Source organism: Arachis hypogaea, chromosome 19 (genome assembly GCF_003086295.3).
Source record: "Arachis hypogaea cultivar Tifrunner chromosome 19, arahy.Tifrunner.gnm2.J5K5, whole genome shotgun sequence".
NCBI lineage: Eukaryota > Viridiplantae > Streptophyta > Magnoliopsida > Fabales > Fabaceae > Arachis > Arachis hypogaea.
Window position 1 is genome coordinate 10,036,861 of NC_092054.1, and position 70,481 is coordinate 10,107,341.

Sequence of the window (70,481 nt, forward strand, 5' to 3'; positions counted from 1 at the left end):
CTTTAGAATAATGTTATTATATATATTTTAATATTAAAAGGCACATGTTAAAATTATTATTAGTAAAAATTTTAATTTTTTTATTTTAATAAATATAAAAAATATATTAAAAATTAAAATTTGCACTATTTTTTAAAAAAATTTTAATTGATAATTTTAATTTGTATTTTAAAATACATGTTAGTTAAATTCTATATATAATTAATATCTATTTGTCATATTATAATTAATTTTGACTGTGAATAGAATTGGTGCTTCATGATGAGTAAGCATCTTAGGCTCTTTGCTAAGTCTTTTGGTTTTGATGAGTTGGTTCTTTAAGTGGGTGTTCTTCTGATTTGGCGATGGAATTGGTAAAATAATGTTTTGGAAAGCAAGGTTTTTATGTTGGGTTTTAAATGAATGAGCACATGAGGCATCGTGCGCCTTCATTTAATAGTATGATATATAAGGTGTGGTTAACAATGAATTGTTGTATATATAAGATAAAATTCGAATATAACACTTAATTAATCAGACTAGTAAATTAACTACTAAATTATTTGATTTGTGACAGCGGACTCATTCTAATCTTATTTTTGTTGTAGTTTTTCTTTTCTCTGTTGCTTGCAACCACCATTATTAAAATTAGATCATTTTATAAATACAAGGGTTGAAGTTCATCTCTAAATAACAATCAACTCATCATTATCTTAAAAAATTCTGAGTCTCTCAAATTTATTTAGCTCAAAATGACAAGTTGACAACGAAGTCATCAACACTTTTTCTTGTATGTAATATTTTTCTTCGTTCTTTACCTCCAACCATGCATAGCCAACTACTAATTTCTCAGATTTATAGAGAACAGTGACCTACCCCATTATTTTGCAAAATTTGCGCTTGAAAGTTGCAACAATCTCCTGAAAACTCTAGGGTTTTACTATCCATGGCCTTTGACCATCGAATGTGGGTACAATTAAGATATTACTTACTTGTGAATTGTGATTAGTTTTAATGAACATAAGGTAAGCTGTTAATTTTCAATACATATTATTTTTCCATGAATCCACTTTTCTTTAAAGTAGAAGAAAATACATGATTTTGATATCTAACATGTATTTCTAACAGACAAAATAATTTATAGTCTTCAACATGATAAATTACATTTATTTTTGTAGATCACAAACTACATATTCAATGGCCAAATCTAATTAAACATGATACCTAGCTTTGGGATCATAAACCTCCCAAAAGAACCTGGATCCCACGTTTAGGTTTAAAAGCAACCAATTTCAAATAATTCTTAGAAAAAGTGTCATCCAAAACAATATAATTATATTTTTTAACAATACGCTATAAAAAGGTGTCCTGATATCAATGGAGTGAATTACATCTCTTATTCAGTCACAATGTGTTGATTGTGCCAAAATAATAATCTCTTTCAATTTATTCCCTGATGACATCTAAAATAATATACTATAAATGTTAATAAATTACTTTTCTATTTTCAGAGACAAGTAATTATTTATTCATTTTATACAATTCTTTGCAAATATTATTTCTTTCAATACTATCAATTAAGAGAAAAGAAAACCATTTATATTTCAATGTTGGTTATGAATCTAATAACAAATAAAAAAATATGGTTCATGTTATAACTAGTTTATGTTATACATACTAGAGGTGCTACGTACGATAGTTTAATGGAGGATTTATAAGTCTTAAAAAATGAGAAAAGCATTTTATCATCTGTCTCATATATATTATTTTTTTCCACCATACAACCGTCTATGAAATAAATGCATTAAAGACAAAAACTCACATACACTTATTATTATATAAAATTAATAATAAAAAATTATTAGATAAAAATTTAATTAAATATATTAAATTATTTAATAAATTTTAAATATTAATTTCATATAAATATAATTGTATGTATAATATTTAAAATTTTGATTTAATTTTTAAAATTTTTTAATATTATGATTTTAAATAAGTAATAAATTTTACAAAATTTATACTAAATTTTATGATTTTACGATTTAAATCTTGTTACGATTTTTATTTTACGTATTTAATTTGTCATTTTAATTTAACACAAAATTTTAAAATTTTTATATTTTGATTGTATCTGAATTTTTACTTAGATAAAATTTTTTTAAAATAAAAGTTTAATAAATTAAAAAATAAAAACTTAATCGACATTGAATTAAAATAATAAAACTTACGCATAATAAAAATAATAAATTTAACCGTAGTTAATTTTTACTTTATTATTTTACAATTATCTTTGGCTTAGAGAACTTTAGCACATAAATGGAAGACTAGTGAAGAAAAAGAGAATCTTACGTGTGAATGTATTATTGGCTCGAATTGACAGAAGGTGTTACCTGATTGGCCACGTTGGACGCAACACACAATCACACTTGACAGTTGACACTTCCCTTCCTTCCTTCCTTCCTTCCTTCCTTCGTGTCAATCGGAGCATCAACAAACAAACAAGGAATCAAATCACTCACTCAAGTTTCAGAAACTCAACACAACGAACACACTAAGCCACATTGTTTTCATTATTCCAAAGCCCCCCAAAATCTGTGGATTCTATTAAACTATTCTTTTTTTTTTTATTTTGTCAATGAATAATAACTCAAATGGTATAGACTCTCCATATTCAATTAAGAGGTTGCGGGTCTCCTATCTTTCCAAATTTAAGTTGAAGTAATAGCTCAAATGGCATAGACTCCCATACTCAATTAAGAGATTGTGGGTTCGAGTCTCCTATCTTTTCAAATTTCTATTAAACTATTCTTATACTTTAGTTTATAAGAACAATAAAAAAATTTTGTGATTCATAAAGTCAATTCAACAGAATACATAAATTTAATTATAATTATAATTTTTATTATTTTATTTTTTTAATTTTTAATTATTTTTATCTTATTTTCATTTTTTATAAGATAATGCTCTATAATATATTTAGTTAAGACTTTTTTATTGTTATGATAGACTAACATAAAAGTGTAGTTTAATAGATTCTATAATCACATCACATTCTTAAATCTCAGATCCCTAGTTAACGAGCTATCTTCCATTCCTTTCATTCCATGGAGCATCGAACACCCAAGCTTTTCTTCCTCCTTCTTCTATGCGCTATTTGCTATCATTCTCTCAGCGCCATCGCCGTGTATTAATTCATTTCTTTTTTTTTTTGTTTTTTTTTTTAAATTGCGAGTTGACCAAACACGGCGCAAGCATTTTCCGTTGGAATTTTGCAAATTTTCGTTGGATCTCATTCTTAATTTTGCGCAGAAAGAGCTATTACGACGTACTTCAAGTATCGAAAGGTGCGAGCGATGAACAGATAAAGAGGGCGTATAGGAAGCTGGCATTGAAGTACCATCCTGATAAGAACCAGGGGAACGAGGAAGCCAATAAGCGATTTGCCGAAATTAACAATGGTAGTTACTTAAACCATATACGCTTCTTTGTTTCTTTATCCATGTTTGATTCTTTGGTCCTTTGGCTTTTGCTATGCTATCATGTGTTTGGTGATGGAGCAAGTTCTTCATTTTAAGTATATATGAGGTTAGTTTCTATGTGACATCCAATCAAGTGCTACAAGGTATAAATTTTATCTTCTTGATAGCACCTGATTAGATGTTACTGTGAAAGAGTTCAGCTCATTGACACTACCTACAGTGTGATATTAGACTAACGAAGAGAGTTTTATCCCGTAGGGTCAAAGTCAATTAAGCTCTAGCCGAATTAGCTGGAATACCCTGTCCTAGATACTAATGATTTAGACTGAAAGGAGAAAAATTGTATAAATGGTGGCTTACTGCATCAGTTTTGCTTCCAACTAGTTGTCTAGGAAAAATAGATTAGATGTCGTAGCTTTATCCCTACTACTGGAGTTTAAGAATATTCTATGCCTCAACACAGTTCTTTTCAATTTTACTCTAAAACCCTCCGTCCAATCATACCCTCAGAGGATGTTTTGTTTTTTATTGTTGTCAGCATATGAAGTGCTGTCGGATAGCGAAAAGAGAAGCATCTATGATAGGTATGGCGAGGAGGGTTTGAAACAGCACACTGCTGGTGGAGGTAGAGGTGGTCCTGGAATGGGAATGAACTTCCAAGACATCTTCAGTAGGTAAGTCTATAATCCATGCATACATACTGATCTTCTACACATTGACTTACTGGCCTTAGTAGAAAACCTTGTATCTTATTTCATGTTGAATTTGACACTGAATGAATATATGCATGTGCTTGCAAAAACAATAACAACCAAAACTCTTTTCATGCATTGGAAGTAGATATTATGGTTAGTTGCTTTTAGTTCCCAATGTCCGTATGCATTTTAATTGACGGCCTGAACTTGCCCTCTGACCATTTTTAGAAGTTATGTTCATATGAGGAACTTTTTCAAGATCATAAATAAGCAAAGTGCGGAAGCATTGAGTTTGTGTTTTTTCCTGCTACACTTCATTTCATGATCATAACAACATCATGAATTCTTCTTTCAGTTTCTTTGGTGGGGGTCCAATGGAGGAGGAGGAAGAAAGGGTTGCAAAAGGTGATGATGTGATTGTTGAATTGGATGCAACCCTGGAAGATTTATACATGGGAGGTTCCCTTAAGGTGAGATCATGTCTAGCTAGTGTCTTGGTTCCATGCATAAAATTCATATGCCTATTGTTAAGACACATCCATCACTGAGATATGGGATATTAGCATGACACCATCTACCAACTTTTGTAACATCTTTTTTGCCAAAGATAGATTCATATGGAATTAAATTTAATACAATCAGTTTCACATGAAGTTACTCTTATACTGACTAAATCAACCCATGAAATGAATTGGAAATAAATATTAGCGCCATTGCATAGCAGAACTGGATTTGGAGCGGCTAAAATGATTCATGTGCACATCACACTCGATCTCATTCACCTTTTGCACAATTTTCATTTGCATGTGGCAGAAGATTTTCCTGGAGAATTCCCCCTATTGCCTATTCTGTTCTTTTTGTTCAATAAGCTGATACTGTAGCACACAGGCATGGAAAAGTTGTAGATTATCATACTAATTAACTATTGTCTGCCTACTTGTAGACCATTTTTTGCTCTTTTAATTTACATTGTAATTATCAGGTTTGGAGGGAGAAGAATGTTATAAAGCCAGCACCTGGGAAGAGACGCTGTAACTGTAGAAATGAGGTTTATCACAGGCAAATTGGCCCTGGGATGTTCCAACAGATGACAGAGCAGGTAAACATCAATGTTGAAAGATTGATCTTTTCCTTATTTTCTCTTTTTCCTGCCAACCTCCCCGGCAAACAAATGTTTAGGATACAGATTTTATATTTTATGATAATAAACATAAAACCTTTCTTGGTTTATGGCATCTGTCTTATATGATTGAATTTTTTAGTCAGTTTCAAGCCAAGTTATTTTTCCCCGTTTTATGGGGATAGATAGAGAAGATGTTCCACTTTATTTTATTCTTGTCAACATATGTGAAGTTTTTCACTAATCTTTGTTGATTTACCTGTTAGGTCTGTGACCAATGTGCGAATGTTAAGTTTGAAAGAGAAGGTTATTTTATCACGGTTGATATTGAGAAAGGCATGCAAGATGGGCAGGTACGCTTTCTCACATGCATGTGTGTATCACCTTTTAAGCAATAACCAATCATGAATATTTCGTGTTTTGTTGCCTATTTTCATATATGTTTTTCTCTAAGGTATGTCTAATTATGTCTTATCTAACTTTTGAAGACAAGAGGCTACATTTAGATGGTAGAATTAGAATTAACATGTAGTTTATAAATCTGATATTAATCCTACTGGAATTGAAATTAGTTCAAAATTTTATAATTGTATGTTAAAAAACTTTTGGTGGATCATTCATGAAAAGATAAATTTAGCATTTTAACTTTTAACTGTATCTTAGTCAAAGAAAGTTTCTGGGGTGAAATTTATTATCTTGGTTTTATACACCAAGGGATTTTATTAGTAAAGTAAAAAAAAAAAACAAAAGTGTTCAAGCTGCAGTTAATTGTCCAGAAAAAAACTTTTATTAGAACTTGAAATGGAGAGAGAGGCAGACAGAAAGATTTCATGTATAAAGAGAAACAAAGAAGTTAATTGATTGTTAGGTGTCCTAGGTTAAACTAAAATTTTGATACAATATTTTACAATTGCTTGGTGCAACGGAAAGTTAGCATAGAGAATTGTCTCCCCCCCTCCCTCTCCCTCTCCCTCTCTCTATAGTTATTGTTGAAAGAGGAATGTAAATTGGTTTCACTTCATCTCCACCCATTTTTGTTATACTATTCTTAGGCCAAGAATTCGGTAACCCTCTATAAAGAGATGTTATAGGTAGTCCTTTCAAAATCAGTTATAACTTCAACCTCATCATTTTTATCCAAAATTTCTAAAGTTCCCCCAAATTTTGATATTTTCTTTTTTTAACCCAACCTTTGTTGCCTCCATGGAGGCTGTCCTTCAATCAAAGGTCTTCTCGCTCTCTCAACAAATCCCAGAAACTAGGGTGTTTTACTCATCACAAGGCTTGAAGCATAGATTTTTCACACCAAAAATCAAGAATTCTTGATGGTTCTTATCTAACAACAAATGGATTATTCTCTAAAACCATTACTAGGTTCCCCTCAAAATCCAATATTAATAATGGGTTTTCACAAAGGACACAACTTTGTTCCACTACAAAGTTGAGGCTACTACAGTTGTTGATGGGTTTGTTGGTGATGTTGAGGTTGAAGTTGAAAAGCAAAACTTTGTGAGTATTGAGTTATCCACGCTCAAGAAATTGTTCTATTGGGGTTGATTTTCTTTTCCTTGTTCAATTACATAATCCTAAGGGATATGAAAGATATTCTTGTTGCTAATGCAAGAGGGAGCAGTGCTAAGCTCATACCATTCTTGAAGACATGGGAATCTTTCCGTAGTTGTTGGGTTCATCCTTTCATGTTGTTGTACACAAAATAGATCAATGTTTTTATCAAAATTACAAGCACTTTTTTACACTAGTTGTTCCATTCAGTGCTTTCTTTGGTGCCTTTGGGTTTGTTTTGTACCGCCTCACCAACTACATCCACAATGAGCAGCAACCTTCTTAGCATTCTGGGACAAGCTGAAAGAAACAATTAGACTATTAGAGTGAAAGGGAGGAAACTTTGGTTAAAAAGGAAAATCAATCCCACTACATGTACACCCTTTATAATAAACACTGTTTTGACTCTAGTATTTTCTTAACAACCATACGTGGGTTCTCTTTGTTTTGTTAAATAAAAAATAATTTAAATACGCAATTAATTATTAACAACTGTATTTTTATATGGGTGTCTAAGAGTTTTTGGTGTACATAGTGTTTTTTCAAAGAAAATACATAATTTAAGAGAACATTTGTAATTTCAGATAAAAGGAGTTGGAGCTCAAATCATAATTATTTTCGGAAGAGCTATTGGTAATATTTCTTTTGAGCGGCTACTGAATCATTGGCCATCAATGATGGGAAAGTGAACTGAAAAATGTTTTCCCTCATCAATCAAGCTCAAAGGAGAAAAGCTTAGAAGCTTTCCATTTGACTCCATAGTCCAAATTCATACCCTTCCCATTTTTCACTTTAACTAGCATATCCTAAGTAACCAAAGTTATTAAATAACTAAGCCTTATCTTTTTAACTGGAGTTGGTTCCATTGGTTAGACTAGGCCATTGCGTTTTGTTATAAATCATATGTACAAATTTGCATGGACTGTAATGCAGTTTAGTCACAATCTGATTTTTTGTCCTTTTTCAGGAGGTACTTTTTTATGAAGATGGTGAGCCCATAGTTGATGGAGAACCTGGAGATCTAAGGGTTAGTAACAGTTTCTTTTTCAATTTATATAGCAACTGTTTTGCATTTTATGTGTGCAGCATTCTAACAACATAGATGGTATTTTGAACAGTTTCGAATCCGAACAGCACCCCATGACATCTTCAGAAGGGAAGGCAACGACTTGCACACAACAGTCACTATAACACTGGTAAATACTTTTCTAGGCTTATCAACTAATAACTGAACTTGCTGGCCTTGAGTATGTTCAATAGGTCCATGGCATATATTAACTAGTAAATTACTATTTTACTAACTCTTGGCAAGTGGAATCAATGATTTTGCAACAATTAGGACCTGTTTGGTTTTTGTTTCCATGTTTTATTTTCATTTTCGGTAGCAAAAATAGTTAATTCAATAAATTCCTGTTTTCTATATTCATTTCCGGTAGAAAATCTGAAAATAGAAAAACCTTGGAAATGAGAATGGAACCAAATACTCAGTCCCTTAGCTGCTTTGTTTTTAGTGTCCACAAACCTCTGCATTGTGAAGTTTTTTTTTTTTTCAACCTTTATCTTCAGGTCCAAGCCCTTGTTGGTTTTGAGAAGACTATTAAACACCTAGATGAGCATCTAGTGGACATAAGCACCAAGGTAAGCAATGAGATTTTCTTGTTGCAATTCTAATTGTGCACATAGATTAAGGAATGATTGAAAAATCAATATTGACTGTTGAGTAATTATTCTCCACTTCTCTCTGTAAAATTATAAGAAAAGGCACAGATGTAAGACACCTCTTTTTTTTTCTACCATCAGGGAATCACAAAGCCAAAGGAAGTGAGGAAGTTCAAAGGAGAGGGAATGCCACTACATGTGAGCACAAAGAAAGGAAATCTTTATGTCACATTTGAGGTTCTATTCCCCACATCATTAACGGAGGAGCAGAAAACAAACATAAAAGCAATTCTTGGTTAAGATACAGGATGATTCTTGTTATCCCATCCTTAAAGGTCCTTTTTAATGTAACATGGTTAGGTAGTAAATATAACAGACTTGGGCTTCTTGCCCACTGGCCCCCACCTACCCCCCTCCTCCCCTCTTTTTGGTTAGCAAAGAAATAGGTAATTTTTTCCTTAGATATTGAGGAGCACGCTATTGTCATTGTTGCCTAGTAATTCTGGTAGCAGTGCAATCTTGGCGTGCTATTTCTTTTTGGTTAAGATACCATTCATATAACACCGGCTGAAAAGACATGATTACATTAGCTTTGTGCTATTTAAATCATTACATGAGGCAAATAGATAGATAGTTCCTATTCAATTATTGATGCTCGTATGCAAGTCATGCTTGATCACTGACATAAATTACAATGTGTAATGCATTGCCAAGGACTTTATTATGTTTTGTTTTTCTGTTTTTCTGTTTGTTATTTAATAAATACATGTATGTTCATTTGATTAGGAATAGCTTACTTTGATTAAATACTTTTCTCCAAAAAGTTCATGCGATTCAAAACTGAAAATTCCGTTCAAGATCTATTGCCACAAAGCTCAGGTACCTTGGCTGCAACCTGCAACCAACTGACTAGTCACCATAGCATAGTGACTATTAACAGTGAGCACCAAAAAAGCTGCCACTAATATTTATGCTTTATTAGAAGTAAACGCAATTGTCTTGATTTGTCTTTGCTTTTATTTTATCTATTTATTTTGAATTTAGTCATATCCAATGAGCAGTATTAGCTACGTATCATTAAGGGTTAAGTACGATTTTGATTCCTAAAGTATAGGTCAAAAAATTTCTTCGTTCCCAACTTTTTTTTGCATATAAAATCGTCTCTAAAGTTTAAAACCAAATTTTAAAATTGTCTTTTTTACTTAAATATTAAAATTTTGGACTAAATTACCATAACAAAAAAATTATAAAATGAAAAAAAGAGAAAAAGAGTATTTCTACTCTTCCGAAGAGGGAAGGAAAGAAGAAGGGGAAAGAGAAGAAGAAGAAGAAGTTGTGCACGATCTACCTCTGCCTCCACTTCTACCGCCACCTTCGTACGATTTTGGTTCCTAAGGTAAGGACAATTCTAAAATCAAGTTAAACCTTAAGGATGATTTTGTATGCTAAAAAAGATTGGGGACGGAAAAAATTTTCGGCCTATATACCTTAGGGACCAAAATCGTACTTAACGCTATTGTTAACGTGCATCCTTTCCTTTTGATAATCCTGATAACTAATGGCAAGTTAAGTCTCACTTTGGTCACTAAGATTGGCGAGTTGCACTAATTTAGTCTCTGACTTTTCAATTGCTATAATTTGGTCTCCTAAATGCAAAAAAGTGTACCAATATAGTCTCTTGTACATTTTCCGTCACCAGAGTTCAACGCCGTTAGTGACGTGAGACGTGACTTAAGCCTTATCATGCTGGGCATATTAAAATGACGTCGTACGCATTTTGCCACTAAAGAAAGCATTAAACGACATCATTTGAGGGTTTAAACAATCTTAAAACATTATACTCCTCTCTTTTGATCACTTCGTCTTCTCCTTTTTTATAATTGGGTACCCAATCCAACCTAACTCATTCGGATATGGTTGCCTACCCGATCCGCTGCAGGTAAGGTAGGGTGCAGTGCAAGTTTGCTTGCAGATAGGATAGGGTAGGGTATAGGTCGAGTGCGGGTTCAGGATATATCATACCCTATCCTACTCATAACACTAATATATTATATAATATATATTTAAAAATTAATTGTAGTGAAAAAAGTGGGTATTAAACCCATAACTTCTTTGTAAAAACTCAAAGTAACTACTAAGCTAATCATTTAAATTACTAATATAGTACGTTTGTTATTTAAAGAATAATGTTGCAAGAACTTGAAATTAAAAGAAGAATAACATTTATCTTTGTTTGTGTTATTTTAATTTTATTAAGAACTTGATGATCATACTATTTATAATTTTATGTTTGATTTCTTTAAAATTTTATTTTTAATTTTTAATTTTCTGTTTTATTAATATGTATGAAATATAGAATGAATTTTATATTTGCTTAAACAAAATTGATTTGTCTACGGGTCAGATAGGGTTAAAAACTTTAGAGTGCGAATAGAATTAGGATTGAGAAATTCTCAACCTACGAGTAGAGTTAGGGTAAAGTCCAAACCCTACTCTACTCATTGCCAACTCTATCCTTTACTGAACAAGTACATCATCATTGGCTAATATTCTCTTGGACTTTGCAAATGAAGCGGTAGATGTATGTCTCAATTAAAAAGGAGGCGTATAACGTTTTTGGATTGTTTAAACCTTCAAACAACGTCGTTTAATGCCTTCTTTAACATTAAAATGCATACGATATCGTTTTAATATGTTTAGCGTGATAAAACTTAAAACACGTCACTAATGGCATTGAGCTCCAGTAACAAAAAATACACAAAAGACTATATTAATACAATCTTTTAAATTTGGAGGATCAAATTATAGCAATTAAAAAATTAAAAACTAAATCAATGTAGCTTATCGATCTTAAAAATCAAAATGTACATTTACCATAATGAAAAAAATGTGAAAAAGAAAAGTCACACTATATCACCAACATCTACTATTCAAATATACACTTTTTCGTCGTGAAAAAATAACAATAAAAATAGAATTTTAACTACATATTGAATAAAAAGTTGATATTAAATATACATTTTATCTTTATCATTTTCAAAATTGTTCAAAACTGTTCCTATATTTGATTCAATTATATTTTTTATGTTTGAAAATAAAATTATTTTTTCATTTAATTTTTTTTAACAATATAATCATTTAATCCTTTAACCTATTTGTTAGCTGGAGGAAGATTAGTAAACCCAAGAAAGTAGGGGGATTGGGCATACGACATGTTAAGGATCTCAACCACGCTTTTATGATGAAGATGAGCTGGGGTATAGTGGAGAAGACATTTTACCAAAAATTTGTAGGACTAATGACTCTAATCTCTGGAAGCACATTTGTAGTCTGATTATGCCTCAAGTCTAATTGACTTTCTCTCTGTTGCAGGCTTCTGTGATAATAGGAAGCTCAGCGAGTGGCTTTCTTCAACCAGATTAATAGTGCTGCTTGTAAAAAAGATTAATAAATTAATAATTAATCTATCCTAATTATATACACCAAAATTAATCTCATTGAAAACATATAAATCTATTTAATTTGTAAAAAAATTTAACTAACATGTATCTTTAAAACACTTAATAAGCTTATTATTAGTAGAAAATTTTAAATATTCATTTAATAAATAAAAATAAATATATTAAAAACTTAAATTTTTTATATTTTTAATAAAAACTTTTTTAATTTGTAAACTTAATATGTTAGCTAAATCCTTTGTAAAAATATAGTTCAATGAATCCAATTGTATTAAAACGAAACCATGCAGCTTGCAAAACAAAACAATAAACATGAGCACCAAATGAGCTCAGATAAAGAATATTAAAGTTTACAATAAAAAATAAAGTTAGTCCGATCGTTTAATTATTCAACCAATTAGAGTATATTTTAGAGATATTAGTGATTTAATTAGAAAAATGGATATTAACTACTTCTGTTGTTGGTTACTACAATGTTAGTTTCTTGATAGTTACTATCCTATACATAGTATCTCGGTAAAGGATTCAATGGTTCGAGAACGTTTCGACCATTAAATGGTCCCATCATAAAACATGTATTTTAAGTTTTTTAATAATTGGTAAATAGTCTTTATTTAATTTTAATTATAAATTAGTCTTTTATATATTATTTAATTATAAAATTTATTTTTTATTTTATAAATTATTTTTTTATCATTCATCTATCATGTTTATTGAGAATTAAAAATTAAAACAATAATAAATTAGATCTTCCATTTATCGTAATAAATATTTTGTAATCTTAATCGATTATAATTTTATCATTGATCCAATTATATACGTATTGGGTTGGAAAAATCGTGTTTGTTAGAAATTCAATCGATTAGATGCACAAACCAATTGATTGAAATTCAGACTTCCCAAACTTCAATCGATTGGAATTGATACACAATCGATTGAATTTTGTAGGATTTTTCTTATTCAATTGATTGAAATCATCAAAGCAATTTGGGTTTAGTTAATTCAATCGATTGGTTTCGAAAATTCCATTTTTTTCAACTTTAATTCCTCAAATACGAGTTTTTTTTATGCAAAGCAAGTTCGCCGCACTATAATTTTTATAGAGTTTGTCTAATCTGACGAACTTCACTTCAAATTCTAAAAAAAATGGCTACTCAAGTTCTTAAACTTCACAATAGACAATGACAACCATTATCATCGTCTCCAGAGTACATAGGAGTACACAAGAATATTGGAAATATATTCAAAAATATTGGAAAAATAATATATTTTTCATTTATAATGAAAAAAATCCTTGTTAAATATGCTTGTGTACCATGTACTCTTGTAGACGATGATAATGGCTTAAAAATTTGAATTTCGTTGGTTTTAAAAAAAATTCGAGTGAAGTTCGCCGGCATTAGGCGAACTCTATAAAAATTATAGAGTTCGGAGTCAGGCAAACTCTATAAAATATATAGAGTGCGGCTAACTCGGCCTAAATAAAAAAAAATTCATATTTTAAAAATTAAAGTTGAAAAATGGAGTTTTGGAAAATGATATTTTTTCCTTTGTATGGCTTAGTATAACGTTTTGATAGTTTGACAAATATATGAAACTAACTTGTCTGGACTGGTAAAATTGGTAAGCGAAAGTTAAATGTACTAATGTAGTATGAAAAGCTAACTTGTCACTCAACATTCGATGGTGTTTTCTTTATTGGCCAAACATATAAATTTGAAAATTTTTTTTACTCTAAACTAATGAAGGCCAAAATGAAGTCCAAAGAAGTCTACTTGCAAAATACATGAACAGTGGTTAACATATGAAACTAACTTCATGTTAGTTTATATATTGCTTCGAGTTCGGATGCAAAATCGGTGAACTGTGTTACTAAATATAAACATCACCTAAGTGCAGCTTCAAGAAATGAAATTCGATATAGTAAACCTAAAAAGTTAAAACACTGCTAGACTATATGAACAACTATTTTTACAGAGAGCAAAATCCAGGAGTCCATTGATAGACCCGACACTGACCAACTTAAGATGCCAAGATGACAGCTTCACCGCGCGAACCTGCAATGGTAAACCCACAAGATCAGTGCTTATGAACCCAAAAGCAGTGATAACCAAATCAACTTAGAGAATTCACTATTTGGTAGGTAGGATAGTTGAGTTGAAGTACAAGCATCATAAATCTGTTGTACTAGCTGTAACATCGCCTCAGCATCTTCAGCTAAGCGTGCAATTCGTTCTGCCTCCTTGACTGCTTCAGCGGCTAAATATGACTTGCTTTCGGCCTCGGCAATTCTGTAGGCTGCAGTTTCAGCAGCTTCCTTTATTGTCTCATTAGATGCCACAAACTCCGGGGGTGGTGGTGGTTGTTGCCGTTGTGGCCACACATTCTTTTTCACAGCAACTGGTGATTTTGGCACAGGTGAATAGTCCTTTTTAATCTTGTAACAGTTTTGTACCTGCATTCCGTGTAAAGAGTTGACAAATCCACATAGAGCAAAAACAAGTTCTGAAATCATTCAGCCTAGATATGTGAAATTTCTTCTTAGGAGGCATGAGAGCAGTCTCAACACTAAAGAGTAATTTAGGTCAATGGCTTAAACAAAGTGCGGAACAAAAATATATTGAGGGAACTATACATCTAACAGTAAAAGCATGAGTTGAAATAATCAAGATGAATAACTATAAAAGTAAAAGGATCACATAGGACAAACCTTTTCAAGTTTCCCTTGACTAACAAGCCTCCTCAACCTGGTGCTCAATGCCCTTCTGAAATTCTGAGGAACCTTGTGTTTTAGCTGCATTTGACATAACACGCGAGAATATTGAAAACAGAACAATATGGACAATGGACAGTCCATATTAAATTTCATCCCCCCCCCCCCCCCACAAAAAAAAAAAAAAAAAAACACAAATACAATGAGGAATTCGATGTTAAAAGTATCTCTGGTGTTTCCAATCTCATTCATCCTCCCCCAAAAAATTAAAGAATGTTTACTACTCTCTTCTTAGACTAAGAGGGGACTTAAGATACCTAATCATATGCCAAAAATTCCATCCCATATCTTTCACAATAAAGAATGCATAACTATATTTATCACATTTCCATTCCCAACTTTTATATGCAACACCTATATAACATATAATCTCAGATACACAGCACAGCATTTCAATCAACTATGGATGTATTGAAACCATTACGATAAAAAAAATGAATAATCTGACCTCAATGAAGTTAACAATGGCATTCAGGTCAGATCCATTAGCATCTTTCAAAGCTGACAGCGCTTCTAAAACCATTGCATTGTACCTGAGAGAAGATAAACAAAGATAAACAAAAGCAACCAACAATTCAAAAGTAACAAAATACCTTTCTTATTTTGTTGAGGCATACAACAGTTTTAACCACAACTAAATCCTAATCCACATCATTTAATTGCACTAATCCATATAGAATTAGTGACATTAATTCATATACCTCGGACGATTCTTGGCATCTTCGTCATTTTGAGAAGAATCACCCACAGCAACAGAAGGATCAGGTTGATGAATCATAGTGGTGACAATAGTAGCATCTTCCCCGGCAACAACAATAGCATTACTAGCAGCAGCAGCAGCAACTGGGGCAGCAGCAACTGGGGCAGCAGCCTTGATTCTAGGAACCCTAGATTTTTCCTTGGACCCTTGAGTGCCATTGCTAACACTCAAATTCCGCCATTTATCCTGAATTACAACAAAAGAACAAAATTAAAACCCCACACTCAAATTTCACTGTTTATCCAGAAAACCTTAGACTAAGATAAGACGCGAATTTGAAAAACGAAATTGCAGAGGCTAATCAGGGGAATTTTGCACCTTGAGGTCGATATTGGAACGTGAAGTGAGAAATGGTGCGAATTGAGGGTCTTTGAGAATGTTCTTCCACTTTCCTGGACCGTGTTTTTCCACGCCAGCGATGAGTGCGTCTTCTTCATCTTGCGTCCACTTTTGCTTCTGATTACCCATCTTCTTCGTCTTCTTTCTTGAATTCTTCAGCTCAGTGATTCCAGTTAAGAGCTTCCTCCAAAGCTGTGGAGGTAACCAAGACTTTGATATAAGGTCTGTGTTAATAACAATAAGCAGTGATGTAAATAATCAAATAATCAAATAAAGACAAAGAAACAGAAATAATCAAATAAGCATCCTTTTAGCTTAGATCAAGTGAAAGGAACCATAAAAAAATAACTATAATTGCTCCCACTGTATGCATTGCATATCACTGAATCCCGAACTAACACAAGTTCCTTATGCTTTCTGAATAGTCATCGATTCCGAATACCAATTTTAATAACAATAAACTTAAAATAGAAATCTAAGAACCCAGAAAGTGGGGAAGAGAGAAGAACCTTGAGGAGTGTCAGTCGTCACCGAGAAGCAGGGCAGCACCGTAGGTCGTCAGTCGTCGGACGTCAATTGTCGGTCGCCACCGTCGTCAGTCGAACGACGAGCTGGGAGTGGGAGAGAAGACGAGGTCAGGGGTCAGCGTTGTTGCCTGTACACCCCTAGCCCTAATTGTGTAATGTGTATGATGACTGGGCCGGGGCCGGGGCCGGGGCCGGGGCCGGGGCCGGGGCCGGGGCCGGGGCCGGGGCCGGGGCCGGGGCCGGGGCCGGGGCCGGGGCCGGGGCCGGGGCCGGGGCCGGGGCCGGGGCCGGGGCCGGGGCCGGGGCCGGGGCCGGGGCCGGGGGACCTGCGATAGGGGCCGGGCCGGGGCCGGGGCCGGGGCCGGGGCCGGGGCCGGGTGACCTGAGATATGGCCCGGTCCCAGTTTTACTCTCTTTTTCAGATTTTATTTCTTTCTTCCTAGTCAATTTCGGGTTACTCAGTCCAGGTTCGAGTTGGACCGAGGCCGTGTGTTTGTCAAGGTTTTGAAAACCGGACCGGTCATCAAACCGTTTTTGTTATTGGTTCATTGGTTTACTGGTCTAACCGGTTTAACCGTGATCTAACCGGAAAAACCGTTTTATAATAAAATAATAAATAAATTATAAACAAATATAGTCTAACATAAATTTTAAAATGTCTTCCAAATACAAAATACCTCATCAACCAAAATCTAATATAACCTTTAATTTCATCATTATTAACAATTTATCATTCATTAGTCATTATATCACTATTGAACTCATTAAGATAGTTACAAAAAATAAAACATTGAATTAACCAAATCAATAACAAATATTTGGTCATCTACTCATAGCTAAGCTCAACATCATAACATGCCATTTCCACTTCCTATAAGCAACTGGACATAAGAGACATTCTCCACCTTTGAGGAGGTTAGAGTCTTCTTCATAAGAGACATTCTCTTAACAACTTGACACAGATGAAGAATCCAAAACCTGTTGATCAACTTGGGGATTGATTTCACACACAAGTCTTCACAGAACAAGAGGGAGATCAACCTCACCTCAGATGTCCATTATGGAGGAAGTGGCTTCAAGGGTATATGGGACCAAAAACACCAAGAATGAGAAACAATATATGAAGTAAAGTAGTATTAGAATACAGGTTATCCTTCACAGTTCAAGTTCCAGTTTGGCATATCTATCTATCTATCTATCTATCTATCTATCTTGTAACAAAATTTTCAGCCAAATTTTAACAAAGTTTCAGCACATTCTTAACAAAGAGTAACAAATTTTTCCAAATCTTTGTGATGTTAAGCATATTAGAAAAAGAAACCCAACTTTCAGGAGACAGTAACAAAATCATGAAATTTGAACAAGATCAAATACAGACCAAAAACAGAACAACACTCACAGAGCCAAAAATCAAGAACAATCAGCACAACATACTAAACAGAGCCAGAAATCAACAACAATCAGCAACTAAAATTAGAATACAGCAACAAATAATCACCCTAAATCCTAAAATCAATAAATCTATCAACAAAAATTCAAAAACAGCAAATTCAGAAGTTAAAAAACACTAAAACAGCAGCAGCAACATAACAAGTGGCATGACATTCAGAAATCAAAAGCACATCAACAGAGCAAGTAGTTAAGTTACAGTGGTGATATTACTCAGATGCATGTCAATAAAAAATAAAGAACACATAAAAAAGCAACACACAAAACAGCACCACAGCAGAAGCTCATTCAAAAAAATATCACAACACACAAAAATAGCAACACAGCAGAACTAGAGCTCATTAGTAATCAAATAATCATTCAATAGAAAATTAAAACACAAAACATTCAAATATTCAGTAATCAAATAATCATTGAAAATGGAATAAATAAAAAAAGCAGAAGAAGTTAGCAGTGAACTGACCGTCGAAGTCTAAGGTTTTTTTCTTGGTTGAGCTTCTGCTCTGTGAACTCGAAGGAAGGAAACTGGAATGGAGATGGGTTTTCCTTCTGAGCAATCTGAGAAGAGGGGGGCAGAATCGTGACGGAGACAGAGGCCAGGCGACGAACACAACTCATAAGACAGTGGTGGGTTGGAAGAATCTGCGACGACCAGACGAAGACGATGGTGACTGAGCGCCCGACGGACGGCGGCAAGAGCAGATGAATACCAGGAACTGACGCGTCGAGCTCGAGGAAGAAGAAGCTGCGATTCTTGAAGGAGGAAGAAGCACGGAATACCAGACGACGGTAGTGCCTGAGAGCGACGGATGGCGGCAGTCCTTGCGGCGGTGGTGGAGAAGCTAGGGTTTCCTGTTTCAACTTCCTTTTTTGATTTGGGGAGAAGCTGTTAAGATAGGGGTTTGGAATGAAGACTGAAGGTAAGGGGAAGGAAGGTCATCCGTGCAGGAACCAAAACGACATAGTTTAATCCAAACCGGCCAGTTCCAGTTCCGGTCCGACCGACCGGTTTCCGGCCGGTTCAACAGTGTTGGCTGTTTTCTAATTAGCGGTTTTATATTGTTAACCGAACCGTTAATACCACCGGTTCACGGTTCGACCGGTTCGACAATCTACAATTTAAAAAAAAAACGTAAAAATGGTCTAATAACACAATCTACAAGATAAACAAAAAATGTATATAAAGAATTGTGAAAATTTATGTATAATTATTTTTATATAAATTATTAAATAATTTAACATATTTAATTAAATTATTATCGGAAGTACACACAGAAAAAGAAAGATCCAAACGGTAATCAAAAACCAAATACTATATACTGAAGTACACAAAGATAAAGAGTAGCACATTAGAATTACAATTTGAAATATATTATTTCTAATTATATTAATTATATATTAAAATCAGTTATCAAAATTAATTATTAGTATAAAATATATATTAAAATATAAAATATATATTAAAAATAAATTAAATTATATATATATAAATAAATAAATACTCACTAATTTTAATAGTTAATTTTAATATATAAATAATATTTTTATATTATTTTAATGAAATTTTCAGGGAGAAAAAAGGTATTAGTATCTCTATTCATACTGTATTCTCGAATATTAAAAAGAAGCATCAAGTAAAAGATTTTTCAATAAATATACAAAAGACTGGAGCTTTATTTATTTTCATATATATTGCAAATTTAGCATATTGTACAAACACACACAACTTTATTTCCAAATCAAACTAAAACATCCAAACACAAAAACAAAGATAATTATACATAATACTTAATAACTTGATCAAGGAATATATTAAGATTATTCCTTATCTTATTTAAATGCCACACATAATACAACCAAACTAATTAACACCCCCATGCATTTAGATCAAGGTTTTAAAAACCAGACCAGTCATCAAACCGCTTGTCATTGGTTTACTGGTTCATTGGTCCAACCGGTTCAACCGGTGGTTCAACCAGAAAAACTGTTTTAAAATAAAATAATAAATAAATTATAAAGGACCAAAGATGAGAGTACTCCAAGAACTCCTATTAGATGCAACAGCATTCAACATTATCACATTCTCACACACACATACAAAGCCTTAACTCAAACAACAACCACAGCAAGTGACTTGGAAAGAAAATGTAAACACCGAAAAAAAATCACAAACATACAGAACATGTGAATATTATTATAGCAAACATAATAATAAAATAGCACTTCTAATGCGTCTCCGAAAATTCCCAAATCAAGAAAACTACATAATCTAATCCACTTGATTCAGAAAGCTACATATATTAGAAAAATTAAGAATCAACTAAAAGAAAAAGAAAAGGAAGGCCTGGTTGATTCGATTCAATTGCCTGAGGCTGAGATGAAGAATCAAACAGGGCTGAGAAGCTGAGAGTTTAAATGTTAAACATAGGCAGTGCAAATTTTAACAAAGTTCACCACAATGATTAACAACAACAAAAAGCACTGAAGGAACACTCAGTAATATAGGCAGTGCAAATTTTAACAAAGCTCATCACAATGATTAACAACAAAAAAAAGCACTGAAAGAACAGTGAATCAGTAACATGGGCAGTGCAAATTTAAAATTTAAAAGTTATTAATTTAAAATTTATCATCAAATACAATCAGTGAGCAAAGATAATCAATCAAGCACTGACTGAGCATTCTGTTCTGATTCTGTGACTGGGAAGCAACAAATTCAAGTTACAGCAACAAATTTAACAAATCCTAGTAAAGTCCCGATTTACAGCAAAAAGGCAAATTTATTGATTACCAATTCAGCAACATGCAGAAATATAGGGAGAAGGGAAATCTGGAAAAGAGAGAACACTAAACCAAAACATTAACCAATAATCACAAAACACTAAACCTTCACCCAGCAATTACAAACAAAAACAGCAATTACAGACATTAGCACGTTATAAAACATTTCAAAACACTAAACCTTCACCCAGCAAAACCAGCAACTACAAACAAAGCCATCAGTAAATTTGAACAAAAAAATTAAGAGCCATCAGCAACTAACAGAGCCATCGAGCCATCAGTAACAGAGCAAAGAATTGAAAGCAACAGACTAACAGAGCCATCGAGCCATCAGTAAATTTGAAAAAAAAAATTACAGTCATCAGCAACCAGCCAATACAAGACAGATCCATCAGCAGCAGACAATTACAATTTACAAAACATTACAAGAAAAATGGAACACAAATTGAACAACAATTTCAGAACTTCAAACTAAGAAGAAGACCATACAATCAGAATTCAGATATTTTCATAATATTGTTAATCAGAACTTCAAAATTATTAATTAACAATATTCAACCATTATTCAACCTATTATTCAACCTAGGAATTCATAGATTAATTAACAATTATTCAACCTATAAGGCCATAACAAGTTCAGAGATTATTCAACAATAATTATTCAACAATTATTGTTAAAAAAAAATAGTAAAATACCTAGAAGAACAGAGCTGGCGAAGGAGGCATGATCAGAACTGGCGACGGAGGCAGGAACAGAGCTTGCGACGGAGGAACAGAGCTACGCGACGGAGGCAGGAGGCGAGCCCGGCGACTGTGCTTCCACTGCTGAGAGTCTGAGACGTTAGCTGAGTGAGGAACTGAGTGAGCTTAGAAGCTCCAACCGGCGACGGCGTCAGGAGCAGTCCGGCGGCTGAACGAAAGGGAGGGATTGAGCTCGCCGGTGTTGAGAGAAACGGCCAGCTCGAGGGTGAAGGGAGGGACGAGAGAGGGAGTGTGAGCTGCGCCGTTGGAGAGTTGGAGGGAGTTAGGGTTGGTAGGGTTGGGGGTGTTTTACTGTTAAGCTAAACGGCTGCGTTTTGGCGTTTTTGGGCAAAATAAGAAAACCGACCGGGTCCCGGTTCGTCCGATCGACCGGTTTTTGGCCGGTTCAATGGTTTGAAAACGGTTTTGATTCTAACGGCTTTTTATGTTAAACCTAGCTTTCTTTCTCAATTTTTTTCTCGTTTATCTGCTACCATGGATTATAATAGTAAATGAATAGCATAATATTTTTTAAGTTAAAAATCAAAATCAGCTTATAAACTAATACTTAAATTAGTGAAAAAAAAAAAAAAACACTTTGAAGGGAGCATGCAATAGAAGAGCAAAATTCATATGACAATTTTTATCACTGCACTATGTGAGAAGGGGCAAAAAGAAAAAGGAAAAAAAAAATAGTGAAAAAGATCGATGGACCATAGTACTTAAAGCATCTTACCCATCAAAGATATATTGACTCGTGAGAAATTATGAAATAGCAAATGAACTAATCTTAATTCAAGGATCAAAGAGAAAAGCACAACCAATAAGTAGTTTTAACAGAAGGAAGTACGTAACTCTTGTAATGTAAAGCCAGAAAGTTTCAACATTTATACACATGACTCAACACACCTAAACCTGAAACCCGTGAAAAATATATTACTCTAGGAAAAAAATCACCTGCAGACTTGTTCTAATAAGCAAAAAGTGAAAAATTACAGAGATGCCATAACTAAGTTGCAATAAATTAAAAAAAAAAAAAAATTCAACAGGAAGCATAGGTGTCTATATTGTATTAGTTATAAGCAGCAGTATTGTAAGCAGAAGATAGAAAAATTCCATCACAATTCTCCACACCCAAACTTGCATGATGAAGAATAATATAACTAAAACAATTCGTAAGAGGTCAATTTCAGCCCTCTACATGAAATGTCCTGTCACCACTATTTATAGCTTTAGTGTATTTGGTTGGAAAGGAATTCTAGAGTTTTAAAGCTTTCTCATTCTTGAATTTATTTGAGACAGGATTACTAATTTGGCATCACTTTAAAGCTACAATTCAGAGGGACTATCACTTTATCTTCCCAATAGGTCTAAGCAGACGCTTTTTCTGAAAATAAAAATATATTTACAAGGATGTCTTTTTGCAAATCTTTTTCTCTTCTAATAAAATTTATTTATTTTTTATCACCAGAACATTTGTCAGAGCATTTACTGAACATATTCCCAATTAGTGCGCGTAAGTATGGCTTTGGGGAAGTTAAGATAGCTCAGTTTTTTGGAATTTCAAAATCTACACATGCAAGTCGGCTAGAATACAATATTTTATTTACTTTTCAACTGGTTTGTCTCGTAAACCTTTTCTTTGTGGATGTTCGGCTTAATTCTAGCAGGTAATGTACGCTAAATGCAGAATGACATTCGATTCGGTAATCAACATCCGATAATAACCACTAAATTCCAACCAGACCAAAGAACCCAACATAAGAGAATATCCATTTTTTGTTTTTGGGAAATTCGAAAACAATATTTTGAATGAATTGCATCTGAAAAAGAAATAAGATTTGTTAATGGAAGACTTACTGCGACAACAATAATGTATGCAAGATTGAGAATAGTAAGAACTAAGAAGAAACATCATATTATTCTTCCAATTAAAATTAGTTCCATCAAAACATTTAATTTGACAAACTCTTGATTTATGATTTTGAATGTGATGTTTTGATTTTAAGCTATCTTCAAAAATATTTCTCTAAATTTGTTGAAAGATTATGATTAAGAAGATGACAAAATCTTATATTTGTTTTGGTTTCAACGCAGGATTAGATTATTTTTTTTAAAAAGATATTTGTCATTATACTTAATTACTATAGCATTGATGACAATACTCTCTTAGAATATAATAAAATCTATGAATTTCTTAATTAGCAATAATAAAAATTCTCAATTCTCTTGAATAAAAAAAAAAATCTCTCAATAATTAAAATACACATTTAATTAGTATCTATAAATAGTGAACAAGGATTTGTTTATATAACTGCACATAACAATTATAATGTGTTACATACATAAATCATTGTGCCTCTTCTATTGTTAATAGGATACAATGTTTTAAACATATACTTGTCTCCCTTTAGCCAAAACTATCTCTCTATATATAATAGGAGAGCAGTACATGATTAGATTCTTGACAAGTGGAGCAGCTAAATTTATGACAAGTGTTAATCTCCAAAAAAAGACAACGGAGATTATAAAAATAAAAAAGTTTTTTATGCAAACATCTTACAAATGCAGCAGCATTTCAATTTTCTTTCCAACGCTTCGTCGTGCCAATTTTGGAAAAAAGGCGCTCATTCTTAAATTAATTTCAAATCTTGGAGTTGCCAGGAAATTGTAAACAAAAGAAAAATTCCAAACTTAAGTTTTTGATTCAAACCATTCACTCACACTCTCTCTTAGTCAGTAGAGCAGCACCATTGGCTTCACTGGTAAGATCTTGAATAGAAAGCAAAAGCTCTTGAATTTTTTTGATAAGATCTCCATCTTCAATACTCTCCGGCGGAGGAAAAAATTGAAGCCATCACAGAGAATGTTGCAGCTGCTGGATCCACTGCCAAAGAAGAAATTCATTAGAAAGAGGGGAGAGAAAAAAAATGGAAGAAGAAAAGTAGAGAGGGAGACGCGAAGCAGAGAACGCGGGGGAGGAGGGAGCTCCTCTGCTGCCACAACCGCCACAACCGCCTGTTATTTGCTGTGGTCACCGCCGGATAGAAAACCCTAAAGAGTTAAGTATTTCATCTTCACACCAGTGGATTTTGGAATTTACGTATCACATTTATGCTTTCGATTTTTATTTTTGAACTGTTTTGACCACTTCAAGAATGTTGGAATGCTTTTTCTCTGTGCCATCTCCGCTGCCGTCTCTGGGTTCTCTATGTTGGAAAAGGTTACTATTCTCAATTCCTATCTCTTGATTATAGTGTTGGATTGTGATTACAGCTGTTTTTCCTGTCTCTTGATTTACTTTTAGCACTATGTAGAGGAATGAAATAATGAACACCTAAATTTGTTGGTTAAATGGGTTTATGATTATTTGAGTTACATCCCGGATAGGTGTTGTTATTTTCTTTCACATGGTTTCAGAGTTGCCTATTTTATTTTCTTCTAACATTAATCCTCATGGTTTGGCTCAGGAATTGGAAAAGGGATTCATGATATCAGTCTTTAATAAATTAATTTTCTCTTGGATATGAGTGTTCCATCTACTATAGTACCATATAAGTCTCTGAATTGATATATATATATATATATATAGTGAAAATGAAATTGTGATTGAATCAGTTCCGTGTGAACATAAAAGGTGTAGAATTTGTTAGTTTTTTTTCATTTTTTTTTTTGAGTTGTTGATTTTGCTTTTGTAAATTGTGCAAATGATTGATTTCTATGATTGCACTTTTTGTTTGGTTTATGCTAATTATTTGAAGTGTGCATATTGAGTTTTAGCATGATCTGCAAAGTCATGACTTGATCATACGCTCATAACTAATAAGTTGCTTTCAGCTTAGTGCATGCTATCAATTATTGTTTATTTGTTTGCAAACTTAATCTATGAACCAAATTATGCCTAAGTTGAATTAATCATCATGCTATTAACATGTTCTAATCAGTTTTACTGTTTCTTTTGTGAATACTCAAAAGCAAAAACAATTTCGAATCTATGGAGAGTAATCTTTTTCACAATTCCCATACCCAAATGCAATTATTATTCTTCATTCTATGATCATTTAATATATTCTAATATTTATTTATGTATGTAGGCTGATTTTGGCACCATTAACAAGAACAAGGTCCTACAATTTCGTGGATCAGCCGCACGCTACTCTTTATTATTCTCAGAGAACAATGAAAGGTGGCTTTTTGTTGGGGAAGCCTCAGGTGTATCAGAAACTGCACAAGGGTAATCTTTCATCCCAACAACTTATTACAAATTCCTTATATATACCTCATTTTTTGTTGATGTGTTTGGTGGTGGAAAAAAAAATCAAATAATTTTTTATCCTATCTATGATTTCAGTTAAGACATTCTTATTTGTTACTTTGTTTAGATAATTTTAAATATTTTGCTATTCAGGTAATTTCTTCATGTTTCTATCATGAATAAAATGAGACCAAAATGGTATTTCTATATTATATATGTAGTGGTTCTTGATTAACCTGAATTTTTTTCTGAATAAATTTGTTGAGTTTTGTTATTGTGCTGCTGTTTGTGCTGCTCTAGACTTAAATATTCATGGCCTTCCAACTCTGTTTATATATTTTTTGAAAGTTTATATAATTTTGCTTTGGAAAAAAGGCCTTTTGTGATTTTTTATTAATCTAAATATTACTATTTTAAATTTTTGGTAAAAATATTTGGATTATTGCAATCAAATGGTACTTTTGTGACGAGTTAATTTCTATTATGTTTAGTATACATTAGTTTGTTTTGATTAATTTGTCTGCATAAAGTAAATTCCAGCTTCTATTGTTTTTTTTGTTGCATCTTCACCGGCATTTATTTTTTTCTTTTTTTTTCAAGGTATTATAAAATTGTAGATTCTTTCGATAACTATGCTACTATACTGTAAAAGTTGCCGGGAGAAGGCATAAATTTTGAACCTAATAAAGCTCTGAATTTCTTTCAAATGCTACAATTGAGGTTTGTACCAATTGGTTATAGCATATGCTTAATTAATTTGATATAGCATATATAAATTTCATCATTCAAACAACCTAGGTTGCAACTTGCAGGTTTAATATCTCATATAGTTAGTCTGTCAAATATTCTTAGTGTACAACTTTTTAACATGAAAAGTAATTAGAAAAAACTTACTGATGGCTATTATTGTTGATTTCAAGGTAGATGAGGAAGCTATGGACCTAAACAAGGAACTTATAAACAAATTACTTGAGCTTGATGATGCTGATGCTGTTTATACAGGTCATAAATAATCAGTTTTATATCCGTGAAAGCTGTTCCGCAGGTGAGACGATTTTGCAGATTCATACATGCACTCTTCAATATATAATAAGAACAATCAAATAGTTTTACTTAAGACAAGGAAAATGTATTAGAAAGGGAGTTTAACTCATAGATATACATGTGTTTTAGAATGGAAATATTGCTGTGAGTTTGTGACTGTAAAATGAATATAAATTAAGTATTTTTCTTAGTTGTGCCAATAAATTGATTGTATCATTTTGCCTTTTTAGCAGGTGAAAGTTTGTGATTCAAAGGTAGTGATGCTGCCTATCATTCACAAGTAATTATCATGGGAGACCTATAAACTTATAACATAATAATCTCACATCGTGCTTACTTTTATGGTTTGATTTTTAGAATAATCTTACAATATTCATTTGTTAACAATTGTTGTATCTGTGAGCGGGACACTATTAGGGTTTCATTATTAGAAATTCATAAAACATGGGTAAAGTTATAAGGAACTTTATTCATATTTTTAGGGCTGTTTTAGAAATATATTAGCATGTTACCAATGAGAAGTTATTCATAAGGAATCTTATTTGAATTGTTTCTACTTATTACAATGTTGTGCAATTAGTTGGAGATGATCTCTTGATGTCTAATGCAAAACGCATTGAGAGTGCAGTGCAAGAATATGCGTGTAATGCTCTTTTTCTTAAGGTAAGTAATTATAATTTAAATGGACTTTGAAGGGTTCCTTTGTTTAGTTCAAAATTATTCTCACTTTTTCTTCACATAATTAATCCTATTTTGTTAATAGAGGTATTTGAATATCCAATGTTTGAAAAAAGTTTTTTTTTTTTTTTTTGCGCAAATACATTATAAAATAGAGTTTACAAGTTTTTTACCCATATTAAACAAATCATCCATGAGCTATTTTTGATAAATGTATTTGTCAAACATTTATCTTTTTACTTTTCCTAGAAGATATGCATAAATTTAATTTATTTGTTATGGTAATTATAAATACAGAATAAAATCCAAAAACAACCAATTAAGCAGAATCCAGAAGCTACTCTTTACTGTGATATACACCATAAAGCTATAGGAAGAAGTGAAAAACTCAATGCTCATGAAAGCAATAAACAAACCATTGCGGCTGCAATGCTTTTCTCCATTCAAACTTCAATTTCGTGGTAATGACTACTACCTCTGTTGATAAGTTTATTTTTTAATTGATTTTTTGTTATTTTTTAATTAAAAATTCTGAGAAAGAAGTACAAGTATGAATTTTATTGAGAAAATCAGATAGGTAGTATGATCTTTTGTAAAATAATTATTTTGTCTTCATATATTAATATGTTATGACTTTGTTCAAGTTAATTTTATTGACAAAAAAATTATACTTTATTTGCAAATTGGTTTCTTGAAACTTAGCTTATTACTCTTCAAAGCTTTTGCATCTACTGTAGAGTATTAATATTTTTTTTTTTTCAGTATCTATTAAAGTGTATGCAATTCTCACTTAAGCTTTTCCTGGATTTTGACATTCTTTTAAGTCTAACGCATTTCTTTCGATTAAAATGTCAATTGCTGACATTTTTCTATCATTCAATAAACTTGAAAAATATACTTTTATACATGTCAAAAGTTTTCTCTTCTTTTCTAAACAAAAGGTGCTCTCTTCATTTGTGTGATAGTAATGTGTCTTTGTGAGGAAATTCTAGCTCACATATGCTTTTTCTTTCTTTGAATGCATGATAGTAATGGTTTGAATGCTCACATATGCTTTTTACTTTTCTTTCTTTCTTTACTTCTATGGTGAGGTTTGTTATTATTTATATATGTTGAGTTATTTTTTATTTTGTAAATTTTTCTTTCATAAAAGTTGCTTTGTTTATTTATTGACACCTTTCTCCAATAAAAATACTCCTATTAGTACCTATTCACTATTGCATAATTCTGGCATACGCTTGAAATAATGTGAATTAAAGTTGACCTTAATGTTTTATTCATTTGTTTGCTAGCTATTTTCACTAGCTACATTTCTATGCTAGGGACCAAGAATTGAGTATTTTGAAATTTTATCTATTTGCAATTGTTTTAATGCAATTTTGTACTGATTTGGTAAAAAAAAAATACTTAGATTTTGGAGGTTATCTATTTTCGTTTCAAAATTGAGAAGTTAGTTTTTTCTTTTTATTTTAAACTTATTATTCATCCTCCATGATATACACCAAATATTAAAAGACAGAAAATAAAAGTATTTTTATGAATAAGGAGATAAAAATAGAAGAGATCTTTAAGAATGTTCATCATAACAAAAGAACTTGGGAGAGATTTAAATTTAAAAAGAAATGTACATGAAGTATGTTTGCTCGCAAGGGGTGGGTGAGTGGTGAATAGAAGATGATTTTGAGGCTGTGTAGGATCTTAATGTAATGGTCGAGTGGTTATTGTATATGTAGTTTGTTTAGAAAAACTGATGTAACAGTCTTTCATTTTTTCTTTTAGTTTATGTTATCTTTTTGTATCAATTTGTCATTCGATGTACTTTGTGGAACTGATTTTGCTAGCTGTCTTTTAGCGTTGGTAAGTTGAACTTATAAAAAAAAGCATGAAAATAATTTGATAGCATATATTTGTGTTAAAATATGAGGGAACTGTGTCCTTAGATATGAGTATTTGCCTCTGTTAAGGATTTTATCTTTAGTTTAGCTTAAGTTTTTATTATTAGTTAAAATTAAGAGTTGCTGAAATCTTAGGTTTTGTCATGTATACGAGTGATAAGTTTTTATTTGGTTCGTATTACCTATCACATAATGTCCTTAAATGATTCCTATCAAGAATAATTTGATGAACTAGCAAAGAATGAAAAAAAATTCTTTTTGAAGATTCCGGAGGTGCTATCAGTGGTATAAAAATTCAGAAGGAAAAAAGCAACACAATTATTGATTCCAGAAAACTAAGTAAATAGTAGTTTTAGTAATAACTAGACATGAGCCGGTGACAAATAATCAACGAGAGATGCACATTGGCAAAAAGTTAATTCATATAAGTATTAGGTCTAATTCATTTATACTAAGTCAATTGAATAAGAAACCAACCTCTTGGTATCTTAATATTTGTAGGTTTTATTAAAAAATGATGTATATTAAAAATTTAAAAGTTTTTAGATCAAATAAATTCATTTAATTTCACATATAAGAAGACAGAAAAAATTATTGTTCATCATCTCTGACCAAATTTTAGCATCAGTCAAGCAAATGGAAAAGACTATATGATGGAGCGAGTAATAAATTTATAAAATAATAAACTGGGGAGTTTAGTTTTTATTCCAGTCATATTTCAGCTTAAAATTTTCGGTGATAAATGATATATTACAATAAAAGATAAGATATATTTATGAATTTATTAGTAATGAATATTTAAAAGAAACATATTAATTGATTAATTTTTGTTATTTTGGCAATGTATATATTTTTTATAATAAATATTATTTTGGCATCAGTATTTTAAAAATTATACACTGATTTTTTTGTTTTGTTAATTAAAAATGCTTTAAATATTTATTAATTAATAATAACTATATTTTTATCATGTATCAAAAGTATTTAGTGTACTAATAATTTTTTTACGTATTTTGTATTTTAGTTAATATAATTATTATTTTTAATTAAAATATTAACCTCTTTTAAAATGATACACAATATATTAGAGTACATAATAATATTTATTTTTTATAAACATATATTTAAATTTCTAAATGCTAACCTCAGTTATTCAAGTTATACATATTGGTTAGATATATTTTATATATATATATAAAGATTAACTTGGGATAATTATACAAATTGAAATAAATAGTCTAAATATTGAATAAGTATAGTCTAATAATGTATAAAGAGCAACAATTTCAATAGTTAATTTTATCTTTATATAACAACAAATATATTTATTTATTTTTTTTAATTAGTTAAAATATGTTCTAAAAATTACCATTTGAAAAAAAAAGTTAAACATACAAATTAATAGTAATCATTCTAAATTTCATATACTTATTTTTTGTAATTGATTAAACATTAATAATATTAATATAATAAAAGAATATTAACCATTCAATCTGTACAACGTATAACATATTTTACTATTCATGTATAAGTTTCTTTGCACATAGATTAAGAAAACCAAAAAAAATAGATTTACGAAGCAGTATACACCAATGGCAAGAAACATACTAAAATTTTTTTGAATAGTTAATTTTACCTTTTCATAATACTTCATTTATCTATTTTTTAAATTTGGTTAAAAATGTGTTTTAAATTTACCATTTTTAAAAAAATTATTAATCGAATTAAACATCAATATAATAAAAGAGATTAATTATTTAATTTCTCTGTATATTAAGTAAATTAATTCTTTTAATAAATATATATTAATCTTCTTATAATTAAATTATACATAGATACAATAAAATAAATTAAGCACATAATTCACGCGTAATACATACTATATGTTAGGAGTCTAATAATATAAATAGATGTCATTTATTTACTATTTGTTGTTTGTATGATTCGAATATAAACTATTTTTATTAAAGTTTTAATTTTTTATAACAATAATAGTGTAATAATATTCATTTAAAAATATAAACATAATAGCTTTTATATTTAAGTGAAATCTATTAATATGAGCTACAAAAATAACAAAATTATTTTAGTCTCTGTAAACAGAAAAAAAAAAGTTTATGCATTATATAATAAATCTTTATTACAATTTTTTTAAATTAAAAATAATAACTTTAATGTTAATGAATAAATATCAATAAAAATTTAGAATGGAGTAATATTTGGTCCGCGCGTTAGCCCGGGCTTTACACTAGTATTATTTTAAACATACACCATTTTCCTATGGGATGGGGTTTGGAGAGGAGGATGATGATCATAATGGCACGATGGAGGAGTGTAGAAAAAGGTTTTTGTTGCCACCACCTTTTCCTATGGGGGATGCATGCCCCAATTTCAACGGGACACTCCATTCTCTCTCGGAAATACTTGTTATTTATGTGAGTTTGGATTAACGTTTATTAAAGTGGAGTTTGAATGAAAATAATTTTATAGAATTCATTTTACATAGAAGTAAGTTTGTGTTAGGACTGGAAGTCTAGATCAAGCTCAAGTTCGGCTTACGAAAATTAAGTTTGACTCACGGCTCGATTTATTAACATTCGAATCTATTTCATAAGCTCAAACTCAGCTCAACAAAAGTTCATGAACTCACTCGAACTCCCGAACTAGTTCAAATAATAAGAACATAATCTATAATTTTATATCAATAAATTATAACTTATATATATATTAAAAAATATTAAAAAAGATCAATTTTATATATTGTCTATCTATCAATTATAAATTTTTTATTTATGTCCTATATCAAAATTATATATAAAAAATGACTAAAAAATTTTACATAATTAAAATCAATATATATATATATATATATATATATATATAATCGAGCCAACTCACGAATTAATGAGTTAAGTTTATCCAAATTCAAATTCGGCTCATTTAATTTGTGAGCTCAATTCCAAGCTCAAGCTCGACTCACCAGTTCACGAGTTCAACTTGTCGAGTTCGAACTCGAACTGGCTTATGAACTAGTTTGACTTACTTCCAGTTCTAATTTGTATCAATATAATTTATGTTTGACAATTCTATACCAAAATTGATTTTGATAAATGTTGGATAACCTTTTAATTTCCTAGCTAATTCTCTGTTCAACTACATTAAGAATACATCATAACAAAAAATATCCTGCTAAGACCAAATAATTTCTTTTTGGTTTAAGATAGTTACTCTAGGGTGTTAAAAATTATTTTTTTCTAATCACAAGATCATGGACACAATAAATAGGAGAACAAATATATTAGGAAGTTACAATTCAACTATTTAAATATCTAGGTTGGCTATTTTCAAATGTAAGACATACTCAAATTTCAAAAAAACTTGATCTAGAGATGTCAGAACAGGAATGGTGTATTCGGTGCAATTCAATGATCTTTTTCTCATTCATCATTCAACTGGTTCGTCCACTTCAAAAACCTTCCTCAATTTCTCTTCATCTGATTCGAAAACCTTTCTTGCCTGTTTCAGCTCTTCATTCATAGACAACAATTCTGTACATCGATTAAGTTTTGGCAAATCCTGCAGCACAGCAGCAGTAAAAAAGTTGGGATTAATCCTGAACAAAAATGTTCAATCATGTATTATAATGTAAGGTGCACTGGCCTAAATCAAGCTATCGTGTATCAGAATGGTCACAATACAAATATTTTGTAGTGTGGAGTCACACAATTTCAGATATACCAATAATTTTTTATATTTCTTAATAGTTACTGTGTTGTATTACACAATGTCACAATGATCCTTTAATGGTAAAGAGTGAAGATTGTATGAGCCTTAACCTGTTTTGATAGATATATTTAGGGTTAAAAATAAATTAAGAAACACGGCTACATTAGATGCACCATCTTGCATGTTTCACACACTTGACTTTTAGTTTAGTTTCAACTTGTGGATTGGTTGACAAAAACTTTAAAAATCTAGCATAAAAAACTGAATTGGATTAATGTTTATGGATACTTGAAAGTTTGAACAAATTATGAAGAATTAGCCATGTAGCCTCTTAATCCATGACAGTACAGCTTCATATATCATGCCTCAAAGCAATTGAAGAGCAAATGGGACAAGATTTCAATGAGTGGTTTCCTTTGAGATATTTCATTCAACACAGAAACTAAAAGAACTCCAGAGAGTTCGAGAATAGAACATAATCTTCAATTCTTCATGATTATTATTTGAAATTCTTTTATGAACAAAGAAGTACCTTGCGAATCAAATAAAGGAAATCCTCAACTGATAGTTTCCCTCTCTGTGATCCAATATCTTGAGCTTTATGTACCTTCGTAACAAAAAATTTCAAAGCACAATAGCAACAAAAAATTCAAATTAATCCAGAACACCGTAATTCAGTTGAACAAGAACAATGAAAAATTAGGTTTAAAAAATAAATAAATAAATTTGGTTACCAATTCCGTGACATATTCCACAATAATATCCTCCATAAGCGCTACACTTTCAGGAAGAGGCTAATTGTGCAAAACATAAAATAGTTCAAAGTTTAATAGCCATTAAATTCACATCCCAAAAAGTAATTAAGAAATTAAAGAAAATGGTTTAGGTCACTTACATTGGGATCATCTCCAAAGCCGTACATCATATGCTGCACTGTATTAGCAAGCATAAAGAAAATTATTAGTGACAGTGACATGCATAACTTGCAAAGAACTCTTTTTTTCCTTTCTCTTCAAAGAAAACAGAAAATTGCAACGAAAAAAGGAAGGTTGGATAGGGGTGATTACTGACGTTCTTTTTGGAAAACTCCTCTTTTGCGCTTTGAAGAAGTTTCGGAAGGTTGAGAAGAAGCAGCTCTTGGTTTCGACGAGCTTCCACCAACGGAACTGTTCATTCTTCCGCACAAGAAGAAGAAGGAATTAACGACGATGAGTTCCGATCTCTTCTTCAGATTCTCGTCTCGTTTGGTGTGGATAGTGTTGGAGTACCTCCGGTGAAGATCCTGGACTCTTGAGAATTGAGTTTTTTCTTTCCATTTCACAAGCCGTTTTTTTTGTGTGACATTTTGGGCCTAGATTTTATGTTTGGGCTTCTGATATTCTTGGGATTACTGGGCTAGCACCTAGAAGTCCAGTTTTTTATAAATCCAACTTCAGCCCAGGTGAAACGGATGGCTCAAATTAATGATGGTTTTCACCTGTATAGCCTTTAATTTATTTTATGAAGATTTTACTGATTCTAGTTCAAACACTTCACAACCATTTGTTGGTTAGGCTGAATTGGGCGACGGTTGGCATAAAATTCATTAAATTGTAACGAACCTTTCCTTAAGCCTTAACCACAAATACCTAACTTTATAACCACTTTCGTAACTATTTATTGAACCTCTTACCTGTATGCTGCATCTATTATTGCTTTTATCCCCAAACTATATTCCTAAATCCCGATGCTATACTATACTTTTACGTACACAAAAGGAAAACAGGTTAATGAAAAAAAAAAAAGAAAAAGAAGAAAGAGGAGAGTTGCACTGTTGCGTGCTTGTGTGGGGCGTGTGTTTTTGGCGAGTAGCAGATACCGATAACAGTTACGCGTAGCCCGATAAAATAGCAAAATACTGTTCTTTCACGCTTTTATTGACACGTCACCGGATATTTGCAATTTTGCATGTTGTTCACCACCTTTATCGACACCACACCATGATGTGGCACTTCTTCGATGATGTTGGGGAACCTGTATTTAGAAAATGTGGGTCCAATTCCAAACACGCACTTTCCTACGAAAACTGCAAGGCTCAGAGAGTTCAGAGTTCTCACTACCCGACACAGTAGCCTCCCCCTCACGTGAGGACCAAGCCCAAAATCGGAAAACCCCGTTCAAAGGGTTTATGAATTATGACTTTATGGCTAAGTGGCTAACCACAATCCAAACGCAGAAAAGTCACCGTTTTCTTTTCTGTCTCAATGTCAGCAGCCTGGACGACGACGTTTTGCATTCCTGAAATAAGTAAATAACCTCTCAATGATTATTTAAGAATGTCACATTCAAGCCCAATAAAATTGTAATTAGATCATTCCATAGAAATCATCAATGCCTGATGATGAAATAGTGGGACACATGCAACGATTCCCTTACTGTAATTGAATTTAACTCATACTATGCCTCCACTTTTTTTATTTATTAAAAATTAATATAAAAGTTTTTTTTGGTGACTACACAAGTTTAATTTTAATAGGCATAAAGGATTTTAAGATTGCGAGAACCGGACCGGTCAATGAACCGGTAAGGCAACTGATTCACTGGTTTAATGGTCCGACCGGAGTTCAACCAGTTTAATTAAATATTAAATAAAATTATTAAAAATTAATGTATGTAATGCTTGATCACTATCTAGTTGTTCTATCTTCAAAAATAAAAATTTCTAATTAGTAATAACTACAAGTTACAAACACAAATTTACACAAATTAAATTCAGTTACAGCCAATGACTAAATATTGATTGTTGAATAGATTTACAGAATTTCTAATCACATCAAGAAGCAAACAATACATGCAGCACCAAAAATTCAAAACAGAAAATTATCAATTACATTCGACATCAAAAGTTCAGAAAACAAATTCAGAAGTCATAATCCAAACAATTAGACAATTAAATCAACAATTAACAAAGGGAAAGAGAGGGCTAATTCCATAATTTATAGCTTTGAAGATGCCCGCAGCCTCATCAAGAAACTTAGCAGAGAAAGAGAGAACCTGGAGAACAAAGGGAAGAAACTCGACTGCTCAAGCATTTCACAGAGGTGAAAGCAAGGTCCCTAGAATACGCTCTTGTGAAAGTTAAAAGAACTCCTCCTTTGAAATAAGAACGATTATCCGGCTAACCCATGCTCTTGGAAGAAGAACTAAAAGGGCTGGTGCAGACAAATACATCAATTCATACAGCATTCAACATAATTAAATTCATCAATTCATCAGTTAATTCACCAAACTCAATATAGCAGAATTCAATACAACAGAATTGAACTTATATAGCAAAGTTCAAAATTTCAAAATTGAATTTACATCAAATTTATTCAAAATTGCAAAACCTTTAATCCATATAATTAACAAAAAAAAAAATTGAAAAGCAGAACAAGAACTCAAAAGAAAAACTGAAAAACTCTGCATCTGCCATCTGAAACTCTAAACTAAAATCTGCCCTAAATTCCTTACTGAATAAAAAAATCAATTGAAAATAAAAACCAAAAAATCCATGAACTCAATAACATCAGCAAGTCAACAACCCAGTTCATACAGAGAAACAAAATTCAGCAAGTCAACAAGTCAGCAACCCAAACCAAATAAACAAAATTCATTGAAAAACAAAGATGTTATGTTAGAGACTTAGAATACTCAACGCGGAAGAGCACAGCCAGACGACGACGACCAGATGCCCGACGACGACCAGACGATGCCGATGACAAGGATGACAAGCCGACGACCAGATGCCCGACGATGACTAGACGGCCGACGACGACCAGAAGATCCCTCGTCTGCGACGGTGAAGCTTCGATCAGGCGTTTGTCGGAGGTGACAGTGGCGTTCCAGCCTTGGAGGTGGGGATTGGCTTCGAAGAGAAGGGGGTTCAAAATAACCTCATCATAACAAATAACCTTAGGATTAGGGCTTCGTTGCTTTTTTTTTTTTAAAACGACGCGTTTAATAGTTTAATTTTCAAACCAAAAACCGCTAAAAAATCGAACGGTTCTTTTAGTTCATCGGTTAACCGTCGATTTGATCGGTTTTTTTATCGGTTTTTTGTTAGGTGGTTTTTGACCTTATCCGGACCGACTAAGTAACCGATTTCCAGTTTTTTCGGTTGAATTGGCCGGTCCGATTCGATTTTTAGAACCATAAATTTTATACATTATTTAATTAAATATATGTATTTAAATAATAATTCGATGATATATAATTAGATATTTTTAAAATTATTTTAGAAAAAATTTAAAGATCCATAATTTTAATTTATACTAGACTTGTGAATCAAGGTCGGTTGTCAAATTATCTCACTGGAGCAACGGGATAGGTACTTAGGCTTAGATTAAAATGGATCTAAGAAAATATAAAATATATGAAATAAATAATGTATCTGAGAGATATTTGGCTCTCCTTACGTAGTCGGTGATAGTTATGACATCATATCTTATCTCGTCTGTCTAAAATAAAAAAGATATTTGAATGTTAGTTAGAAATTATAAGACCGATTTGAGACGTTAGTAAAAAATAAGGTAATTATGTTATCTTATCTTGTCTGTCTAAAATAAGAAAGTTATTTGAAGTAAGTTAGATATTGTAGAACGAGTTTGAGACTTTAAGAAAAAAAGAGACAACCTAGATATTTGGGTCAAATTTATAACACATATTTTTAATTAATTATGATTAAAAATAATAAATCATATTGATTTTTAAATTTACAAGTTTTTAATAAAATTAAAATTATAAAATATAAATTATAATTTAAAATTTAAAATGTATGATTTAAAACTTAAATTTTAAAATTAAAACAAATTCTATCTTTTTAAATTTTTTTAAAATATATTAACATTCGTCTTAGCAAAGTCAAAAAAGAAAAGATAAAGAAAATATTTTGGCTGTGAGCTGCATAAAGAAGTTTGGTGAGCGGCTTTGATTCCATTGCCAATCCATGCTTTACTCATTTATTTATTGTTTATTTATACCTTGTCTGTCGCTTTAAATCCTCCCTCCTCTTTCTCTCTCTTTCATTCTTTCTTTCTGCATTTTGAATCCAAACTCCAACACAAAAACCCCCAACTCTTTAGGAACAAATTTTACACCAAACTCCTAAAGAGCCCTGTAAAAAAAAAAAAAAAAATCACCGCTCTTCTCTTCTCCACCATCATTGCTTCACTTCTTCTCAAAACTAACATACAGAAAAAAGAGAGAAGAGAAGAAGAGAAAAAGGAATGGAATCTATCTGCTTAAACACCGGGATCTCAGGGATAGTTCCGTCGATCTCGATTACAGGCTCGTTAGACTCACGCGCCGCCGCTAACTCAATCTCTTCTCAGCTCAAACCGCCGCCGCAGAAATCCTCCGTGTTCTCCAGATTCTCCTTCCGGTGGCCGGGTGGAGCAGCAGCAACGACAACCGGTAATAGCCGGTACAAGAGTTTGGCACTCGACGACGCCGTTTTGGACGAGAGAGATTCGAGAAAAGAAGAAAAGGCCATTCCAGATGAAGAAAACGAAGGAGAAGAAGGGGAAGGGCAAAACGGTAATAATTGGGTTCTCAAGATCCTGGACGTGAGGTCCACGTGGAAGAGAAGAAACGAAGAAGAGTGCGTGGGGAACAAGGAAGAAGATGAAAAAGACGAAGATGATGATGATGATGATGATGACGATGAAGAAGATGACGACGTTTGTGATGTTTGCAGGGTTGATAATGATGATGAAGAAGAATTAGCGAATGTTGAATTCGATAGACACTCGTTTTCGAGAATGCTAAGGAAAGTGTCGTTAACGGAGGCAAGGGTATACGCACAGATGTCACATTTGGGAAATTTGGCTTACAATATTCCCAATATCAAGGTACATATATGAATCAGAATTTGAGAATTATGGTGATTTTGCAAGTTTTAGAATCTTACATGTGTGGGGGGTTTTGTGAGATTTGATTTGAGCCTCAGATCTACCTTGTTTTGTTCCTTTATTGTTTGATATCTATGGATACATTTCATGAAGATTTAGAAAGTATAATTTTGTTTGATAAACTCCTTGGTGGATTGATCTCAACGTTTTGGTTGCATTGCATTGCACTGCCAATAGAGAGATAGAGATTTATTGTTGCATGTAGTTTGGCATATATAGAAAGGATTCTCTTTTCACGGTTGTTATATGATTAAGTTTAAACTCTGTTGTGTAATTAAAAATATGCATCTTTATGATGATTGATTGATCATTAAATGGATTGAAAGATCTAGGAGTCCAGATTTTTACATGTCGAACTGAGTTGTAGTTTGGCTTTTGATAATTTTAGCCAGGGAAACTCTTGAAACATTATGGTCTGCGTTTTGTAACTTCCTCCATAGAGAAGAGGGAATTGACGGCGACAGCAGCTGCTGAGAAAAATCCTCAGGAAGAGGAAGGAAATAAAAAGGAAGATGAGCAAAGAAAGGAGCAGAAGAATGGCGGATACAGGATAAGTGCGTCTGCTGCTTTTAACATTGCTGCCTCTGCTGCCTCCTATCTGCATGCTCAGACACGGAGCATACTTCCATTCAAATCTTCAAATCATGCGGCCAGTCAAGATTCGCTTGAAGGAATGAAGAAAAGTGTTGACATTGGCATGACGGATGCAGAGATGGCATCTTTGATGGCAACAACTGATTCAGTGACAGCTGTGGTTGCGGCGAAAGAGGAGGTAAAGCAGGCTGTTGCAGATGATCTAAACTCAACGCATTCATCACCTTGTGAATGGTTCATCTGTGATAATGACCAAAGCCACACAAGATATTTTGTTATTCAGGTAGGGAAAACTAATCTCGGAAATGGTTTTGTTTTTCGGAGTAGGAACTATACCTCTTGGATTGAGTTTTTTGTTTAGTTTGTGTACACTAAAAAATATTGATCCCAAAATCAGCTTTTATTTAGTTGATATTTTTGTGTAATACATTGCCAATTTTGAATTTATAGGGTTCTGAGACATTGGCATCATGGCAAGCAAACCTACTTTTCGAGCCAATTCAATTTGAGGTAATTGCTTAAAGTTGTAGAATGAAGTAATTTCGTTGTGTCATTCTTCTTGTTGATTGTCCCCAATGTTCATCTGCACCGAAATCAAGTAAATGATATACATCGTTCTTCTTCAGGGGTTGGATTTCCTAGTGCATAGAGGCATATATGAGGCTGCTAAAGGGATGTATCAACAGATGCTACCAGAAGTTCATGCTCACTTGAAGGCTCACGGTTCCCGTGCAAATTTCCGCTTCACCGGTCATTCTCTTGGGGGAAGCTTAGCATTACTTATAAATCTCATGCTCTTGATAAGGAAGGAAGTTCCATTGTCCTCTCTGCTTCCTGTGATAACATTCGGCTCTCCATGCATCTTGTGCGGAGGTGATAATCTGCTAAAGAAGCTAGGATTGCCTCGGAGTCATGTTCAGGCTATCATGATGCACAGAGACATAGTTCCTCGAGCATTTTCGTGCAAATACCCCAACCATGTTGCGGAACTATTAAAAGCTGTTAATGGAAATTTCCGTCATCATCCTTGTCTCAATAACCAAGTAAGTTCCACTTATCCGAATCTTTAGTTCTAAGTAAACAAAGAAATTGCATTCTTATTATAGGCCTCTGAGTTATTTGTTAATGAATTTGATCTTTTTGTTAACTGCAGAAGCTGCTATATGCACCAATGGGCGAACTTCTGATTCTACAGCCAGATGAGAAATTTTCACCAAGCCATCATCTCTTGCCTTCAGGCAGTGGTCTATATCTCTTGAGTTGTCCTTTGTCCGAATCTAACAACACAGACAAGCATCTTCGCGCCGCAAAGCTTGTATTCCTGAACTCACCTCATCCACTAGAGATACTGAGTGATCGATCCGCGTATGGATCTGGGGGATCCATACAGCGAGATCATGACATGAACTCGTATTTAAGGTCAGTGAGATCTGTTATCCGCCAAGAACTCAGCCAGATCCGAAGGTCAAGGAGAGAGCAACGTCGCAAGGTGTGGTGGTCTCTCGTGTTACCGGACCGGGGAATTGACAGTGGCAGCATTGTTGTTGGGAGGTCCATGGTATCGGTGAACTTGGGAGAGAACCAGTCCCCTTTCTCAGGCATTTTCCAAACTGGAAGAGAGTCATTGAAAAGGTTCAGTAGGCTAGTTGCATCACAACACATGCACTTGTTTGTGGTACTTTTGTTCCCTGCAAGGTTGCTACTATTAGGGGCATTCAACGTGATTAGGTTCAGATAAATTAATAGAATATTCATTATTCATTATTTGTTTTTGGGGACAATTCACAGTTGTATAGCTAGAGGGCACATGGGTAGGGCAGTTAGGTGATTCTTTATTCATTGATGTTTCATAAAGGAAATGTCTTCATCGTTACGTCAAAAGTCCAAAAAAAAGGAAAAAAAAAAACAGAAAGAAAGAAAGAAGAGTCTTGATTGTGTCTCATGTAAAAAAGGTGCTTGTAAAGGGATATTGTTCAAATATAAAACTCACAGATCCAATTGGTTTATTATTTACCAATGTATGATTGGTTTAAATGATTTTGCTTCTTTTATTTTTCTTTTAGGCAATTTTTCAATTGGAGTCTTACAAATGAGATAAAGAACGAAAGGGAGAATTTCACTTTGATAGTGGATTAGTCTTTAACTCAAATGGGACTTGTATTTTATTTCAGTCTTTTGGGGAAACTTTTGGTTAAGAATTACTTCTTTAAAAAAGGAATTAGCTAGTAGCCTAGTACCTTTTCTTTTTTAAGATAATTTTTTTTGGGCTCATTAAAAATAATTAAGATGTTTCGATATTTTTCTATCTAGATGTATTAATTTTTTAAATTAATGAATTTAAAAATTAAAAGAAAAGAAAAGAAAAGGTATTTTATAAAAAAGTGATAAGTGTTTTAAATATGATGAAAATTCACATGCAGTTAGTTTTGTGTAAAGTTGTTATTGAAATATGTTAAATGATTTGATATATTTGATTAAATTATTTTTTAATGACTCTCAAATATCAATTTACATAAAAATATACAACTATATGCGAATTTTTATTTTTAAATATATTATGTTTATATAAAAAATTAGTTATTTTTATAGAATATATATTAAAAATATAAAATAAATTAAATAATACATATATTTATATATAAATATATATTAATTGATTTAGAACTTATTTTTAGTGTATATATAGAATATAGATATAGATAGATATAGAATTTAAGTGTTTTTAACACAATTTAGAAGAGAATGGTTTAGCATTCAACAACTTGGTCAGACGAAGCATTAGGTTAGACTGATTTTCTTCTCTCTCTTTTCTCCAATTGTCGTAAAGAGAAAAAGATGGTTTGCGTAATTAATGGCTTCTGCCTTCTCTTAAATTAATAACCAAACTTTTTCAGCAATAATAATGAGTTGTTGGCAAGATGCAATGACTCGTGCATTACGTGCGTAACTGTGTATTCCAAAAATGTACTGTGTTTTATGCATATATAAATATTAAATAATGTATTTTTGTTTCGCATTTTATAGAGTCTTATTAATAGTTTTCCTAACAATATTTTTTCAAGATATTATAGATAGAAAATATAATTTATTAAGTTTTTAATACATTGAAATATTTGGGGTTTAGTTATAATTAGTTGCTAAGATATTTAATATATTTTTTAAAAAAAATAATAAAAAGTTTAGGATGCATTGAATTTAAGTATTTTATATTTAATTTAGGATATTTTTGTTACCTGAACATTTAGTTTTAGAAAAATGTTAGATAAATAAATTATTTTTGTAATCAAATTTAACTAAATTTTTTTATACATTTCTTTTTTTAAATTAATTTTATTATACTAATAAATATTGAATTAATTTAATTAAATTTAATTATAAAATAAATTACAAAAATATTATTTATACATTAAAATCAGTCATTAAAATCAACCACTAATATATTTGTGTATAAATATATGTGTGATTTAATTTATTTTTAACGTATATTTATATTCTAACATGTATTTTATATTGGTAACTAACTTTGTGATTTAATTTATTTTCAACGTGTAACATATATTTTATATTAATTACTGATTTTGGTGGCTAATTTTAGCGTAAACATAATATAGTTCAATAACTTAATTATGTAGCATCACCATTAGATTTAATAACGTGACTTGAAAAGGTGGAAGATGAAAGAGCTTCTAGCTTTGCAAGATAAGCATGATAATAAGAGAATATAGCTCCAAATTTGATGAAAATGAGAGAGTTGGAATCCATCATTTCCCTATGGATTTTTCTCATATTGAAAAACACATGTTGATGATTCACATGTGGAACCATAGAAGATATAGCCGACAAAGTTGGAACAAGATTCTCTTTCGTCTACTCAACAAGTTCTCATCTGTGTTCTATGGATGGCTCGGTTGCCACTCTCAGACAAATTAAAGAAAAGATTTGAAAAATTTAAAAAGAAAAGAAAAGAAGAAACAGTCCAAGTGGCTGTGTTTCATTGCCTATCCATCCAACAAAGCATTCTCAAAATGAAAATCTCAGTCATAATTTTTCAATTTCTCCGAATTTGTCGGCATTACTTATGAGTACGTGGACTTGGACTTGGATTTAGATTTGGATTTGGATATAACTCTCATTGCTTTTCCTCAAGACCAAATATAAATTAATAAATTAAAAAAAATCACTTTTACTTGTATTTTTTTTTTGCTAAAAAATTTGGATATGAAAGTAGAATGATTGTTATACTTTAATGTGGTAATTTTTGGTGTTTTTTATAACAATGGGAGGTACACAAATTGGACCTTTGATTTGGGTTTAAAAAATTTTAAAAGTTTGGAATATAAATCGAACCCACCTCTCCAAATTTTTTTAATTTTTTCAACACAAATCGGACGGTCCGAATACATAAATCGGATGGTCCGATTTGTGTACCTAAAAATCGGACAGTCCGATTTCTATATCTCTTAAAAATCGGACGATCCGATTTATACTCCGTACATTAAATCATCCCACATTTTAAAAAAAATACTATAGTAGATCACAATTTAAAAAAAAATTATTGTTAATCCAATATTAAAAATAAAAAAAAAGTCCTTTTTCTTATGTCACAGCGCAAAGCATTAACATGAATGAACTTCTGAAATAAAAGCTACGAAGAGTTGACAAATAATAAAAGGTTAGAAATTTATTGGTGAAAGTACATTTTCTTCTATTTCTAAAGTACGTGAAATATTTTATCAAAAACCTCAATAAAAACGATAATATATAAACAGAAAACAAATATTTTTATTAAAAAAAACAAAAACAAAGACTCTTGAACTTTTGACTACATAAATGAAAACTTTTAAAAACATTTCTTCTTTTTTTTTTAAATGTCTTTAATTCTTTACAACACTTACTAGCAAAATGCTAACATTTTTTTTTTCAAAAAGAAATGTTTAATAATAAGCTCTAAAAAATCTCAATGGAAGGCTTCACCCAACCAACAGCAAGTAGGTAGCTCATGACATCATGAAACACACTTGAATAGTACAGTTACTTACAGCAACTCTAATGAATTGCTTTGTAGACATTTTGTACGATTGCACTTTCCAGCATACATGTTTTGTTCTTGTTCTTTGCTTTACTATAGAGCTGGCAATACATACCCTATCCGGACTAACCATTCGAATAGGGTAGGCTACCTGACCTATTGCGAGTAAGTAGAGATTGGTCCGGGTGAAGGAGGTGAGAATTGAATCTACAATCTCCCTCATATAATGACTTGCAATAAGTAAGTAACTACTAAATTAGTTATTTAATTTAGTAATTTAGAGTATTAATTTTTTATTTTTTATTTTATTAATATATATAAAAATTTGATATTTCTTCGAATAGAGTAAAATATGATAGGATTTAAAAATTTAGGGTATGAATAGGGTTAGGATTGAAAGATTCTCAACCCGTGAGTAAGATAGGATAAAATTTTAATAAAATTTTTAATCCGCATGTAGAATTAGGGTAGGATCCAAACCCTATCCTACCCTACTTTATCTATTGCCAGCCCTAGATGCAGATGCATAGGCATAGGGTAGCTAGTGGGCAAATACCAGTATATACCACTACTTATTTGTCGTTCAGATTCCAAGTATCCTGAATTCCTGATTGCTTTGTTTTTGTAATTTTATTTTATTTTCTTAAATCAGTGGCGTCAAGTAAGTAGTTGAAATAACAGATGAAATTGACCAGAAATTGAAACATCAACATGATTAATTCATTATCGATGGTTACCGGTGGACCCAATAATGATATAGCCACTAGCAAGATAAAGTAATTCGTTTGAAACCTAGATTTGGCAATGCCATCATTGCATTGGTTTGCAGCAAGAAAACTTGGGGAAAAATTTTACAAAAGGTGTGATCTGTTGTTAGCACTCAGAGTTATTGTTCACCAGAAAATTTAGATTTTATCTGTCACCAATAATTTTTTAACGGAAAAATATAGGTAGACAATGAAAATATTAAACAATGTGAATAATAATTATATCGGATGTTCATTTTACTAGGTGTGCGGATGGTTATTTTAATATTAAGATTTAAGTGGGTAATTTGGAGGTATAGTGTGTTTTGATTTGATTGGTGATTGTTCATGTTCAAAAAAATTATTGATTACTCGCATTTCCCCTTTTTAACCTACAAAATTGAATCAAATTAAAAATTAAAAATAATTTAAAAAAATTCCAAAAACATTAGAAACAAAAAAACCTACTAAATTCATTAATAATAATCAATCCAAATAGAGTACTTTTCAACATTTGCTAATTCTTTTGAATTACCCCTTTACTCATGTTCACCTCTTTTTTTTCTTCCTCCCAACACCACAACTTCACCTCTCACTAACGATCACCCACTGCCACCGCAAACTGTTGCCGCTGGCCACTCTAAACTCTAAATCGTAAATTCTAATCCCTAAACCTTTCAAAAAATAAGTGTTAAAAAGGTCTTTTTCTAAATAAAAAAGAAAGAAAGTTGACGATCGTTAGTTAATTAAAGGTTAATTCCTTATACTTATTCTATAACAATATGCCAAAAATAAATCTTCTTTTATCGTTAAATTTATCATATCTCATTCAAAATAAAGAAAAGCTTAAGCATGAAATGTAAACAAGCTTACTCTATATGCTCTATATATAATATCACACAAGTTTACTCTATTTTTCTCACCCCGTTCCAAACACATCTATAATATTGTGACCATACCAATGGGTTAGAGTTAAGTAAATTATGCTAGCAAGATATCACTATGTTTTTGCTACTATAGATGCTGCTTATTTATTAATATGAAGTAGGACAATTACAAAGTGTTGCCATGGTAAGTCACAAGACTGGTCGAACCAATACCCTGCAGTACCTTTGACAGCATATACTAAACAAACTGCATTCTACATTCCTTTTGATTTCGCATTTAGAAACAAGCAATGTAAAATTGGAAGATAAGTTGAATACAGATATCGCAGACTTAACCAACTCTTCACAAGGAACTCAACCAACTTTCATAAGAGTGGAAGAAGCAACTAATCAGAGATTAAGTTTACCGGCCAGGTACCAAGAGTGCATCGCCAGGCTTCCGAATGACATGATATTCGCAAGCGAAGATAACCCGTGAATCATACCAAACTTCTTGTTCATGGCTGCAAGCTTTGGGTTCTTCTTTGCAACTTCCACATTCTTTGACCACCCAACTTCCTCCCCAATATTGTTTTCTCTCTCCACTTTATGTCTTTGCTTCATCATCTGTTAACAGAATAGCAGATCTAATGTATTATGAACTTTTGAAAGGCATAGCAGTAATTGTTGGCAGCTTACTGGCACAGAAATACAATTATGACTTAAAAATTAGTTGGAAGTTAGGAAGAGGACTGCAAAGTACAAGTATTTATTAGAAATTATAAGAGTAAATCAAGCAATAGAGGAATTGAGGAAGCACGGAAGGAATAAAGACAATGCATAGGATATTATACAAAGCAGATGCAATTTTCCATACAAAATTAGAAAAAAGAAAGAGTAACACCTAAAAGTAAGAATGAATATTAAGTTAATAAGAAATAATTCCTAGATTCAAAGCAACAAACAACCCACAGGTCAACTTAGTTTAGGATGAACACCAATTCTTGATTTACTTTTTCTGTCTTTTTTTTTGGGGGCAGCGGTTAAAAGAGGACACAACATTAACAAGAGAAGAGTGGTATGTAGAACTCAGGATAACATATCCTCCTTTAAGCTTATGACATAACAATATTCTGACAAACTCGGCTTGAATGTGCAGAAAGTATCATGAGCTTAATTTGGTAAACTAGTGGAGTGGGGGAAAACCATATTAATAGGTGCTGAAGGAGCATTTTTTAGCCATTTATGAGGCTGTTCTCATCTATGGTTGCATTGTTCCATTATTTAGGATCATCAATGCTAATGACATAATAAAGTGCATGATTGATGATTGATATGAAAAAAGATTTTAACATGTATGCAGAATATTAAATAAGATCATTTTTCTCCTCCATAAAAGATTATAACATGCCATTTTCCACTATGAACAGCTACATAGATCAGTTAATACCATTGTGTCTCATTATTTGTTCTTGTCATGAAGATAAGACAAAGTTTGTGATTGTTATTTTTGATAGAATAATATAACCATACTATTTGTCAAAGGATACTTTAAACCTGCTGAATGTAACCAGCAACTAAGAAATAAATTTTCATGTGCTTATATTGTTTTTCCCTTCGAACATTTGGGACCAAGTTCCACCACTGCTACTGTGATCCAGAAATGTGATATAAAAAAAAAAGATTCAAAAATTGTGCCCCAGGTTTCAAACTTCTGCTGAAAGAAGAGTTGATGTGTATGAAATCCTTGAAAAGAAATTTAGCTTGCCTTTGAAACTTGATTCACCAGCATCAAGTACTTCTGGCAATATACATCTCAATCAATTTCCCATGTTGAGTTCTCGATTCAATAGAAGAATCATTTTCGTTGGTGTAATTCCATTTTTTTCCGAAAGATACTTTAGTCTTTGTCACGAATGCGAGCAACATGTTTTGACCTTGTTATTACTGTAAATGTCAAAAATAAAGAATAAAAGGACAACCCGGTGCACAAACATCCCATTAACAGAGTTTAGGGAATGGTAAGTTTCACAGCTTAAAACCATGGCCTTGAGGTCACACAGAAAGAACTAAATTGTTGCTCCAAGGCTTTCCTTCAATTAGGTGAGATCAGACATGACTATACTTGATTTGACTTCCACTCAAACAGGAACCGCATTGCATGCAGCATGCAATTCACAAGAATATGAAGTTATATACTTAAATCTAGATGGATGATCTCCGCGGAAAACGGTAGCAAAGGTATATTCAACATTGTTTAATATATTGGAAGGACGTAAGGACCAAAAATTACCTCAATGGTCATAGGTGTAAAGACAAACAAGTTTGTAAGGTTGAAGGCAAAGGACGACAGCAAGAACCCAAGCTGGTACTTTTCAGTAGTGGAGGAAGACTTCCAAGGGTGAAGATACCCAAAAGATGCCACTGATATGGCGCAACACACGCCCACCATCGAGAAGTACGCCGGGAACATCTTGCTCTGCAGGTTCCCAAACTGATGCCTTGGCAGGTTCCTGAATCAAAACACCCATACACGATTCAAACCAAGACAAATTAGTAATTATATCTAAAGTTATAATAGTCATCATCTTAGTCTTCAATACAATTCATGGCAGTAAATTAGTACCCCAATGTCTATAATACAAAAATATATCATGATTCAAATTTCTGCATGATAAGAGTACAGTCATAGGTAAACTAAATTGGTAACATAAATATCTCCCACTAACAAATTGACAATGCAAACTAGGAGCACGAAAATAGCATTAATGTACTTTTTTTTCCAATTTCTTTGTTAGCATCTTACGTGAGCTACATCACTCGATAAACAAAACATATCATCACCTTGCATCTTAATTAACACTCCATTAGTGTCATCTGATCAAAGCAACAAAGTAACATTACATAGGGTTTTGCTAACCAATGTCCTAGGGCATTGATTTACATTTCTAATGGTGGAAAAACTTTAACCATAACTAGTACACTACCAAATTGTTCTTTGTACGGGGATAACGGATTCTTACTTGAACATGATGATGCCGCCGATGAAGGTGACCCATAAAGCAGCACCGAAGGCGGTGGAGAAGCAGAGAAGGTGAGAGAGTTTGAGGTAAGTGGAGATTCTACTTGCGGCTGAGTCGGAGTTGGATCGGAAGGTTTCAGGTGAGAAAATGACTCCGACGGCCAAGAAAACCACCGCGGTTAAGAAGCGAGTCACCCAACCCATTGTGGAATGATTCTTACTCAGTGTTTCTCAACACTTTGCTTGTGGTTAAGAACCTTCGTGGCGTGGATGCTTCTGGAAGAGAGAGTAGGTGCGCCGCTGTGACCTTAAATTCATTCATTAAGACAACTATGACTTCGTGACAACAAGGCTCAAATTTTTGGCTATTTCAAAGACAGAAAGATTGAGTTAGCGTTTGGTAGAGAGGCAAAGTTAGAAAGATTGAGATTGAGATAAAGAGATTAAAAGATAGAGATTGAAATAAATTTTAGTATTTTGTTTGATGCAAAGGAAAATTGAAATAAGAATAAAATTTTAATTTAATTTGTATAAAAGATAAAATCAAAATTAATTAATTAAAATAATAATATTTTAAATATAAAATGTTATTAAAATTTCAGTCTCTAGCTTTAAAAATTTTAGTCTTGTGTCATACTTTTTGAAAGTACTAAAATACTGAAATTTTGGGTACAGAGACAGAAAATTTAGTACCAGTCTTTGAACCAACAAATATGATACTAGTCTCAGTCTCCCAATTTTTATCTTAGTATCTCAAAACAAATGCTACCTTAAAATTATTTTATAGGGTGAAAATTCAAGTACAGTCAAGTTAATGTGAAGTTAATAGTTGAGAATTGTTAAATAAAAATTTAGTCAAAAATCAGTTAAATTATTTAACGGTTCTCAACTATCAATTTCACAGAAAAAATACTGCACCTGAATTTTCACCTTCTTATATATCATAACATTTATAATTTTATATTTATTATATTTAAAATTATATAATAATTTTAATAATAATTAATAAATAATAAATAAGATTATTTGATCTAATTTTTTATTCTCTTTTAAATATTATTGTTTGATCATATTTGTGTTATGTGTGTATAATTTTTTGTGGCACTTTGCTTGAATTAATTTTAGGGATTTTGTTAAGAACTCAACTAAGGACACTTACTAACATTAAAAAGTTCAGTATGACAACGATTAATATCTCAGTACAATATTAATAATTGTGACCAAAATAATATTAGAACCAATGAGTAACAAATGTTAAGTTAGGACTTAGGACCTCGAATGTAACTTTTAACATGTTATTATCTAGCTAATGAAACTCTTAATTTAATTGTGTTATGTATTTGTTTGGGCGTCATTATTTTGATAGAATAAGATCTTTTTTTAATGAAAAAGGATTTTTTTTTAATGTGTTTGACAAATTTCTAGTATTAAAAGTAGAAGCACTAGAAAAATCAGAAAAACATCTTTTTTGAGAAGTTGTAATTTACATCTTTTTTTAAAAGATATTTTTTTTTTAAAAAAAATATTTTTTATGTAATAAATAAACAAAAAAGTACTTTTATATTGTTATCCCCAAACATAATTGATAAATAAAAAGATCTTTTTACATAAGATACTCAAACATAAAATTACTTTTACTTTTTTCATAAGATCTTTTAAAAAAAAGATAACTCGAAAAAAGATCTTTTCATAAAAGTTTACCCAAACAAGTCATATATCTTTTAACCATTAATATAGAATTGTAAATTTGTAATATAAATATTTCTTTAAGAATTATTTTAACCATTAATCTCAAAAGATAACTACTGGCTAAACAATGACAGGGAAATGGTCGTTGTTTGATTTAAATTGGAATTCACATGAAAAGAAGAATTTGCATTTTCAAGAGCTAGATACATTGAAAAGACAAAAATACAGTTCCAATTCCCAAGTTGGTCACAAAGAGCCAGTTAAAATTGGTAGATTTCCTAAACTCTTGAATTTTGTGTTCTCTAGCTTGGACTTCAAAGTTCAATCTCTTTAGAACAACCCCATTTTTAGTGTTTTATTTATTTATTTTTATGAGATTTAGATTTTCTAGTATTTTTTAATTTGAAAATCCCACTTTTTTTTTAATTGTTGTTAGTCCAAATTGTAATATGTGTAATTTTTAGGAAAAATGGACAAAAAGTACACATGAATTTTTACACAATGACAGATGTATACTCTAATTTTTTAATGAGTCATCTGTATATATCAATATCGAGCACCTTTGTCATTTTTACCTTTTTGTCGTCTGCTTTTTTAGCAGTAGTGATTGCCAGATGACTCTGAGCATTGTGTGATGTGACCCTTTTGATAACGACACTTTGAAAATTAAATAATAAATTATTGAATTTGTTAAATTTGAATAAAATAAATTTTACAAGTGATTTAGAATTTTTGTTCTTTTCATTTCTTCTCCAAAAAGTAGATGTGGATCAAGGGATGCAACTCAGAAATAGCTGCTAAGATAATGTTCGAAGTAAATTTTGAAAAAAGAAGAAAGATGATGAAGATTCTAAATTATTTGCAAATTTTTTTTATTATTAAAATTTAACAAATTTAATAATTTATTATTTAATTTTCATTGTGTCATGAAAAAGGTTATGTCACTATGTACAAAATTACTTGGCAGCCACTATTGCCAAAAAGGTTATTTAGGCGATAAGACAACAAAACTTGATATTAGTGTGTACACATGACTCATTAAAAAATTGGAGTGTACATTTATCTACCATATGAAAATCTATGTGTACTTTTGTCTATTTTTCCGTAATTTTTATTTTTTTTGGTGACTCCGTAATTTTTATTTGTATCAATAAAAACTTATCTTTGATTAAAAAAAATTAATCTCTTATATAAATTTCCTATCAGAATAACACCACCAAATATCAATGGGTACAGTAAATAATCCGTTGATAATGTTCAAATTATATTAGTATGAGTTTATGCATATATCAACTTTCCCGAAGAAAAATCTTTGAATTATACATATATTTTCTAAATTCTTGTGATATTTAGAATAACACCATGGCCAGGTTCTATAACCAAACGGAAGTCAGGTGAATGGCAATAACTCTGAGACAAAGATATCCTAAACTTGATCAAAATGAGACACAAAATCACCTTCAATTCTGTCATGGCTAAGTGTTGTCCAGCACAAATCCTAGCCCCTAATCCAAATGGAACATATGCTTGTGGGAATTTGCAAGCTCCAACAATCCCATTTGAGAATCTTTCTGGATTGAACTCGTGTGAATCATGACCCCAAATCTCAGGGTCTTGCATTAGTATTGGGACTGAAATCTCAATGTTCATTCCTTTTGGAATTAGGATACCTTTCAAATGAATGTCTTCCAATGCTGATCTCGACACAAACGCCGCCACCGGATAAAGCCGCATTGTCTCTTGAATCACCATGGTCAGCTGCAAGGATAGCATTTTCAAATTTTCAATAGAAAATCATGTGAAGTTGATAGCTAATATATCGATATATCACATAAAATAGACAAGCTACCTTATGTACAAGACTTAATGAGTTAATATGTATTCAATTCACCTTTCAAACTAGGTGAAAACTCAAGCGCAGTTGACTTCACGTGAAGTTGATAACTCAGAGTCGTTAGATGATTTGATTGATTTGACTAAATTTTCATCTAACGGCTCTCAACTATCAACTTCACGTGAAGTCGACTGCACCTGAGTTTTCACCTTCAACCTGAGTTTTCACCTTCAAACTATGTACAAAACTAATATATTGATTCACGCGAAGATGATAGCTAAGATATTAACATGCACATATTATGTTAAGTAGTTTAGTTAAACATGTTAAACATTTTAACGATTCTCAGTTATCATCTTCATATGAAGATACTTTCATGTGAGTAGTCACTTGTTAGAATGGCATTTGAATAAGTTTTTGCATGGAGAATAGCATGCAATTGGACAAAAAAATGTGTCAAGTTTCTCTTAATCTTGAATAATTTAAACAATACTTCCATGCCATTTGGTTGAAATCAAATACAAAAAAAGATTCAAAATAACTGATGATCCAAGGGTCAATGCAATAAAATGCAGCATTATGGAAATTGGAAACAATAAACTCTAACACATGAACATACCATCTTCATTTTTCTAAGCATACTTGCATGTGGAGGATTGTTGCCACAAACTTGAAGAACCTCGGCCCTAACTCGATCTTGCCAATCCTGGTGTATGGCTAGCAACATCAAGCACCATGATGCTGTAATTGCAGTACTCTCATGTCCAGCAAAGAATATGTTCTTGCAGTTATCTATTATGAACCTGTCGCGAGATATCGAATCTGATAAGATTCCATCATTCCCCTCACAACTCTTTGCACCTTCAAGTATCATTTGTAAAAGATCTTGCTCTTCTGCATCTTGCTTCAACCGCTCGTCTATGATCTTTGATATCATTGAGTTTACCTCTTTCTCCAATCTCCATATCTCTCTGTTTCTTTTAATTGGCAGGCATCTAAACCAGAGATTATAACACAATTTTTCAAGATATGGAAACAAGAACACTATGCAACAATTTTTCATGAACCATACAAGTCTTTTTTGTAACCATATACATACCTAAAGCCTGGAATTCCAGCTTCCTTTGCAGACAAGAGGTTTTGAAGATCTCTAAGCTTTGAAAATATTTCATTTCCTTCAACATAATTGATCCCAAAACAAGCTCTTGCGATTATGTCGGCTGACAAGCTTCGCAAATCGTCGTCGATTCTAAGGTCCAAAGCCTCTCCTTCATTATTGAGTCTACTTTCCCAAGACTTGAGTGTTATATTTGTGGAGTGAACAATCAAGTTAACCATTTCCTTCATCATTATATTGTAACAAAACACAATTTATTAGATAACAATTCTAAATCAATATTGAACACTATAGCTCTAGTTTTTAGTTTGATTTGCAATCTCAAAATACTACATGTCAGTTTCTTCTCTATATACTAGTCCATTTTTCTTGATTGAAGTGACAAGTGCAAGGAATTTTAAATAGTAGGCCTACTCAAACTAAATGATGATCAAGGAAAAACCAAAGACAAAAGAGATCTAAATTAATCAATTAAGTGAAAAATCACAAATCGGGTCGAATGTCAATCTTAATTAGCCTAAAACCATAAGGTAATGACCCTATGAATCTTTCCAATTACATATTATTCATTTAATCAAATCTTAACCAACATGACAAAATAACCCCAAATATATCTTCCATTTGACAAATTTAACCAAACTTTCAGTCAAATTACTGATACACTTATATTCCTTTGGTTCATCTTGTCAAATAGAGCATGTTTTTGGAGTGTGATTTTGTCATTTACATCTTTTGGAGACTATTTTGTCAAAATAGTAATAGGATACAAAATAGCTATTTACTCTGATCATATTTAGAAAATTATTAGTGGTTTTAATGAAGTTACCTTGACCTTATCAAGGTATAATGAAGGAGCAATGATCTTCCTCTGATGAACCCAAATTGGTCCACTTGATGACAATATACCTTGACCTAAGAGTGGCCCTAATTCTCTGGATTGAAGAGAAGGCTTCCCTAGATTCACAGATGTGTAAAGGGTGATTTCTTTCACCATTTCTATATCAGACACCACCAACCACTCTACACTCCCAGAAGAAAACAAGTATATGGGACCTGCATGCATGCAATTTATTTTATTTTATTTTATTAATAGTGGAGACTCACGCCCAATTGTCTTCATGCGAGGTTAATAGCTAAGAACTGTTAGATGATTCGACAGATTTGACTAAATTGTGATGATGTGTTCTAATGATTCTTAACTATCAACATCTGCATGTGAGTTTCCATCTTTATTAATTCTTTTCGAGAAAACCAAAATTAACAAAGACTACAAAATAATAATGAGAAAAAGGACAATTAAAGTAGTTACATACCATATTGTCTTCTCCATTTTACAACATGAGGAAACAAATTGTAATACCACCTGTGAGATATAGAAGAAGAAACACCTTTGTCTTTGTCTTGGTGTGAAGATGCAACATTATGAACTTGATGTTGTTCTAGAATCTTCTTCTTTTCTGGGATGTTACCAAAGTAGAAGTGAGGAGAAGGTCCATGAATACCCTGCTTCTGAAGCTTTGATCTCAATGATCTTGGCTTCAACAACAACTCATTCACAACATGCAACAACACCAACGACAACCCTGCTAAGACAACACCCTTTATGTTCATCATCATCATCTTCTTCTTCAACACCTTCTCTATTGGTTTAAGAAAGCAAAATGAGTGTTTCTTTAGTGCCAAAGAGAGTTATGGACTTATTAATTACATGGTTTTTTACATAATGCTCTCTCCACTCAGTTAATGGGGTTGTAAGATTGTTCAAACTTCTAAGATTATTCTACCCGTTCAAACTTACTCAAGTAGTATCTAATTTTAATTACTCAAATTAAATAAGGGTACTGTTAATAAATGATTACTTAAAATATTACAAAAACAAAGTTTTTAAAGAAAATATAAAAAATGTGAATCTGTTTAAATTTTTATATACATTAAGGAAATCTATCCATCATCCTTAAGTTTCTGAGAACTCATTGAGTAGTTGACTTGTTTTTGTTTTTGGAACTCGTATATACAGATATGCTCCCTTTGTCCATAAATACTATGAGGTTATTTGAATAAACTCTTTTCTTTTTTCAAAAACAAATTAATGGTCTTATTTAAAAAATAAATAAAAAATAAAAAGTAAGATATCTCATATAAAAATATTTTTTATTTATTAATTATATTTAGACATAATAATATAAAATTATTTCTTTATTATGTTAGAAAAGAGAAAATTGTATCTTTTCAAAAAAATATTTTCTTTTATTTTTTAAATACTTTTAATTTTATTTAGAAAAATTTGCCAGGCGCACTAAAATTTTATAAAAGATCTTTTTTTAATTATTTTTTAACAATTTAATGACATAGAAACATGCATTATGTTAACTTTTGACAAATATATATATATATATATATATATATATATATATATATATATAAGTGATATTATTAACCTTAACAATGTTTGAAATGTTTAAAGTAAATTAACTTACCCATCTCCTTTTAAATGAAATATTCAGTTTTTGTATTAGTTATACTGTACTTGAATGAATTAATGGATATAAAATAATTTATACTTGATCGCATATAAAATAATATTTTGTCAAATTTAATAAGATTGTTTGTTTTTCACATTAACTATTACTATATGATTGTCAAATTTAGATTCATTTGTTAATCTTAGACCAACTATTTCTCCTTATTCAAGACATATTATTCATCATTGCTACAATATTCTTATGATGGAGATTACATTCATGCAGAAAAGTCCATGGACTTTAACCTAGTCGACAGATATAGAACCAATGAAGTTACAAATAAAAGGCCAATTCCCTCTTTCTCATAATTTCTTACTTTTGATTATCCTCATCAAGAACTGGCAAAGCTTGGGATAGAATTTCAGCTGCTTGCTCAATCTCCTGCTCAGTTATGATCAATGGTGGAACAAGCCTAACAACATTTCCTTTTCCAGCCGTTAATACCAGGAGGCCGGAATTTCGGCACGCGTCGACAAGGGGTGAGGCAGGTACATCTAGATCGATCCCTATGATTAGGCCAAGACCACGGATTTCTCTGACATGTCTGTTTCCTCCTAACTTCTGCTTAAGTAGGTCTTTGAAATATAGGCCTTTCTTGCATACAGAAGAGAGGAACTCAGGTTTTGAGATTTTATCCAAAACAGCAAGAGCAGCATTACACACTAGAGGGTTTCCTGCAAAAGTACTTCCATGGTCACCATAATTTATAGCAGACGCGACTCTCTCGGTCACTAGGACCGTTCCAATGGGCAGACCGCCGGCGAGAGGCTTGGCAAGGGTCATGATATCTGGGAAGACACCATATGCCTCATGTGCCCAAAGATACCCAGATCGACCTAGACCACATTGGACCTACAAAATCAAAAAGAATAATCAAATGTGCTAATTCATTAATTTTTAGAGTTAAATAAGTTTTGAATTTAGCTAAAAGATGCTCTGAGAACACATTAAGAAGATAACAATGAATTTTTTTGAAGTTTTAATGTACTTAATGCATTGGAAATATAAAAGAATTACTCACAACTTTATTCTCACAATGTTTCAATCAATACAAGATCAACAAAATGAAAAAGAGAAAACAAGCCAACTAACCATTTTGAATGACAAAATCATCAACAATAGAGGGATGTTAGACAATCTTTTTCCAGGAATCATAATGCAAGTGAAACCGATCAAAATAAAACCCTTCGATATTTGGTTTACTTGCACAAATTTCTGATTTGAAAGAAATTCACCAACATAAGGCATCTGTCTACTACACAAATGCAATTAAACTTAAAGATTAGATAGTGGTGCATACCTCATCAAACACAAGAAGTGCCCCAGTTTCATCACAAGCTCGGCGTAGAGACTCTAAAAATTCTCTTGTGGCACTGTATATTCCACCTTCTCCTTGGATTGGCTCGACAAAAACTGCAGCAATATTCCCCTGCTTAATCCGTTCTATTGCAGCATCTGCATTTCCATACTCTACAAATGTCACCCCGGGCATAACAGGTTCAAAAGGTGCTCTGTAATGCACTTTACTAGTCAAAGCAAGTGCTCCCATTGTTCTCCCATGGAAACAGTTGCTAAAAGCTATAAATTCTGTTGCCGCTGCTTTTCCGTCAGTACATGTATGCCTCTGATACTTTCTTGCGAATTTAATAGCTGCTTCGTTAGCTTCGGTTCCGGAATTAGTGAAAAATACACGATCAGCAAAAGAACAAGCCACTAGACGCTTTGCTAGTTCTATCTGCATCAATGACAAGAAATGTAGAAATGGATAAAGGTTTAATGCGATGCTGCATGGAAACACATGCAGAACATGACATGAAGTAAAGCATAATTAAGACTATATTCAGTTATAATTAAGATAGACAATGGGATAATGAACTTCATTATTTTTATTAGGTAAATAAAATGCAGTGCATTAGTTTCTATAAACACTTGAAAAGTAGGGTCTAAAACGCAGGGAGCAATTTAACTACCTTTTGGATTGCTTCTATTATGCAACACTAATAAACTTATTTCAATATATATGACAAATTAGCCATAGAAAGCTTTAAACAATGTAATGTACACCATGCTTCATCTGATATTTTGTTTTTCCGTTTTTTAATTGTTGTACCTTTTTTCTTTCCTTGCAATAGTTCTAGGTTTTCAGAAGTTTTATAAGCACTTCATACTCTTTTTAGTTTACAGATGTTTGACAACAATAACTCAGTTTCTCAAGATTTAGCAACTTCCACTATGAAAAAGACAGCTTCAATACTGAAATTTTTCTTTTTCTCACAAATTGTGGTATATCACAATTAAGCTAACCAAACTTCTATCAATCAAATCCTGAAATCCAATCTCTTCCAAACATTTCTAGAGAAATTTAATTGCACTCAATTCTTCATCCATTAAGACAATAATTGACATGCACCAGATGAAGGAACCAATAAACAATTTAATAGTCATTCCCATGTCCAATGATCCAAACCTGGTGTTGAAAAAAAAATTACTAACGAATTTCAAATTTGTTGTCTTCTGCAAAATCATGAATTATCTATAATAAACAACAAATGAAACAAATCGGTATTTGTTCCCCTGCAGTTGCTTCTATGTGTTCTAAGAAGACTAGTGTTTTCAAACAAAGTAACAAACCATGAAAATCACAGTCATTGATTAAATTCTTTTCCCCATAATTTCTAAGAAATTGATGGCAATTTCATAATGTAGACATAACACAGACAGACAGATAAATAATCGCATACCTCACACCAGAAAAATTGAGTTCAAAATTATAAAATGTTCTATGATTTCTAAGGCATTGAAGTTAATTTATAGGCCCATAGCTTAGAAAATCATGGCATCCACACACCTGAGGAATTGTATAATACATATTGCTGACATGAGTAAGGGTGCCGGCTTGTGATACGACTGCTTTCAACCATTCTGTATCCCCATGCCCAAGTGCATTGACAGCAATCCCGGCACTCAAATCCAAATACTCTCGCCCCTCGACATCATATACCTTACAACCTTGCCCCCTCTCAAGAACCACAGGTGCTCTAGCATACGTTCCCACTAAATACTTCCCTTCCATCTCAATCACTGCATTAGCCTTTGCTGATCCTACCTTCCCGGCACTAGCTGCTTCAACATCCACATTAAGGCATGCCTTCGGAACAACGCTTTTGCAATTCGTTCGAATAACTGCTGCTCTTCCTCTGGCCGAAGCTTTTTCTCTCTCCAAATTGAATAGTTTCCTAATGTTGTAAGATGATTGAGAAATTGAATGGTTCAGACAAATGTGAATGGTACTCATTGTGTTCAACAACAAAGGCCTTGAGTCCTTAACTCTCCTTTATCACTTCTGCTGAAACAAAAGATAAATAAACATAAACAAAAAGTAGTTCCCTTAAAATTCAGACACTCAATTGAAGCTAGAAATTCTGTGTTACATCTGTTGAAAGTAAAACTAATACATTGGCAACTTTAAAAGGCCCAAAAATAACCTCAAAAAAAAGAAAAAAAAATACCAATACAATATTTTTTCAATATATATATAAAAGAAGTTTAAGTATAAAGAATTTAGATTCTCTAAAGTGAGAAAATTGGTAAAATAATAAAGTAAGGAGTTAATCATCATTGAATTTGTAACTTCCATCACATGTGAGCCCCACTACTTAATTTAGGAGTGATTAATCCCTCATTTTATCATTTTACCAATTCCTTCCCACACGTTAGAGGATCTTGATCCAAGTGTAAATGACAAGTAACGTTATGAAAAAAGAAGCAAATATAATGAGCAGCAAGAAAACTACTTCTCTTTGTGAAATGCCAAAAATGAGTCTCCTTACTAATTGATTAATAAATATAATATTGTTATTGAAATACAATTCGCAATTCCACACAAATCTAAATGTACAATATAAATACAAAAAACAAAGCAAATCAATCATGGAAAAAAAAAACACTAATAGGATTTTAGTGTACAATAAGAAAAATAGACAATAATATAATAACAAAACAAAAAATAGAACAATTTAATAAATCAGAACCGCATATCTGCATATATTAACAAACACCAACAGCCTGTTACAGCCAACAACATCACAAAATCAAAATCAAATTCATGAAGCAAAATATACTTTTAAATGTAAAAATAAATTACATGATCAGAAACTTATTATTAATTGGGATAAAATCAAATTCATGAAAGAAAATGCCAAAATCCAAGCAGAAAATGAGAGAGCAGTGAATCTTACCAGGAGGCAGGGACGAGGGAGAAGCGGCTGCAGAGGTGAGGGACGACGGCGAAGCGAGTGGAAGAGACGCCGGGGGTGGTGGCAACGATGCGGGTCGCTGAGCAGCGATGCAGGGGGAAATGGAGAACGGCGGCGGCGCAGGAGTTGAATGGACTAAACGGAGCAGCGACGCCGGCGCGGCGGAGTGAGAGAGCAGAGAAGGAAAAGAGAAGAAGAGAAAGGTAGCAGAACTGCCGCAGCACTGGGTTAAGGCAAGATATTTCACGACGCCTAGATTCAATTAACAAATTTTTATTGTATATATTTAACATGTGATAAAAAAATATATTAATATATATTTAACATGTGATAAAAAAAAGTTTTATTGTATTAATTGTAAATAAGTTGTATTATTCATTTATTATAAGTTTTATTATTCTACTATGATGAATTTAATTATTTAGTAACTTGATTATTTAGTTAAAAAATATATTAATAAACGGTCTTATTATATATTCAAATATTTTTATCAACTAAATTTAATTAACAAAGTTCAAACTCAACAAAAATTACTAGTACAATGAACATGTAAATCACAAGTTTTTTTTTTTTAACATTTTTTTGTTCGTGCGTTTTCTCTTTATCGTCATTCTTTTGTTGTTGTGGCTATTGTTATATTTTTTTTTATTTCTTCTCCTTTTCTTCTTAAACTCTGTTTGATTGATGTATAAGATGAGATATAGACACAGATATTAAAAACATAGATTAATAGACATAAAATATTTGTGTCTATATGTTATATTTGGCAAAAATAATGAACAAGACACACAAATATTTAGAAAAGACTAAATTACCCTTCATTCAAAAAAGGTTTGAAAAGATAGGAAGACAAAATTTGAAAATTTAAAAATTGAATAAGAATAAAAGAATAAAAAATTAGTGTCTCACAAATTATGTCTCAGTGTCTTAGCAAATTAGAGGTACACAAATTTAATGTCTCTGTCTATCTGTGTCTTTCCTTGTCCTTCGAAAATTTATGTCTCACATGACCAAACAGTAGGCATGTGCTACCGTGTCCATGTCTCAATAAAAAATGGACGACATAGACATCAACCAAACATTACCTTAGTTATTATAGTATTTCTTATTTTTTTCTTCTTTGCTTTATTTTTTCCCTCTTTTTTTATTAGGTGAAATAAGAAGAATTATGAATAAATAAAACATAAAGAAAAAGATGAAAAAGAAAAAGAAAAAAAAATGATGATGGAGAAGAAGATGATGATGGAAAAGTTTTGAATATGTAGAATTTTTTCAAAAAGTAGTACCGAAATTTTTCAACCATGAGATAAGAACTTTTTTTAATTTTGACATCAAAATTTATTAATTATGACACATATTCTTATTAAGAGTGTGAAATAAAAAAAATCATGAGAATGTGAAATAAGATGATGAGGATGGAAAGTTTTGAATTGTGCATAATTTAATAGAAATAGCACTGAAATTTTTTAACCGTGACACAGAAATTTCTTAATTTTGATACCAAAATTTTTTAAGTGTGACACATGTCTTCTTAAGAGGGTGAAATAAGAAGAATGATGAAAATGTGAAACAAGTAAAAGAAGAAAAAGACTACATCGATAAGAAAAAGAGGAAGAGAAATTTTAAATTGTATAGAATTTATTAGAAAAATAGCACCAAATTTTTTTTACTGTGACTCAAGAAGTTTCTTAATTTTGACATCGAATTTTTTTAACCATAACAAAAAAATTAACTAATTTTTCTTATCATTGAACTAATTGAGTGATATTAAACTCATATATAAGAGGTCTAGCCATTATTGTGTCATTTGTAACAAATTATTTTTTTAAATATATTTAAATGTATTTTATTGATTGAATGAATTAAAATTTTGGATGGATGATTCTTAAAGATTTTTTGTATCATTTATTAAAAAATTCGATGTCATTTCCAACATATCGGAATCAAATAATGTTAGTGTTGTATTAAAGGGTAATGGTTTGATGATACAATAAGGAAGTTCGATAAAAGCAACAGAAAAAATTGCCCATATACCAGTAAGTGAAGCTTATTTGGGTCGAATTATAAATGCTTTGGTTAAACTAATTGACGGTCGAAGAGAAATTTCATCTTTCGAATCTCGATTAATTGAATCTTCAGCTCTCGACATTATTTCAAGACGTTCCGTATATAAGCCTTTTCTAACAAGATTTATTGTTATTGATTCAATGATCTCTATAGGACGTGGTCAGGGAGAATTAATTATTAGGGACAGGTAAGACATATCAGTAGCTACAAATACGATTATAAATCAACAAAGACAAAATGTAATAGGGTAAAGTACTAAATTAGTCCCCTACGTTTAGGCGTAATCCTGCTTTGGTTCTTAAAGTTTAAAGTGTCTTATTTGAATCCAAAAAAGTTTCATTTAGCTTCAATTTAGACCCATCATGAGGTCAAAGTTAAATAATTAACGAAATGTCCTACATGACAGCAGTACAAAAACAAGATCGATAATCTGGAGAATAAGTATAAGTTTCAGAGACACAAAATCAACCGTGGATGCATCAATACATTTATTTATCATTTTTTATAATTTAAATGAAATATTTTCTATAGAACTAAGGATAATAATAAATAAATGTATTGATACATCCACAGTTGATTTTGTACCTCTGAAGCTTGTATTTATTCTCCAAATTATCGACCTTGTTCTTGTACTGCTGTCATGTAGGACATTTCGTTAATTATTTAACTTTGATCTCATTGTGGGACTAAATTGAAGCTAAATTAAATTTTTTTGGATTCAAATAGGACACTTTAAACCTTAAGGACTAAAATAGGATTACGTCCAAATGTAAGGGACCAATTTAGTACTATACCCAATGTAATACTTGTTTATGTAGCAATTGGTAAAAAAACATTATATGTGGCTCAAGTAGTGATAAATCACTATTTTATGGTATATTTTGGATTGAATTGAGTGGATCTTGTCAACTATTCTCACACTTATTCATGTAAATTGCATGTTTTTAAGTTTCCTTCCTAATTTTGTGTTATGATTGAAAACATAAGCCTTAAAATCGCTAATTTTTATTCTTAATTTTTGTCGTTATAGTATAGTGGTGAGTATTCCCGCCTGTCACGCGGGTGACTCGGGTTCGATCCCCGGTAACGGCGCTAAAAACTTGACGGAGAAAAAATGTCGGTAAAAAATTTTCGCTAAAATAATCGCGTTGCAAGTGTTAGAAACAAGAGACTAAACTGAAGTAAGGATTTGTATATTATTAAATGTAATCAAGTTGTCTATTCAAGTTGTTTAGAATGATACAATATAAAGGGTATTTATAGGTACTAAGAGAATCGTAATAATAAAGACGTAATCACCTATAATAAATATTCAGATATACTAAATAATACTAATTGATCCTAATTATATTCTAACATCCCCCCTCAAACTCAAGTGACAACTTGAGTTTGAAACTTATTTAAAATAACGAAATAAAGAGAAAAAAGAAAAAAAAATACATAAACTCTCTAAAACGGGTGCAGACGGAACTACTGGAAGGAAGCGCAGATGGAACTGCCGCTTATCTGAAGGAAGCACAGACGAAACTATCACTAGTCTGAAGGAAGGGCAGACGGAACTGCCGCTTATCTGAAGGAAGTGCAGACGGAACTGCCGGAAAGAAACGCAGACGGAACTGCCACAAAGAAATACAAACGAAACGCAAATCGAACTGCCACAAGAGAACATAAACGGAACTGTCACGAGAGAACGCAGATGGAACTGCCACGAGAGAACGCAGACGGAACTATCACGAGAGAATGCAGACGGAACTGCCGAAAGAGAGCAAAATCTATATGATTTCTTCATGAGAATAGGAAAACAGCGGATGACATTGGTGTTTGATCATTCAACTCGAAAAGATACAAGACGGAGAGAATAGGCTAGTCGGTAAGGTGAAAAAGCATCAAAGGAGTGACAAAAGGTAAAGAAAAATGGCATAGAAAAAAAAGTGCAAAAACTACGGTGATTTCATCGCAAGAAAAACAACATATCCTCTTCAAGGAGGATACCATGGCTCTGATACCATGTTAGAAACAAGAGACTAAACTGGAGTAAGGATTTGTATATTATTGAATGTAATCAAGTTGTCTATTCAAGTTGTTTAGAATGATACAATATAAAGGGTATTTATAGGTACTAAGAGAATCGTAATAATAAAGACGTAATCACCTATAATAAATATTCATATATACTAAATAATACTAATTGATCCTAATTGATCATAATTATATTCTAACAGCAAGTATATATCTAAACTGACAATTAAACCTCAATTAACATTTAAATTGTTTGTCACTTAAGCAAACCCAATAAAAATAACCGAAATATTTAAATCTCGGGTCGTCTCTCAAAGAAATTGCAGGAAAGTGTAAATGTGTAATTTATTGTTGGCTATGATGTATATTTTGGGATTTTTGTAATAAGAAACAAGAAAGTAAAATGGCAAGAAAATAAACTAATAACTAAGAAAAGTCCTAGCAGGAGGTAAGAATTGGAATTCCTATCCTCGTTATCATCCTCAATTGTGATGGTAAATGTAAATTCCCTTTACTTAGTTACCCTTTACTTAGTTAACCTCTAACAAATAAAGGAAAGTCAAGTGCGTACAATCAACTTGAGTTCACAACTCCTAGTCAAACCACAATGAAAGACTAGATTTAGTGAAGTTCAAGCTAACCGGCAATCTTTAATTATCATTCAACAAGAGACTTTGACAATTCAAGAGTCTCCAAATTATCAACCCAAGTCAAGAACACAAAAATCTATTTTAAAATCCAACCAATTATTTCATCAAACACTTGGAAGACACTAAATAAAAATATAGAAAATTAACCATAAATATTAAATCTAAACTACCAAATGCAATAATCAATAACTAACAATTAAAGAAAGAAGCCATAAACATGGAATACTTCAGATTGCATTAAAAGGGAATTAAATCTCCCCTCATTAGAAAGGGGGGAGGGGTGCCGAGATCCTGGGCAGCGGGGTCTTCCCATCATGATCGACTAAAGGCAAAAGAGATATTGGTTCGAGTCCAATTCATGATTCCAGTTCAGAAGGACTTCATTCAATCGAAGAAAAGAAGGAAGCATTACGAACAGATAGCCCAGACAGGGTGACAAGATGTGACAACCAAAAGGAATCCTTTTCGCTTTCTCCAACAACGAATTCGAAAGTCAGCAAAAGACAGCACTAAAAAAGTCGCATTCTACAAAAAAATCAAAGAAAAAATGAAGTAAATAGAATATTCAAGAGGCCTGTAAAGATTTCTATACAAAAATAGAGCATCTTGTAGAAGTCTTTTCGAATAATTTTTTGTCTACCTTATTATCCTTCAAGGATCCTTTGATTCATTACGTTAGATATCAAGGAAAATCCATTCTGACTTCAAAGAATGCGCCTTTTTTGATGAATAAATGAGATAACAAAAAGAGCTGGTAAACTAAATTGGAAAAATAAAGAAATCAACAAGAGAAGATAGACTAAGATACTAGAACAATAAAAGGTAGAAGAAAACTAAATTAAAGTAAGATAAAATTCTGAAGTTAAGAAGAAATAAGACTAAAAATCCTAAAACCTAGAGAGAGGAGAGAGCCTCTCACTTTAGAAACCTACATCTAAAACCTAAAGTGTGAATGAATGAAGAGTGAATCCCCCTTTCTAGCTTCACTCTGCAGCCTCTTGTCTTCATTTTTGGGCCTGAAACTGGGTCAAAAGCAGCCCAAGTCGGGACCGACTTCCATGGGTAACAATTTTTCTTTTCAACACCAATTCTTACTCTTCTTTGTTAGTTAGTTGTTGCATTGCATGATAGATTGCATGGTTAGTTAGTTGCTTGCATTTAGGTACTACTTAGTTGAAGTAATGATTTCCTTTTCAAGAAACTATTTTAGGGTATTTTACTAATTTCAATTAAAATTTTTGTTGAACTTGCTTAAAGAAATTTAATTTGGAACATGGTTTTAGAGCTCAAACACACAAGCCCAGTGAGATTTTTGAACCTATTTGATTGGTTGCATCTTATCAACCAATATTTTATTTTGGCGTGTGTTGTTCTCTCTAAGACTGTAATCTTTGTCTTGCTTGATTCTATATTTCCATTGTTTGATATATGTATGCACTTATGTGATTGAGACCCTTGTTTCACTATAGCTCACATACCCATATGACCTTACCCTTTCATCATCTTTTGCAATCTAATGTTGAGCCTATTGTATCTCATTTGTTCTTTATTTTAGCACATCATTAACTCTAAGCAAAAAATAATAAATGTCCCTAATTTGAATCCTTGGTTAGCTTAGACTAGTGAGATTTACATGAATTAAGTGTAGAGAATTTAGGTTTGGAGAATACTTGGTTTGAGAATTGGGTATTATATATTTTTGTGAAAATGTGAGAAAGATAGTTGAGCAGATATTCTTGCATTCAATACCTTAATCATATGCATTGAGAAAAATAAGAAAAAAAATAAAAAGAAAAGAAAAAAAAGCAATAAAAAGGGGACAAAATGCTCCAAAGTAAATGGTGTAGCAATGCATATGTACTGTACTCAAATTTGGGATGCATGAATATGTGGCAAAAGATAGTTAATGGGTAGTTAGATTTTTTATTTTGATTACATGGATTGTCTTAGGTTAGGTGAGAAGTTTAGGTTAATCAAGGATTCGAATTTTAGTCCACTTAACCAAATACATTCCTACATTGACCCTAACCCCATTACAACCCTTAAAAGACCTCTTGATATGTGTATTCGTGCATTAAATTTTTGTCAATTGGTAGAAGAAGAACAAGTTTTAGAAAGCAAGATTAGTAGAGAATTGAGAGAATCGAACCTTAAACACTTGAGCCATTAGGGTGTATACACTTCCGGTGAGAGTTCGGTGCTCGATTCTTTGTTCTCGGCTTTCATGAGCTTTCTTCTTACAAGTCTACTTGTACTTCATTTTGAGATTTGTATTAGTGAAATCCAGTTTATATTTGTTCTTGAAAGATTTGTTTACTTTTAACCAAGTAGGTAGAAACATTTAGCATGTAGTTGTATTTATATAGATAGGTGGCATTGCATAAGTCTTACCATCCTCCCTTCACTCTTTTGTTTCCCTTGAGGTTAGCATGAGGACATGCTAATGTTTAAGTGTAGGAAGATTGATAAACCACTATTTTATGGTATATTTTGGATTAAATTGAGTAGATTTTGTCAACTATTCTCACACTTATTTATGTAAATTGCATGTTTTTAAGTTTCCTTCCTAATTTTGTGCTATGATTGAAAACATGTTTCTTAGGCCTTAAAATCGCTAATTTTTATTCTTCTCTTATTACCATTCGATGCCATGATATGTATGTTAAGTGTTTTCAGAGTTTATAGGGCAGAAATGATTTTGAGGATGGAAAGGGAGTATGAAAAAGTGGAAGGAACACAAGAAATTGAAGTTTTGAGAAGCTGGTGTTCACGCGCACGCATGGCTGACACGTACGCGTGACCAAGCCATAACCAAATGACGCGCATGCGTGGCTGAAGCCTATGCATGGCCATTGCAGAGTCCAAGCGACGCGTACGCGTGGTTGACGCGTACGCGTGACGATCGTCATGTGCCTCAGTAAAGAGAAGTCGCTGGGGGCGATTTCTGGACTGCTTTTGACCCAGTTTCAGGCCCAAAAATGAAGACAAGAGACTGCAAAGTGAAGCTGGAAAGGGGGATTCACTCTTCATTCCTTCACACTTTAGGTTTTAGATGTAGGTTTTTAGAGAGAGAGGTTTTCTCCTCTCTCTAGGTTTTAGGCATTTTAGTCTTATTTCTTCTTAGCTTCAGAATTTTATCTTGTTTTAATTTAGTTTTCTTCTACCTTTTATTGTTATAGTATCTTAGTCTATCTTCTCTTGTTAATTTCTTTATTTTTCCAATTTAGTTTACCAACTCTTTTTGTTAGATTTAATTCTCTTTTAATGCAATCTAAAGTATTTCATGTTTATGGCTTCTTTTTTTAATTGTTAGTTATTGATTCTTGCATTTGGTAGTTTAGATTTAATATTTCTTGTTAATTTTCTACGTTTTTATTTGGTGCCTTCCAAGTGTTTGATGAAATACTTGGTTGAATTTTAGAATAGATTTTTGTATTCTTGATTTGGGTTGATGATTTGGAGACTCTTAAATTGTTAAAGTCTCTTGTTGAATGGTAATTGAAGATTGCCGGTTAGTTTGAATTTCACTAAATCTAGTCTTTCATTATGGTTTGACTAGGACTTGTGAACTCAAGTTGATTGTACGCACTTGACTTTCTTTCATTGGTTAGAGGTTAACTAAGTGAAGACAATTTACATTTACCATCACAATTTAGGATGATAATGAGGATAAGAATTCCAATTCTTACCTCTTGCTAGGACTTTTCTTAGTTATTAGTTAATTTTTTTGCCATTTTACTTTCTTGTTTCTTATTACAAAAACCCTAAAATATACCTCATAGCCAATAATAAACTACACTTCCCTGCAATTCCTTTGAGAGACGACCCGATGTTTAAATACTTTGGTTATTTTTATTGAGTTTGCTTAAGTGACAAACAATTTAAACGTTGATTGAGTCTTAATTGTCGGTTTAGATCTAAACTTGCAACGCGATTATTTTAGTGAAAATTCTTTACCGACATTTTTCCTTCGTCAAGTAGTGACCAGATTTTTGTGTGTCTAATTAACCTAAAATTCTTGTGTTATTTTTGTTGTCGTTAAATTAATTATGTGATGTTGAAGTAAGAAAAAAAAAGATAATAATAATGATGATAATAACAAAGGAGGAAAAGAAAAAAAATGATGAGAAGAAATTAAATGAGAAAAGAAAAAAATAATAAAGAAGAAGGAGGAGGAAGAAGAAGAAGAAAAAAGAGAAAGACTAAAATTAATTGTTAAAAATTAAGGATCCAACTTGTAATTGTTAAAAATTAATTATAAAAGCTAACTTAGTAATTAGCTAAGAAAATATGCCATATTATCCAAATATGATGGCTACCTCAGCAATCTTTTTGTCGAAAATATATTCCCTACAAATTCAGAAACACGCTTGTCAATTTTTAAAATCTTTTAAGAATTATTCTATCAATAATATTATTAAAATACTATTTTATAATTCAATGAGAGAGATAATTCGTTATAAGACTCGCTTAGTTGCAAAAGACTTTTACTAAGTCGAAGAAATCGATCATAAACTAGTATACGGTCCAGTTATTTGACCTATAACCATAAGAGTGATTCTTACTCTTGTCTTGACTCATAGTTGAATCATGAGACGATTTGATTTTGATAATACATTAATTGCATTTTTCAATGGATTGCCCGACAAAAAAATGTATATGTAATCTGATTCTACAATGGTATGTGAGTTACACAACGTTATTTATGGTTTGAAACAAGCTTTTTTAGCTTGGTTTCAAACTTTGGCAGCGACCTTCTACATGTGTGGATTTCAAAATACTCGATCAGATGTATCTCTTTTCATTAAAAAATTTTTTCTTCTATTATATATCTTCTAACTTATGTAGATAATATCTTGGTCATTTTTTTTGAAAAACAAAGCTCAACACAATAAGGTGGAGCAAACAGGTCAGTCAACAATCCAAATAACTAAAAACAACAACACGAACCCAATCCCCAAGTCATCTCTGACATAGCCATCAACAACAAAGGGGATCCACACCACTCCACTCGTTAACGCTAATGAAGGTCATGTTGATAATTTCTTCAATGCCTTTGCTTATATTGTGGAAGATCCTCCTATTTCTTTCCATCAAGATATTCCAGAGAATCGCACAGAAGCACCTTAACCGCTGCCTTTGATTCTCCTTACTCCTCGGTTCCTCTGTCCAGCTTAAAAAGTGCTCTTTCATCGAACCCGGATAAGACCACTGTC

At 32.0% G+C, this 70,481-nt stretch overlaps 7 protein-coding genes, 1 long non-coding RNA gene and 1 other non-coding gene across 24 annotated transcripts; 4 read left to right on the forward strand and 5 right to left on the reverse strand.

Moving 5' to 3' along the window:
* Nucleotides 1–2,521: 2,521 nt before the first annotated feature.
* Nucleotides 2,522–9,222, forward strand: LOC112777253 (dnaJ protein ERDJ3B). The gene is made up of 10 exons (XM_025821586.3): nt 2,522–3,166; nt 3,292–3,440; nt 4,000–4,135; nt 4,512–4,626; nt 5,139–5,255; nt 5,543–5,629; nt 7,807–7,866; nt 7,958–8,035; nt 8,406–8,477; nt 8,640–9,222. The coding sequence occupies exons 1-10, from the start codon at nt 3,087–3,089 to the stop codon at nt 8,796–8,798; spliced, it is 1,053 nt and encodes a 350-aa protein (XP_025677371.1). The 5' UTR covers nt 2,522–3,086; the 3' UTR covers nt 8,799–9,222.
* Nucleotides 9,223–13,753: 4,531 nt separating this feature from the next.
* Nucleotides 13,754–22,448, reverse strand: LOC112775160 (telomere repeat-binding factor 4). 10 transcript variants are annotated; one of them, XM_025818645.3, is made up of 9 exons: nt 21,282–21,601; nt 18,268–18,916; nt 16,338–16,439; nt 15,808–16,020; nt 15,431–15,675; nt 15,178–15,262; nt 14,667–14,750; nt 14,123–14,411; nt 13,754–14,013 (listed from the first exon to the last, which is right to left on the reverse strand). In XM_025818645.3, the coding sequence occupies exons 4-9, from the start codon at nt 15,955–15,957 to the stop codon at nt 13,979–13,981; spliced, it is 888 nt and encodes a 295-aa protein (XP_025674430.1). In that variant the 5' UTR covers nt 15,958–16,020; nt 16,338–16,439; nt 18,268–18,916; nt 21,282–21,601; the 3' UTR covers nt 13,754–13,978. The 10 variants fall into 10 exon arrangements, with proteins under 10 accessions (XP_025674430.1, XP_025674426.1, XP_072084945.1 ...); XM_025818641.3 differs by having other exon boundaries at nt 15,808–16,052; nt 21,282–21,597; XM_072228844.1 differs by lacking the exon at nt 21,282–21,601 and adding an exon at nt 17,261–17,428 and having other exon boundaries at nt 18,268–18,700.
* A 1,793-nt stretch (nt 22,449–24,241) lies between these two features.
* Nucleotides 24,242–27,172, forward strand: LOC114925996 (uncharacterized). 4 transcript variants are annotated; one of them, XR_011878064.1, is made up of 5 exons: nt 24,242–24,387; nt 24,484–24,549; nt 25,421–25,560; nt 26,502–26,626; nt 26,859–27,172. It is a non-coding gene; the product is annotated as an uncharacterized lncRNA (long non-coding RNA). The 4 variants fall into 4 exon arrangements; XR_003816050.2 differs by lacking the exon at nt 24,242–24,387 and having other exon boundaries at nt 24,411–24,549; XR_011878062.1 differs by lacking the exon at nt 24,242–24,387 and having other exon boundaries at nt 24,411–24,549; nt 26,506–26,626; nt 26,856–27,172.
* Nucleotides 27,173–32,469: 5,297 nt separating this feature from the next.
* LOC112775625 (transcription initiation factor TFIID subunit 13) lies at nt 32,470–36,880 on the reverse strand. 3 transcript variants are annotated; one of them, XM_025819379.2, is made up of 7 exons: nt 36,602–36,876; nt 35,958–36,115; nt 33,996–35,201; nt 33,820–33,857; nt 33,659–33,718; nt 33,457–33,531; nt 32,470–32,774 (listed from the first exon to the last, which is right to left on the reverse strand). In XM_025819379.2, exons 3-7 carry the CDS (start codon nt 34,096–34,098, stop codon nt 32,643–32,645), a joined length of 408 nt encoding a protein of 135 aa, XP_025675164.1. In that variant the 5' UTR covers nt 34,099–35,201; nt 35,958–36,115; nt 36,602–36,876; the 3' UTR covers nt 32,470–32,642. The 3 variants fall into 3 exon arrangements, with proteins under 3 accessions (XP_025675164.1, XP_025675165.1, XP_025675166.1); XM_025819380.3 differs by having other exon boundaries at nt 36,588–36,876; XM_025819381.3 differs by lacking the exon at nt 35,958–36,115 and having other exon boundaries at nt 36,602–36,880.
* Nucleotides 36,881–37,807: 927 nt separating this feature from the next.
* Nucleotides 37,808–41,482, forward strand: LOC112775624 (phospholipase A1 PLIP2, chloroplastic). Its single transcript, XM_025819378.3, has 5 exons — nt 37,808–38,794; nt 39,243–39,731; nt 39,899–39,958; nt 40,075–40,491; nt 40,602–41,482. Exons 1-5 carry the CDS (start codon nt 38,171–38,173, stop codon nt 41,184–41,186), a joined length of 2,175 nt encoding a protein of 724 aa, XP_025675163.1. The 5' UTR covers nt 37,808–38,170; the 3' UTR covers nt 41,187–41,482.
* Nucleotides 41,483–46,228: 4,746 nt separating this feature from the next.
* Nucleotides 46,229–49,570, reverse strand: LOC112775626 (uncharacterized). The gene is made up of 3 exons (XM_025819383.3): nt 49,113–49,570; nt 48,383–48,602; nt 46,229–46,716 (listed from the first exon to the last, which is right to left on the reverse strand). Exons 1-3 carry the CDS (start codon nt 49,313–49,315, stop codon nt 46,501–46,503), a joined length of 639 nt encoding a protein of 212 aa, XP_025675168.1. The 5' UTR covers nt 49,316–49,570; the 3' UTR covers nt 46,229–46,500.
* A 2,461-nt stretch (nt 49,571–52,031) lies between these two features.
* On the reverse strand, nt 52,032–55,504 carry LOC112779992 (cytochrome P450 714C2). The gene is made up of 5 exons (XM_025824336.3): nt 55,065–55,504; nt 54,578–54,804; nt 53,734–53,975; nt 53,254–53,629; nt 52,032–52,558 (listed from the first exon to the last, which is right to left on the reverse strand). The coding sequence occupies exons 1-5, from the start codon at nt 55,369–55,371 to the stop codon at nt 52,133–52,135; spliced, it is 1,578 nt and encodes a 525-aa protein (XP_025680121.1). The 5' UTR covers nt 55,372–55,504; the 3' UTR covers nt 52,032–52,132.
* A 901-nt stretch (nt 55,505–56,405) lies between these two features.
* Nucleotides 56,406–60,822, reverse strand: LOC112775433 (acetylornithine aminotransferase, mitochondrial). Of its 2 annotated transcripts, none has more exons than XM_025819037.2 (4): nt 60,512–60,822; nt 59,122–59,616; nt 57,574–58,008; nt 56,406–57,125 (listed from the first exon to the last, which is right to left on the reverse strand). In XM_025819037.2, exons 2-4 carry the CDS (start codon nt 59,566–59,568, stop codon nt 56,586–56,588), a joined length of 1,422 nt encoding a protein of 473 aa, XP_025674822.1. In that variant the 5' UTR covers nt 59,569–59,616; nt 60,512–60,822; the 3' UTR covers nt 56,406–56,585. The 2 variants fall into 2 exon arrangements, with proteins under 2 accessions (XP_025674822.1, XP_025674823.1); XM_025819038.3 differs by having other exon boundaries at nt 59,122–59,619.
* Nucleotides 60,823–63,616: 2,794 nt separating this feature from the next.
* On the forward strand, nt 63,617–63,688 carry TRNAD-GUC (transfer RNA aspartic acid (anticodon GUC)). Its single transcript has one exon. It is a non-coding gene; the product is annotated as a tRNA-Asp (tRNA).
* Nucleotides 63,689–70,481: the final 6,793 nt, after the last annotated feature.

Coding starts and splice junctions, on each gene's coding strand:
- LOC112777253 (XM_025821586.3), top strand. CDS start 3,087: ATGGAGCATCGAACACCCAAGCTTTTCTTCCTCCTTCTTCTATGCGCT. Junction 4,136..4,511: donor TTCCAAGACATCTTCAGTAG/GTAAGTCTATAA, acceptor TTCTTCTTTCAG/TTTCTTTGGTGGGGGTCCAA. Junction 8,478..8,639: donor TAGTGGACATAAGCACCAAG/GTAAGCAATGAG, acceptor TTCTACCATCAG/GGAATCACAAAGCCAAAGGA.
- LOC112775160 (XM_025818650.3), bottom strand. CDS start 15,957: ATGGGTAATCAGAAGCAAAAGTGGACGCAAGATGAAGAAGACGCACTC. Junction 15,263..15,430: donor GATGCCAAGAATCGTCCGAG/GTATATGAATTA, acceptor ATCTTCTCTCAG/GTACAATGCAATGGTTTTAG. Junction 14,412..14,666: donor GTCAAGGGAAACTTGAAAAG/GTTTGTCCTATG, acceptor CACGGAATGCAG/GTACAAAACTGTTACAAGAT.
- LOC112775625 (XM_025819381.3), bottom strand. CDS start 34,098: ATGAACAGTTCCGTTGGTGGAAGCTCGTCGAAACCAAGAGCTGCTTCT. Junction 33,532..33,658: donor TGGAATATGTCACGGAATTG/GTAACCAAATTT, acceptor TTTGTTACGAAG/GTACATAAAGCTCAAGATAT. Junction 32,775..33,456: donor TCCTTTATTTGATTCGCAAG/GTACTTCTTTGT, acceptor GCTGTGCTGCAG/GATTTGCCAAAACTTAATCG.
- LOC112775624 (XM_025819378.3), top strand. CDS start 38,171: ATGGAATCTATCTGCTTAAACACCGGGATCTCAGGGATAGTTCCGTCG. Junction 38,795..39,242: donor ACAATATTCCCAATATCAAG/GTACATATATGA, acceptor TGATAATTTTAG/CCAGGGAAACTCTTGAAACA. Junction 39,732..39,898: donor CAAGATATTTTGTTATTCAG/GTAGGGAAAACT, acceptor TTGAATTTATAG/GGTTCTGAGACATTGGCATC.
- LOC112775626 (XM_025819383.3), bottom strand. CDS start 49,315: ATGGGTTGGGTGACTCGCTTCTTAACCGCGGTGGTTTTCTTGGCCGTC. Junction 48,603..49,112: donor GGCGGCATCATCATGTTCAA/GTAAGAATCCGT, acceptor GTTTTGATTCAG/GAACCTGCCAAGGCATCAGT. Junction 46,717..48,382: donor TTACACCTATGACCATTGAG/GTAATTTTTGGT, acceptor TTCTGTTAACAG/ATGATGAAGCAAAGACATAA.
- LOC112779992 (XM_025824336.3), bottom strand. CDS start 55,371: ATGATGATGATGAACATAAAGGGTGTTGTCTTAGCAGGGTTGTCGTTG. Junction 54,805..55,064: donor AAAATGGAGAAGACAATATG/GTATGTAACTAC, acceptor GCATGCATGCAG/GTCCCATATACTTGTTTTCT. Junction 53,976..54,577: donor TATACCTTGATAAGGTCAAG/GTAACTTCATTA, acceptor ATAATGATGAAG/GAAATGGTTAACTTGATTGT.
- LOC112775433 (XM_025819037.2), bottom strand. CDS start 59,568: ATGAGTACCATTCACATTTGTCTGAACCATTCAATTTCTCAATCATCT. Junction 58,009..59,121: donor TGTATTATACAATTCCTCAG/GTGTGTGGATGC, acceptor TCATTGATGCAG/ATAGAACTAGCAAAGCGTCT. Junction 57,126..57,573: donor CACTTCTTGTGTTTGATGAG/GTATGCACCACT, acceptor TTGATTTTGTAG/GTCCAATGTGGTCTAGGTCG.